This window comes from Quercus robur, chromosome 12 (assembly GCF_932294415.1).
Source record: "Quercus robur chromosome 12, dhQueRobu3.1, whole genome shotgun sequence".
NCBI classification, from domain to species: Eukaryota; Viridiplantae; Streptophyta; class Magnoliopsida; order Fagales; family Fagaceae; genus Quercus; species Quercus robur.
In genome coordinates this window covers 676,138-727,546 of record NC_065545.1, presented here as the reverse complement: position 1 = coordinate 727,546, position 51,409 = coordinate 676,138, and the positions used below count along the sequence as shown (strand labels likewise).

The following is a 51,409-nucleotide window of genomic DNA, read 5'->3' as shown; positions in this document are numbered from 1 at the left end:
AATTCAGTTCAGAAACATTAGCAAGGATCAAACAAAACAAAGTACAAAAGCGGGACAGACGAATTCCTATTCTACGTCCCTAAGGGCCCTAAGTTGGGGCTGGCTGATCATCCACTGCTGGGTTCTCCGGGGCGATCTCCTGGGCCTGGGCAAGGATCTCACTGATGCGAAGACTGTCCTCGGGTGACTGGCCCTGCGTAGCTTGCTCCACGCCTCCAGTCTCGGGAATAGGGGGATCTGCTGGAAGAGGCTCAGTGGAGGCGGCCTCCCCAGGAGTCTCACGTATCTCCGCAGGGTAAAAGATGTTCTCAGCTTTCCTGAGATCAGAATCTGCGGGGACGGCTGCCCTATCCATGGCCAATCCCCAGGTGGAGGTGACATAGTCCCTGCAGACAGTGGCGACTTCCTCGGTCAAACTTTCCTCAGTATCGTGAACCCCACGTTCATACGAAGCCGCCACAGCCTTCTCGGCAACCTCCCTAGACAAGCGGGCTTCCTCCTTTGCCCTTGCAAGCTCAGCCTTAAGCTCCGACACCGCTTGTTGCTCTGTTGACAGTTTTTCCTCAGAGTGTCGGAGCTGCTTGCGCAGCTCTTCGGTTTGCTTTTCAGCGGTCTTCAGGCCAGCCTCTGCACTCGCATTGGCCTTCTTTATTTCTTTCAGCTCATGATCCTTACGATCAAGATCTCGTTTGAGATCGCTCGCGGCCCTCTCAGCTGTAGCACGGGACTGAGCCTCCTTATGTGCATCCTCTCGAGCTTGCTTGGCCCACTCCTCAGCAACATAAATCTGTTGGGTGACCTGCACTCAGACGGAAATGAAGACGATAACAAGATAAGACGATAAGAGGGTTTTCAACACGAAGATAAGATAGAAGATTCCACTTACCACAGCCATGTCCCTCTTCAGTGACATGAAAAGCTCTGGCTGACGAATCTTCCTGAGGCCTTCCATATCACGGGGCAAGAGTAGAGGCTGCTGCAACGCTTCAGCCATGAACGAAGCTTGCTCACGCTGGGACTCCCATAGGGTCGCATCCCAGAGGATTGGAGCGCCATCTAGCTCGATCCGAGGAGACCATGTTCGTGGTCCCCTCTGAGTGACCGCCTCATCTCGGCTCTCAGTGGACCTGGTTCTGTTTTCTCGGGGCTCTTTCGTTTCCTTACCTTTCTTTCTAGGCCCGGCTTTCTCACGGGCAACCTCTCCCTCCTCCGCCTCTTCTACAGGCCTTTTTCGCCTTAGGTTAGGCATAGGCTTCAGCGTCGCACCCGACGAGGGAGGGGGAGGAGGAGCGGGGGATTTGGAGACAACCTGCCCTTTCGGGAGTTCCTTAGAGGTCTGCCCTTTGGACCTGTTGGATAGGAGACCCCTGAGGCCAGTCCTCGGCTGGAGATCCATCCCTTCTTCCTCTTCGGTGTCCTCGCTGATATCAAGCTGTGCGATAACCAAACCAGTACCAGGAGCCGCTGAGGCACGGTCTAAATCAGCGTCAGAATCGGAGATCTCTACTACTCTGACCGAAGCCTCCCCTTCCTCAGTAAACTGGAACTGGTCTATCTGATCCTCTAGGGATGAATGTGAAGAGCTGGCCTCCTCCTCCTCGGGGATAACTACTGGGGGAAAGATATGATTGGGAGGTAACTGAACGGGAGGTAGATCTGTGTCAGCGAGGAACCCTGGAATGGACATGTCAATCCGTGCTAATCTCGGACTACCGGCTCTAATAGCTTGTCCGGCTTCTACCTGGGCTCGAGTAAGCGGAATGTAATCCAAAATCAAAGGAGCCAACCGAAGTTGTCCGTCCTCGCTAACAAAAATCTCGGACCTTAGGAGGTAATTTAAGGCTGGGACATTGACTAGGCTCAGCCGAGGAGTTGTTCGTTTTTTGTCTGCAAAGGCCGTTAAAAGATTTATGTTAGTCCGAGGAGACATGCAACCAAACCAACAAGTTCAAAATAAAAAAAAGGAAAAGAGAGAAGAAGAAAAAGAGGGGGAGGAGCTTGAAACCAAAGTCCTCCCCACGGCATCTAGTCCTACGACACCTCACCTGGCTCTCCCGCCCTAGTCGGACAGTGAGGTCCGTCAAACCATGGCCCGGAGACGATCAAATGGTCGTCCTTCAAGCCTTTGCTGGACTTCGATAGGCAGGATATCAACCTCACTTCGTCATTCCTAGACTTTAGATAGTACGTGTCGCCGAGCTTATGGCATTCATAAAGATGGACCACATCGTGCCATGAGAGGCCGAGGTTCATCTGACCGTTCAGGGTTTCGATACACCCCAGGATCCGGAACAGATTAGCAGTGCATTGATAAGGGGCCAACCTATGACCACGTAGGTAATCCCTAGTTATTCTCCCCATCGGAATAGTCATTCCTCCTTCCACGAAGGCTATCATTGGAATTGCGACCTCTCCTGTTCTCCGTTTGAGCAAAATGTCCTCCAGATGACAGTATTCTAAACCTACCTCCGGTGGGATACGATACTTCGCCCTGAAGCCCGCCATACCGGTCGGAGAATCTACCATTTTCTCAAGTCTACCCAATCCCCTCTAATCCTAAAAAAACAACTTGAAGGCAGTATGATTAATGAAGAAGAATGATGGAGAAGAAGCACGCACTTACGGGTAAGAGGCACGAAGGAATCTTCAAAAGAGTGGCAGCGGAAGTAAGAACGGACTGAAGGAATAAGCTCTGAGGAATTCCGAATACTGAAAGGCTCGTCAAAAGTAAGGGACGAATACCCTCAAGGCCTGTTATACTCGGAAGAAGTTGAACAGACGCACTCGCGTCTAAGGCACGTGAAGCGATGTCCACCGCAGATCCTGCCTCCAACCGTTGGATTGGGCGAGTGTAAAACCTCGAAAGTTGCGATTACTATCCTCAGAATCATTAACTGCCCACAGCATTAATGAGGCACGTAAAGGCGTGCCTTCACCCCCTACACGTGTAAAGCAGTGGTTCACCACGAGCCGTCTAGTGGGTATCAAAATCCCGCCTTTTCTCCTCGGACCCAGAAAGAGGCAGGCATTTTGAGGGGCTATTGTGGGGGATAAAATCTGTCAGCGGATGTTGGGTCGTAGTTCATGTAACAAGCCCAACCACGATAAGAAGAAAAAGGCAAGGGGCGAAGGATATCCCATCCTAACTATGATGGGTCGGGCCTGCTTAGGGGCGTCCGAGGAGGAGTATCTCCTCGGACTCGCCAAGTGAGTATCAAAATCGCACCTCCTACCTAGCGAAAGGTTACTCAGTACAAAGGAATGGTGCATGGCGTCCAGGAAGGGGGGCAACTACAACTGCCGCATAAAATGCCAAGGAACTACTTTTCCAGCTGCATTAATGTGGAAGGGACAGAAAGGCCAAATCATCTTGGCCAGCGCAACTCACAAAAAAGAAAAAGGATGACCTACGGGACAGGCACTCAAGTGAAAGGTCAGATGGCTGACAAGTGTAGGGTCATGATCTTAAGAAGGATGCTATATAAGAGAAGAAGATCCCCATGGAAAAGGGATCGGAAGCTGAAGGAAGAAAAAGATAGAGAAGAAAGAGAAAGATAGAGAAGGAGAAAAGAGATAGAAGTATAAGAAACAGCCCCAGGGACCATTACTCCAAAGAGTTCGAAGGGATATTCTTACGTCCAACTGGTTGCATGGCATGATCGTAACTGCGTTTCCTCTGTCAAGAACTAGTTCTGTAACCTACTCTCTACAAATTCATTGTTGAGAGACTTTTGGGCCAGAATCACCCGCTTGTTGGGCTTGAGCCCCAAAATCGTGCCCCTACAGAGATCATTAGTCTTGTTAATGCCATCAATGGGGATTGGTTGAAGGCTCAGATTGTAGGTATGAGGTCTTGGCTTTTTTCATGGTGTTTGTGGCATGTTTATCAAAAAAAGTAATAAATAATAAATAAATAAAATGCAAAAAAGGCTGTTGAAACTTGAATGGGAAGCTAGCTCTATTTGTTACGAGTAGGGCATAAGATCATTTGAAGCCTTGAATTCAGTTTGCCAATCTTTGAGCATCCATTAACAGAAATCCAAAATTGTTAACAATAAACATAAGAGGTATAAAGGAAAGCAGAGTTTCATGTCAAAAAACTGTGGTTCCCGCTATAGTTCCTACAATTTAGTTGATGGGCTGTTTTCAACAAACTATAGGACTTATAGTAAGCCACATGTGCCGGAAAAAGTTGATGGGAAGAGCTTCTTTGTTTTGGGGAAAACACACGTGTGCTGCTGGCAATGTTATGGATGAACAAATCATAAAATGTTCAGTTTCCATCTCCAACTTTTCGCCTTGTTAGTTGAGGCTATATGGATAGACATATAGTCCTAGGCCTTCTCCTAGTTGTATTTCTCCCGTTTTGTCTCGATTCTTTTGAATAAAGCATTTAGGGCGGTTTAAACCACTGTTTTTAATTTTTTTTTGGAAAAGACGTGTAAGTGAAAAAATTATATAAAAATATGTGTAATATTATTTAAAAATAGAAAATATTTGTTTAAATTATGTACTAATTTTTTATTAAAAAAAAAAAAAAAAGACTCTGGTCAACTAAGCCTACTTAAACTTCTTTTTTAATGCTTTCCCACCATATATTCCATGAAATATTTTACTTAAGAAAAAAAAAAATCTACGTAAAAATTTTCTATATACCACGCCCAATCCCTTAAAAAAATTACACACACTTTAAACATGTATGCATCAATGTTATTAATTCCGTTCCGTTCCGGTCGAAACGGACGGAATTTCTCGTACCAGCATGAAAACCGGAACAAGAATACACTCTGTTCCACCTCGGCTCAAATTCCAGCCCATTTCGAGTAATTTCGGCCGGAATGAATGAATTTTGTTCTCTTTTATCATTACATGTAGCAATGTTTTGACTCTTCTGAGTTCCACTGTTTCTATTCTACCACACAACATCAAATATAATATAAAAAAATCTACAACAATGAACAGAGAGAGAGAGAGAGAGGTAAAGAACAGAAAGTGACCTTTGATGATTCTTCTGAGGTGGATTACTCATGAAACTTCAACCTTCTCACATATTTGCATTTTGCACTTTGCAGCACAAAGCCATAAAGAGAGAGGCAGGGAGACTAACAAGTTAAAATTTTAAAACACAGAGATTTGAGAACAATTTGAAAGGACGTATACTTGTATTCTGGTGGAGGATATGGAGTTAGGTGGGGTGGTGAAATGAATAAGTGTGTATGCAATATAAGAGTGCCACGTTTTTGGCCATTATTGCAAATAGTTCCACATGACTATCATCCTATTAAAGCCATGAAAAGTCTATGTGTTCAAAACTACTAGCTAAATTAAGAAAGGTATAAATGCTTGTGATCACTTCACGTGCTAAAGTCTACTTGTTATTCCATAAATATAAATGTTTGTGAGGTGTAAAGGGAAAAGGTGGGGTTTCAAATGTGTATGCAATATAAGAGTGCCATGTTTTTGGCCATTATTGCAAATAGTTCCAAGTTACTATAATCCTATTAAAGCCATGAAAAGTCTATGTGTTCAGAACTACTAGCTAAATGAGGAAAGGTATAAATGCTTGTGATCACTCCATGTGCTAAAGTCTACTTGTTATTCTATAAATATAAATGTTTGTGAGATGTAAAGGGAAAATGTCAGGTTTCAAATGTGTATGCAATATAAGAGTGCCACGTTTTTGGCCATTATTGCAAATAGTTCCACGTGACTATCATCCTATTAAAGCCGTGAAAAGGCTATGTGTTTAGAACTACTAGCTAAATGAGGAAAGGTATAAATGCTTGTGATCACTCCATGTGCTAAAGTCTAGTTATTCCATAAATATAAATGTTTGTGAGATGTAAAGGGAAAAGGTTGGGTTTCAAGTTTTCAGGAAGAAGTTTCACATACATATATACTTTGATTAAGTTAGATTAGAAATTCTATCTTGTAAAAAAAAAAAAAAAAAAAAAAAAAAAAAAAAAGAACTGGCTAAAGGAGGACCACCAGGTTGAATTTTGACGCAGCAATTCTATAAGAAGCTTCATTTGGAGCTGTTATTTTGTAGAGGTGAACAAGGAAAGTTAGTCCATGCCTGATTGAGAATGTATGTTACTGTTGCTAGGCTTCAAGCATCTTTATCTTTTACGGGGATGAAAGAAATGTGCTTGATAGTTGATACAGTCAATGTTGAATCTATGGAAGTACATTGGTCTTCAGTCTTCAAAAGCCATAGTAACTAGGTCCAATGGGCTGTTGCTTGTAACTTTAATTGGGCTTATTCTCATCTCTTATTTGGATTTCTGGAGGAGAGAGATGGACTAGGCCCATGAAACCTGTAATTTTGTTCATCTAATCAAATCTTTATTTAGGGGGAAAAAGGAAGCATTTTATTTTTTTGGTAAAAGAAAAGGTAAAGGGGGCGATCAGTGTGGCTTTTTTATTTGGATATGACCATAGTAGCATCCTACTTGTTCTCAGATGAGACCCTGTACTCCCAGTATGTAAGAAATTCACTTATTGTTCTTTGGACCGTTTGAGATGGAGATGAGATATAAGGAGCACTAACACACAGTTAGTTGTTAAGACTCGAACCCAAGTCCTGGGCATGACCCATGTTTACTACATGCAGTATTAAATAAATAAAAAATATATCAGATATAAATATTCCTTCCTGCCGCTAAAAAGTAATATAGTTCACACTTTGAAATTGAAGGTTTTTCGCATCCAGAAAGTTGTGATATCCCTCAGCTTGTGACTTAAATTTTATTTTGGCTAATGTAGATAATAAGCCGAAGTCCAAGTCCACAAAGATGCCTAGGCCACAACTACCACTACATATAAAATACTTTTACAGCTAATTGATTGGCTCTTAAAGCACAATTCCCTTAGGTACTATCAATCATAGGTCCAAAATTAAAAAGCTTCGCACCAGTTTGCGACGGGAATTCCAGTGCTCTAAACATCTAGATCTAGGATTCTCCGCCCAACAAACAGACACGTACAAAATCTATGAGTTTTTATGTATAAACTTAATGCCCTTGAAACTCTCAAACTTCCACTTTTAACCCTCGAAATCACAAAATGCTGTTACCCCAAAATATACTTTTCCAAGGACATTTCAGTAACTTCACAAATGTTGCACAATCTAATCTAGGACAAAATGTACATAATAAAAACATCACATAGAAAAAGACGTGGTACAGGACTATTACAGAAGGCATCAAAACCACTCTATATATACAAGCATTCATGTCCTTCACTTCCACCACCACATTCATCACCATTTTGTGCTCGAACCACCGTGTGGCAGACCCCAAAAAAATGGCTACCCCGCTCCCGTTAAACCTCAAAGTCGACGATGCAAGCCCTCACTGGCTGAACAAGGGTGACAACGCGTGGCAGCTCACTGCCACCACTTTGGTGGGCTTACAAAGTGTTCCGGGCCTTGTTATCCTCTACGGTAGCATAGTGAAAAATAAATGGGCCGTGAACTCGGCCTTCATGGCCCTTTACGCCTTTGGGGCCGTGCTTGTATGCTGGATGGGTTGGGGCTATCAAATGTCTTTTGGCAAGGCAGGCATCCATTTTATAGGCCGGCCCAATGTTGCCTTGGATGAAAAGTTTCTTTTGGACCAAACTTTTATTGGGTACTTGCCAAATGCAACAATGGTTTATTTCCAATTTGTGTTTGCAGCTATCACATTGATTTTGATTGCTGGGGCATTGCTTGGGAGAATGAATTTTTATGCATGGATGTTGTTTGTGCCACTTGGCTTGCCCTTACACTATTTGTGCGTTTAGCATATGGTCTCCAAATGGATGGTTGACAAAAATGGGCATTATTGATTACTCTATAGGCTTTGTTATTCACCTATTTTCTGGGGTGACTGATTTCACTGCAGCTTACTGGGTAATTACTAATTATCACATAATTATTTATTATTTTTTTTAAAAAAAATTTCATAGTAACTTTAGAAAAACAACCTTTTTTTTACCATTGTTGTTGTGGCAAGGTGTGATTAAAAAAAACATCATTTTTATATGACCTTACTAATAACTACTTTTCTTAGCACAAATCCTAGTACGCCACCATAAAAATTGTAAACAAGATTATAGACTTACTGATGTTTTTTTTGGAGCGACCTATGTTGAAATCACATTAGGACAATCATTATGAAATGGATTTATAGGTTTTAAATTCTATTGCATCTAAAAAAAAAAGTACCAGTATTTGTGGTTGGTCCTATCTTTTCTAACATGATAAGTCGAAAACAAGTGGGGAATTCAAACCCATATTTTCTTGAAGGGAAAGAGAAAAACCAGACAGGAAAACTGAGTCATAGCGTCCGTTTGGTTTGCGCGTCCACGTCCCCTGCGTTTGAGTTTTCAGCTTTTTTTTTTTAACCAACACCTATTGCACTGTTTATGGGACATGAATAGTGCAATCAGACATATGAACAGAAACAAAACTCAAACAGTAACTTTTTTATTATTTTCAGTTTTTAGCAAAATAAGCGGTATCCAAACGCACACTTAAAACTCTTGTGTAGAGACAATTATCATTGATCATAATTATTAGACAGCTTAGACTGGGTTTTTTTGGAATGTAATTTGAGTTAATAGATTTGCAACTGCGGTAACTCATCTTTTGCTAAGAGCATTCACAACAGTGGAGCTAAAAATTTAGCTATTTGACACCACAAAAAGTTACTTTATCTATTTTACCTAAACATATGCTACAGTAGTGGATTTATTTTAGCTTTCAACACAATAAAATAATATAAATATCACAATAAAATAAGATATCTACTACAATAAAATAATATTTCCACTATAATAAAATAATATTTCCACTACACATAATCATTGTATACAACCATCACAGCCACACACACAACCACAACCACCACCACCACCACCACCACCACAGCCCACAACAAAGAAAAAAAAAAAAAAATCAACCAAGCCCACACCCATTAGACCCACCAGGCAACACCCACACCCACTCGAGCCACCATCATGAACACACCAATCTACACACAAACCCACCCACACAGACACTGTATTGAACCCAGGGACCCACTCACGAACCACACTGACCCACCACAGCACACCAACCACACTACAATCCACCAACGCTGATGAATCCAACCGACGCCAACTATTCAACCACACCACAGCCCATTGATGTCGACGAACCCAGCCACCCACTGACGCCGATCTACCCACACAACCACAACCACCACCACACCACAGCCCACAGCAAGAGAAAAAAAAAAAAAAAAAAACCTAGTAAGGGTGAGATGGGTTGGTGGCATGGGTCTATGGCATGAGCCGATGGTGTGGGTCGGTAGCGTGGGAGTGGGCTGGCAATGGTGAGAGGAAGTTGAGAGATAGAGGTGAGAGTTGAGAGTTCCGAACAATAAAGAAAAGGAAAAAAGAAGAAAAAAAAAACAAATAAATAATATTTTAATAGGAAGTGAGAATTAAAAAAAAAAAAAAAAAAAAATTAGCTCTTAGCTACAGTAGCAATGAAGCTAAAAAAAAATAGCTTTTAACTCCATTGCTATATGGTTATTTTTTAGCTTCACTGCAACAGGTGTTCTAATATGTTCAGTTGAATTGTAAGCCCAACCTAGTTTCCTATTGTACATGAATGCTGCTGTCTCTTTTGATGCTTGTAACCTTTGTTTACAGATTACTGTAAGAACTTTGTCAGAGTAGGGAAGAAAAGGTTGCTATTTAAACTTTAAAGTTCATTTCCAAAGATAATTTGTTGAAAAAATCTTTATGTGTCAGGAAACTATGCAAAAAAAATAGGCAAAAGACAAAAGGAAAAACAATTATATATCCCATAAAAAAAAAAAATTATATATTAATAATAAATTATTGTGTCCAAAAAAAAAATATATATATAAAATGAATGAAGAAGAAAGTCCGAATGACCAGGAAAAAAATGAAATGATGCAGGTGGGGCCAAGGGCAGTAAAGGATAGAGAGAGGTTCCCACCAAACAACGTAATTCTGATGCTGGCAGGGGCAGGTTTACTTAGGATGGGATGGACTGGATTCAACGGTGGAGATCCTTATACTGTTAGCGTAGACGCATTTCTGGCCGTCCTTAACACACACGTCTGTACAGCCACTAGCTTGCTCACTTGGCTCCTTCTTGATATTCTTTTCTTTGGAAAACCTTCTGTGATCGGTGCCAGTGCCAAACAGGGCATGATCCCTGGTTTAGTCTGCATCACCCCAGCTGCAGGTAATATCTACTTTTCTTTCTTTATACATTTCACATTCCACAGTAGCCTCGTAGGATTCCTATAATTTTTCAACAAAATAATAGTATCAATAAATGAAATCCATGCAACAACGAGTAAATTTTTATATGTTTTTAGCATTCCTCTTTTTTCTTTTCGAGTACCCTAAAAGTAGTCGTCAAGGTAGAATTTTTAATGTAGCAAAATCGTTTTTTTTTTATTAAGTAAAGTCACTTTTAATAGTTGTTAAATTTCTTCTTCCATGTAGATATGACTTATTTTATTCTCTTTAACGATGGGGCTGATATTATAAACAAAATGGTAAAAAGATTTGCAAATTGTGCACTTACCAAGGTTATAATTCTCGAGTAGGAATAATCATAAGAGGAGCAAATATATAGTATTATTGTGTGTCAACATCTCAATATTTATACTAGCAATGATGCATAGACAGTAGAACCAAGTTTTGGACAATGTAATGTCTTCTCTCACCCGGACGAGTTCACTTTGCTTTAACCTTCCTTGCTACTGTTTAGTGTTTTGTTGATTTTGATAATTCAGTGGACGTTAGTCTCAACTTGTACCTAACACTTTGTTGGCTGAGTTTAGAATCTTCTTTATATATAAATATTATATATTCTAGTTGTACATAGTGGAATCCTAGTAGAAACAAGTTTGGACAAGATAATAGAATGGTCTTTTCTTTTGGGCCCTCAGTCCATATATGATTCTCTTTTTTGAACCAGCTTGAGATGTTGTTACATTCTCAGTTATTATGTACCTAACTCAATAATTTTGTACAGGAGTGGTGCAAGGTTGGGCAGCCATTATAATGGGAATCATGTCAGGAAGCATTCCATGGTACACCATGATGGTCCTCCACAAAAGAATTGGGCTCCTAAAATAAGTAGATGACACAATGGCAGTTTTCCACACACATGCTGTGGCTGGAAGCCTAGGTGGCATTCTCGCAGGCGTGTTTGCTGAGCCTAAGCTCTGCCGCCTCTTCTACTTAGTAGATGATTGGGAACATTATGTAGGTTTTTTCTATGGTCTTCATGATGGCAACCCCAGATCTGGGGTCAAGCAATTGTGTATTCACTATTCAACTCTTAGGAATTGTGTTTGTAGTTGTACTCAATATTGTTACAACTAGCATAATTTGTAATTTGGTTGGTTTAGTGGTTCCACTTAGACTGTCTGAGGAAGAGTCGCAAACTGGGGATGATGCAATTCATGGAGAGGAAGCCTATGCATTGTGGTGGTGAGAAGGAGAGGTTTGCGAATTCTAAGCTTAACTTAACCTATGGTGACAATTTCCCTACAAAAGGTGAAGTTCAAATGACTTGACTTGCCTTCTGCACTGCTTGTTTAATGAGAAAAATGTGGGGAAAGGATAGGGCTTTGAGGCTGTGATGGGAGTGTGGAAAAAAGTTTCTTCTGCCTTCTTTTTCTTTTATTTTGTTTTTTGTTTTGTTTTTTTTTATTTGTTTTTTTTTTTTTTGGTAATTTATGGGAGAATTATTGACATGGGTTTGGCAAAAAAATGACTTTTATGTAGTCATCTTTGTAATAAGATCATTATTGACATGGACTCAAAATAAAATGTCTCTATACTCAAGATGCAAGGCTGTTATCAATGCATTAAAATACTAGACAAATTAGAAGAATGAATATGTGATCAAGTTTAGACGTGTTACATCGGTGTCACATTTAGCAATACAATACACTCAAGAGGGGCAAGTCAAGAGCAACTTGGCCAGAGTGTGGTCATTGTACTTGTCCTGGTCAGACTCATTTCATCCATCCATTTAATGTCTCGACTTGGTCTGCTTAGATTGTAATAAGAAAAGTCCAAATATATTATTGGGTATGTAACATGCGATGGGAAGGACAGTTATATTATTCCCTAGCAGCATACATTCAACATTTGGATATATATTCTATTTATTCTCTTTGCTGAATCATTTTCTAATGTAAAGTGAATGAAAACTATGCTTGTTAATTTATTTCCCCAAAACATGTGGCAGTGACAATGATTAATAAAATGGGAATTGTGATTGCTTTGGGCACTTTGATTGAAGGGTATTAGTTGTGGTAGGCCAATCTGGACCCAGAAATAACTTTTGAATAGAGGGGATTGAGATTTTTTTATAAGAATATTTTTTGTTTCTTGGATGAATGATTAGAGGGGCATGAGTATTAATATTAACACTGGAGATGTTCATATGGAAAGAATAGAAAGGAAGCAATGACTAGTGAAAGGCACTCTGATAGTGGGAATGAAATAACATTAAAAAGGCACTTTCTGTACAAAAAACGGCATCCTTGTGTTTGCCAGTTGCCACCACTAGAGAAAGTGGATGACATTTTGATTTACAACATTTTCCAGAAATCTAAAACAAAAAAGGGTGGCATGACAAGAGTACTTATAGTGTTTTTTTTCTTTTTTCTTTTTTTTTCAATGGCTAGTAAGTAGTGAGAGTTCCAGTAAGTAATTATTCTTCTTTTGCCGATTAAGTTGAAGGAGATTATTAGATGAATAGATGAACTACTCGTTAATCTCTCTAATCCTAATGAATGTCAAATAACTCATCCTTTCCTTTAAACTATCAATTCTTGATCTAATTAAGTAAAACTTAATTACAAGGTTCTAATACAATACAGGGCTCTCTTGTGTTAGTTGGCAGAGGATTTCTCTCTTCCTAATCGGACATGTAAAAGTCAAGTTGCGGGTTAATCCTCAACTTGACTGCCACTAATTGGCGTGTTACTTGAGAATTATCAAGTAAATGACAATTCATTCCCTTGAAGTTGAAGTTTGTAGATGAATGACATTCTTTCTCTTGAGGAATGTATAGTTAATAGTAGTTTTTTAACAATGGAATATTTATACAAACTTGGACGGAGAGTTTCTTTCCATAAAACATTGGAAGGTACGTGTGGCTTCAAGAGAAGTCAAGGGAGATTGGTGTAATTTATATTATAAAGTATAATTGAAAAGGGAAGGTTGATAAGAAAAGCGATTTTTAAAAGCAACCGAGATGGTATATTATAAATGGTGTATAATAAAAATATAATCATTAGTAAATTTATGTGAAAGTGATATCGAATCAATTAAAACTAATTACTTTAATAAATGTGCAAAAAATGTAATGAAAATTTTTGTGTTTTTTCTTTTTTAAAAAACATTTCATTTTTTACCACTCCAAAGAGGTGACAAGATGGAAACAAGTTTTACTCGTTTTGTCTCATCTAGAATGTTTTGTGTGTATATAGAAATATAATTTATTTATTAATATACAATATATTTTTTTTATTCTATTTATAATTTATATATATATTCTACTATCATCCCCAAAACATTTGTTCTTCTCTCTACCACTCTCATAACTCTCTCTCTCTCTCTCATTTATTTTTCATCTCTACCTTACTAAGGTGGAAGACACTTCATTATAGATAACAAAACCGTCAAACCGTCCACCCTTGTACCTATCTTGCTCTTATTCTGAGTGGGTTTTAGGTGGGGAATAAGATAGAACAATCCTAATCCGAACTTGTCTTGCTTTTTTAACTATTATGTTCTATAGTGGGTCCATAGGATAATTAATAACAATTTATCAACTCAACATTTTACTAGTTTATTTTATTACTTTTTAAAGAAATTTTATTTTAGGTGTTATAATTATTATTTTTTGGTCCGGTTAACGGATTAATAAACTATTTTATGAAAATTTTGATAATATTTTCACAAGAGTTAAAAAAAAAAAAAAATTTAAAAATAATTATATTTTTCATAATCTAAAAAAAAAAAAAAAAATCTAAACTAATGCCTTTGAGGCATCCTTAACATTACTCTTGTTTTTTATTTGTGGAAGAGGAAACTAAGACCAAAAGTAGGGACAGAAATCACAAAATAAAACTCAGATCTACAAGGTTTAGAGAGAGATAGGGGTATATACTATATATATATAAATATAAAATAAAGTAAACGTTAATGTTTGTTGAAACTGGAGACTGGAGACTGGAGACTGGGAATGAAAACAATGGGCAGGTGGGTTTCGGGATGAGCTAAGCTAGCTAGCGTAGTGTTTGTGTTGTGTGACTTGTGAGCTTGGATTGGATTGGAGGAAGAGGAAGTAAGTAATGGCGTCTGAAACGGCTTCGTCGGTGGACGAAGTAGCCGTTGCTTCATCACCAGTAGCAGTAGGTGTAGGAGGAACTGATAACAGAGGCAGGCATCGGATTCTCGCTGAACTCAAGCGCGTCGAGCAAGATTCCAGATTTTTAGAGGTGTCACTTTCTTCTTCATTATTATTGTTGCTGTTTTAGCTTTGTTGGGTTTGGTTTTGAACTGGGTTTTGATGCATTTCCTTGTGTGACTATGATATTTTTGGTATTACTGCTTGTTTTGCTATGATGCTTGGAGATTTTTTTTTTGGGGGGGGGGGGGGGGGGGGGGGTTGTGGAGGGGTTTGTTTTAATGGGTAGTTTTGTTTCTTAGTAAATTGTTCATTGGAAAAAGAAAGACCCCATTTTGTTTGTTTTGGTGTTAGGAGGTACTAAAAGATTAGGGGAAAAAGTAAAAGGAAAGAACTTTACACTTTGTTTAAAGAAGGGAAAAATGGTGTCTTTTAAAGAAATGGAGTGGAAAGCTCGGTTTGGGTGGAGGATAGGATGAAGGAAATGATGGTGATATTGCTTGAAATTGATTCAATTACAATTGGATTTCTTCCTTTTTAAGACTTGTGTGATCTTTATTTTGTGTGAGGTAAGATTTGAACAAAGCCCTATACCAATTACTAAATTACCATGACCAACCTGAGCAAATCCTGCCACTTGGGGCTTGATGTCTCAAGTGGTAAGGGGTGGGCTGGAATTGCAGTGGATCTCTAGGTTCAAATCTTACTATGGTTGGTGGAACTAGTGCTGCCAGTCTACTTGTAAGCTTTTCTGAATGTTTATATGGTATTAATTTGAGAATTTGTGTAGAGTAGCTGTGGCTGTCAGTTCATGTGTGAGATTAGCCAAAATAGGCAGCTTGCCTGGCCACTGGCTCTTTGATTGGAGCAATGGCTTTAGGAGAAGATGGCTAAAAGAAATTGCCCATTAACCCAGGTTTTTTGGGTACAAAATAGATGCATAAGCAAAACAAACAAAACTAAAGAATGTATGTTAGACTTAGACAGGTGATCATCATAAGTATATAGCTTGGCTGGTTGCACTGAACCAACAAGAAAGGTTTTTTCTTTATATGATATCTCACCGAAATCATACTGCTTGAGCCTGTCAGATGCACCAGACCCATAGAGTGTATGATTTTTTAATAACTGGTACATTGTTCCCTAAAGCTCAATCAAAGGTGTTCATTGAACATCCATGCAATATTATGGAGCATCAGAACAATTATGTTGTGGCTCCTGAATGTGGGATGACTGAACCTTTTTTTCTGTCACTATTGTTTTAGTTAAGCTGATAGGATGTGCAAAGCAGTTAAGTGATTGATCTTATCAATTTTCTGTGTCTGTATAACACATTGGGGCACACTTCAATTACTAACTTAAATTTTGCTTAGATGAGAGCACTTAAACTTGTGTTCTGAGGTGTTGGCAATGTTAAACTTTGGGATAAGAGGAGTTGTAAGTAATATTTGAGCGCACTGTGTGGTGTAATGTCACAACCTCATGGCATAAGCCCCTCAGGGCCAAATTAAGTTACTGAATAAAAAAGTCTGTTTTTTCTCTTCTGTAAGTTCCAATTTATAGTAAATGCTCTTGATTTTCTTCATACCCTTAGTCATTAATGCTATCTGATTTTTAGACTTTTGAATAGTCCCTATCTGGATTTTTAGACTTTCGAATAGTTCCAAGTTATACTCTTTATTCAAAAAAAAAGAAAGTAAATGCTCTTTATTTTCTTCATGTCCTTAGTCATTGATGCTATCAGATTGTTAGACTTCTGAATAGTCCCTATCTGGTTTTCTATATAATAATATATGCAGGAAAGGCTCTGCTGAATATGTTTAGGTCTTGTTTTGTAGCACTGTTAGATCATTAAAAAATGTGTTTCTTGAACATTTATTGGTCTTGTTCTAGATATATTTTGCACTTCTCCAGCAATCTTATGTATAATATCTAGTCTGAACTGTTCTTCATGTTCTATCAATATCTGTTTATACACTGCGCACAAATAGTGAAATTGTGAACAAAGGCTGTATGCCATGGGTACGTCCTCTTTTACAGTGACAATGCTTGCCAGTGATAAAGCAGTCCATTGAATTCTAGTACTTAGAAAAGCTATGATATTCATTATTATGGCAAAAGGGCTACAATATTCTGTTGAACTGTCTTAAAGTTTCCCTATTCTAATATCAGGGTGGGCTTATGTTTTCAAAAAACTCATCTGCACAGTGAATTTTTAGAACAGATTTGAAAAACTAAAATAATAAAAACAGCAAACCAAACACCATCTGGGATACCTTTTTTTTTTTTTTTTTTTTTTTTTTTTTTAAATGGCTACCAAACAGCCCGTTTGTCTGAATTAGAAATTCTAACCATCTTATCTTTGTGGAGCTATAGGTTACTGTTTGGGGCTTACGTACCCTCATACGTATATATGCGCACATGCTTTGGTAGTATCTTTCAACTTACAAAAGAGACCAAAAGTAAAAGCCTTTATAGTTTGCTCTATTCATGCATATTAGATATTGCTCTTGCAGATGGCAATGCAGTTTAGAACTATCTTTCTTATTTCTGCATTTTCAAGCTAACTTCAGCATAAGTCACTGTTGCGTTGTGCACTTGATTTCAATTTACATTTTATTCCTGATTTATGTTACCTGGTTTTTGCATGAATTGTTTCCAGGAAGAGTTAGAAGAGCTTCAAAGAACAGAAAATGTCTCAACATTATGTGAGGAGTAAGTATAAGAATCAATTCTTTTGAAAGGAAAAAAAAAAGGATTGAATATAAGCAGTTTGCAAAATAGGCTGGTGAAGAGGAGATAGCATATTCTTTTCAGTGCAACAGGCTATAAACATGGTGGTGAAATTTCTTGTTTTGGTTGACTCGTTTCAATTACCATTTACTGAAGAGCATATCTTCAATATTTTGCCAGCCCATTCTGTTAATTAAACACCTATAGCATGATTTATAAGCTCATAAACTGACTGGCAATTTTTTATTTTGTATGATAATCTGTTTTTTGTGGTTGGCTCTCAGATTGTTGCGCAATATTGAAGTCATACCTGATCCACTGCTCCCACTGTAAGTTCTGCAAACCTTATTCCACTGTCTTACATACATACTACTCTTAGTTTGATATCCGAATGCATAGTCATCAATTTATTTTTATTACAGAACAAATGGCCCCCTGAACCAGTTATGGGATCGATGGTTTGAAGGACCCCAGGATTCACAAGGTTGCAGGTGCTGGATTCTTTGATTAAAAGCAATCTAACATTCATTGCCATTTGTTGCGAGAGGCTTCAAGATGTGTACTTGAGAGAATTGTTCAAAAGTTACTGCACAGTTCTTATTTTAGCAAATGTTTGATCAAAATTTTCACGACGTCTGAGATTGAAATTTGTAGGTTGATCATACTGCATGTATAATTTACAATTTATTCATATAAAGTTTGTAAATGAAAAGTACCTAGTCTTGAAATTCTGTGATTTGAAACTGTTTGGGATGGTATATAAAGTTCCAGTTCTTCAAGTTCAAAGAGCTGAATGAGCTACAAATCAAGGCAGTTTCAGTGTTTCACTTTCTATAATTTTCAAATTCTACTATGCATCATTGATATATTGCTCAAAGGGATGTGAAACATGTAAGAAATAAATATTGTGTTAAGCAAATGCCATTGGTCTCACCATTTATGGTGACCTTAATTGTAGTAAGGAGGACTATTCCATGAAAGCAAAAGGCTCAACAACTAAGGTATTGGTGGGAAAATGCGTGAATATGGCGAAATAACAGTCTTCTGCACAAACTTAGATTGACTTGGGTCATGAACCCATTCGATCTCGCTCATGTTGGGTGTCTCAACATACGCCATAGTGAATTCTCCCACCTTCTCTACCTTCCCTCTCTTGCCTGCCCTCAGTGCCCATTTTTTCCGGTTGTAAGAGAAAATTCCATCAGTCAGGTGGATAATATCACCCGGTTCAAAAGCATCACACTCATTACCCCAGAACTGGAAGTGAACTGCAGCTGTCTCATCAGCCACAAGTGCCAAGCATGTCTTATTTTGCCCTTCCAATGTCTTGTGTTTGTTCAGAAGTATGAACTGTGTGTTTATGTCATTCTTGGCTGCAGGTACAATGTCTTTAAGAGAGAGCATCCTTGCTTTCTAACTGCAACAACCTAAAAAATCAAAGTGAGAACTCCTGGTTGGCTTCATTTCAAATTATTTCATACCCAAGCTTTTCTCAACAAGAATTTATAGCAATTAACACTTATCATTCAAATGAGCAATAGATGTTCATATGGGCAGCAAGAAACTTGGATGTTGAGTCAAGAAAATGATGATCGAAAAAAATTCTATGAAGCAAAATGATTTAATCTTTTCCTGGGCATGTACTCACTCGGGATAAAATTATAAAATATTATTATTTGCACTTGGTGCTTGCTTATTATTGTGTCAGTGAAAGCATGAAAAATACTTGAGCACAAAGAAGAAAGCATGAAAAATCAACATGGTTTAGCCAACAATGTTTTACAAGAACATCAATTTAGCTCTAGCTAAAATAGTAGGATCAGTTTATTATGATGACAATTAACAACAAAAGGGCAGGTTATTACAAGCAATTTGATACTAGTAATTCATTGGGTCATTTTTTCGAACAGTTAGCATGCACACCCATAAAAAGATTGCAACTTATGAAATAGCGAAACTGTAAATTTTAGTTTGAATAAAGAGAGAGTGATTCATACAATTTGTTGAGTCTCTTCCAAGGTATATTGGACACCGGTTGAGGCAATCTCCAATTGGGGTCGAAATGCGAACCTTATTTAACTACTTTTTCTTATGGTAGGTCCGTGGGAATTTACAGCTTAGGTACCCGCTAAAAAAGCACTATAAACGGCAGTCATATAACTTGAGAGGTTGAAAACGCCAGGTCGTTTGGGATTCTGGGTATCAGTGACGTTGAGGGTTTTGATGATAAATGTCACGTGATCTCTGTGTCTGGGATAAATTTAAAGGGTGTGACTATGGATTTGTTTTCTGCTCAGATATAAAATTCTACTATGTACTGAAGACTTGAATCTCGACCTTTACTATGTTATATGGACGCGCGCGGTGGTTTGGGTGGATTTTTCTTTTTACTTCCTATGATGAGACTATTTTTCTAATGTTTGATAAAATTTGTCATATTGAAATACCAAAACTCGGTGTATTATACTGGCAGGTAGTTAAATGCTAAAAGTTGTCTAATATGATTTGTAATGGGCAATGGGCTTGGCCTCTAGTGATATCAGACCAATTTCAATCTTAATCAAGTTTCAATTTCCTTCATTTCCCCCTTCTTTTTTGCGTACCAAACATTAAACTCAGGAATTTCTTTATTACAACCCCGTACACAATGACATGGTGGGCATATTTCAATGTTTTTAATGATGGGCTGATTTAACGCAATTGCATTTTGGAAGGCTTAAATTTCACTATACTACAGAGCATACAGTGTGGAATGACGATAAACTTTAAAGGCCATTCAAATTATTTTGACACTTAGTTGGAAAAGGTTTATATATATTGATAGTTTTTTTCTTTTCTTTTTTTTTTCTTTTTTTGAGAAAGTATATATATTGATAGTTGAGATGGTGGATTTGAGCTACAAGACTTATGTTGTTGGAAAATGCTTGCTTCATATTTAGCAAAGCATTTATGGTCTGTTTGGATAGGTGCAATTCATTGAAAAGGAAGAGGACGAAGCATGAAGCGCATTGAAGACATCTCTGGCACAGTAATTAAGAGAAAGAAGAAGACCGTTATGAGAAATTAGCCGTTGGTGTTGCGCACCGTTTTGTGAGAAATCTCTTCTGCATTTTGTGGGTCAAATGAGTGTAATAGAAATATCTCAGGTTTTTAAAACAAAACGCACCATTCAGAATTGTAGCAATGCGTGTTGTGGGTCATGAACAATACACGCATGCCCAGTATTTTATTTAAATGGTGCATTCAGCCAAATGTTTATGCGTTTTTTCTAAAGTTGCTGCGTTTATCTTCGTGGGCACTGTAGCCATGGGTCCCATTGTTTAAAATGCAAACACATACGTGATTAGATTTCAGTGCAATCCAAACTCACTTTTTTGAAGTGTAATTATTTTTTGAACTTCTTTCTTAATGCGCCTTTTTCAAACATTCTCAATTTAGGCATATTTAGTGTGCGTTTGGATTGGGACGAAAAATTAAAATTATTTTACTATTCAATTTATTTTTGCTATTATTCATAAACCCCACTGCACTTTTTGGTACTATTCATGAACTTCACTGTACTATTTCAACTAATTTTTATCTTTATTTACAGTACTTTCAGCAATAAGTTTTTAGTTTCAGCAAAATAAGCAGTATCTAAACACACCCATTGGCCTTGTCATGATGAGTTTGTTGAATTCTAGAAGGTTAATGGTTTGAATCCAAACGGTTCTAATGAATGGCTTCCCACATTCGATATCCCAGAACAATATTGTACAATTCGTGCAGTACAATGCTTTCTCAGCCAGACATTTCATTGTAATTCCATTGTTGTTTATGAAAGGATAACAAACAATTGCCTCACGTATAGTGGAAACTGCTAAAATCTATGTTACCTCTAAAGTACAAATTATATGATTTTGAGACAGAGATTTACCTCTGTAAAACCAGTAGCTACTGGCAAATACTGAACAGTAAGGAGGATTAACTGAACAAAATCTAAAATCATTAGATATTGGCAAAATATATCTTGCAGTGAAATGTCAAACTCAGCAATCAAGACGTAATCAAGTAAAGCTTGAAGAATATCAATTGGAAACGTATTACAGCCTAATATACAGAAAGGAGAGAAAAATTGTTAACTTTACAACTATAAGAACTGGATTTATGTCTAGAGGCAGTTTCTAAAACCAAAAGTCAATTCCTCTCGAAAAGCTAAAAAGCTACACAGATTTACAATGGAAAAGCTCACCTAAAATACTCGTGAAGTTATTTGAGAAATGGCTGGATTGTCTGTTACCAATTCTATGGCCATTGAGTTTCAGCTCATAGCAGGACAAATGACTGATAATGGCAACTGTTAACCAACTTGAGTGGATAAAAGGTGCCGAAGCTGGAGTAAATGTTCTTCATTTGAAATGTGAAGTGAGAGGCGAAGATTTGTTAAGAGGGACTCTTGCTCCCAGCTAAGGGGACCTGAAGCATACAGTGCCTGCACAGTTGAGTTATAAGCTTGAAGCTCTAGTTTATGGACATCAACTTCCAGTTTGTGTCTAGGAGATGGGGGTGAGTTTCTTTTGCTGACCAAAGGTGGAAATGACGACTCAGCATCAGAGTTGTCGAGAATAATTTCCACATGGTCTCCTGAATTTTCACCAGGATAGTCATCGTCAGCATTCAAACTACAGCTAGCAATAGAGCATTGGTCGCTACCCTCACTAAACAAAGGCAGTATGCTAGTATTATGTATCCAATTGTTTGTTTCTTTTTTCATTTTGGCATCCATCTCAATAGATTTATTCCTGGATTTCTCATCCACCCGTACTTTTGGAGAAGGATCATCTACCTGCATAAAGAAGCAATGATTTCTCATAAGGGGCTGGTCACATCTTCTGGCACTGGGGCTTGATTTTCTTTTCTTGCAGCTTCTTACCCTTGGGTCCTCAGAGGATGGTGGTTCATAACAATGGATATGACTTCTCTTTGAGGTTCTCGCAGGGAGACACATTTCATTATGGTTATGCTTGTCTTTAAGATGTTTCTTTGCATCTGCTACTCTTAAATGAATTCCTTGACGAAGAATAGCTTGTGGTGGAGCCCTACAAATCAAGCTTCCAGTTTGTTCTGAATAATCTTGCGTGTGATTGTTCCCAGTCTGTTTATTTTCTGTAAACTGTAAGCACACATGCTTAGATGTCAGAAACTGTACTAAGTCCCACAAACCAGCAAAATAAAGAAGTTAACTAGATATTGTGACGAGATAGCAAGCAACTATTGATCCTTGAGAACTACAGAATTATTGAAAATTTCTGCTGAAGCCAACAGGAGCAATGTGCTCCATCTGAGAATACTTCTCCCACATTGGTAGCAGTTATTTGGGCCTGTTCTCATTCATCTAACATAGGGAATAATAGGATTTCAAATCCTAGAAGTATGATGTAGATAGCAAGAACAGCTTGCTCCAAGCCAATTTGAAGCAAATCTTTATGAAACTTGTTCAAAAAGGATTGTAACATTTCAAATTTTTTAAACACGTATTCCTTTTCCTTCCATATTATGAGTATGATATTAACATATCAGCAATTAATGCTAAGCGCATAAACACTTCCAGCCAGATAATATATGTAAAAAACAACAGAGTGAAATTGATGTCACAAAAGGGACCTAATTGTTTGCAGATATCATGTGACAGTACACATAAAAATTTGTCAATAAGAAGTGAGATAGCATCCAAGTCTCAAGGGTGAAAGCACAAACAGATTGTTATATCAATAAAGATTACAGGCACAGACTTATTTCCTCTTTAAATCAAAATACTTTCAATAAATTATATTTAGTAAATTAGTGATGTAAGAAGAAGAATATATTCTACAACAGTTGACAACTCCTTTTCTTCTTTTTTCAAAAATCTCAAGGAAATGATATGTTGTCATTGGAAGTTTGTTGATCCTTAACTTAGGTTGTTTCATCAACTTATACAGGGATTAGTAGGCACAAAATAAATGATAATCTTCAAATCTAAGTTAGTACATTGAGATACCCAAACATAGTATGGGATATATGCCAATTTGGCAACATTGAAATTATAGTAAGCTGTGCATAAATGTTAAGGGATGTTTGTATTCATTAATTAGAATACAAATCTCATGTAACAATTACTAAGAATACTCATTCAAGCTGCACAAAAGCAATTTTCTAGAGCAAGAGTAAGATAACTCCACTCCAAAACTAAATAGGGGTGGCGTGAGGGATACACCCAAATCTCATTTAGTTGGGTTGGGATAGGTTGTGCGCTCCTATGGCAAATGGTGGTTTAGGGATGAGGAATATTGCTACCATCAATAAAACATTATTGGGGAAATGGCTGTGGCAGTTTGGGGTTGAGGAGACAAGGCTTTGGAGGTGAGTCATGGCTATGAAATTTGGGGAAGAATGGGGGGATGGACGTCTAAGTTGGGTAGGGGTTCTCATGGTTGTGGTCTTTGGAGGAGTATTAGAATGGAATGGGAAGCTTTTAGCCCCTACACTCAGTTTGAGGTTGGGGTGGGGAATTGGGTGGGGTTTTGGCACGATTGTTGGTGTGGTGACCAACCTCTCAAAGTGTTTTCCCAGTATTGTATGAGGTTGCCATTGATAAGGAGGCATCCATGCAATCTTTACTGGTGAGGCAGCAGCTAGGGGAGGGGAGGAGTTGGGACCTGATGCTCTTCATGATTTTAACGATTGGGGAGTTGGATTCAGTGGAGGTTTTCTACATATTCTGGAATCTAATAGCCCTACTACTGAGGGTGGGGACCGTGTGAAGTGGAAGTTGAAGAAAAAAATGGGGACTTTGATATACATTCTTCTTATTATGTGTTAAGAGGGTCTTCCTCTATCATCTTTCCTTGGAAAGGTATTTGGGGGGTTAAAGTCCCTAGGAAAGTGTCCTTTTTTATTTGAACAATGGCATGGGGGAAGATACTTACTGGAGACAATCTGAGGAGAAAAGGTTTATCTATTGTGGGTTAGTGTTGTATGTGGAGGACCATCTTTTGATTCATCATGCAAAGGCTTATCAGTTGTGGTGTTTTGTCTTTAGATCATTTAGGGTTTCTTAGGTTTTACCAAAAAGGGTGCTACACTCGTTTGACATTTGAAATTTGACATCGTCATATTTTATGTGGTTTATTTGGAGGGAGCATAATAACCACACATTTGAGGATGTGGAGAGTTTTGAGAATCAGCTTCTTACCTCGTTCATCAGCACTTTGTTTGATTGGTCTTGAGCTCAGGGACTCACATCTAGTGATTCCCTTCCAACGTATATAGACTCTTCTTTCTTGTACATAGATTTTTCAGTTTTTATTTATTTTCTTTGTACTTTTTGGCTGTTTCATGCAAAGTCTTTTATTAATAAAATTGTTCTTACTTATCTGGAAAAAAAAAATAGTATACAAGTAAATGTTTAGAACATATGCATGCCAAAAAAGATGATAAGAAGAACCCAAAGAAAAACAGTGAAAGAGGAGAACCAAGGGCAAACCAACAGTAAACAGAAAAAGATGCAGCTAATGATACAGAACTGAAAAGGCATTTTATATAAAACTTGAAAAATGTCCCCTACCTTCCCAACCACTGACCACTTATTGTTATGCCAAGCTTGTCGAATCCTTAGATTAGATTTGTGAAACTCTCTCAGCTGAATGGACCCAAACAACCTCACAACAAAATGAACATTCTTCAGTACCTTGACAATCTTTGCAACCCTCCAACATTGAATATCAAACACCTCTGCTATATCACCAACCTTCCATCCTTCCCCCTTCTCAATTGGAGGCCGAGGCCTAACATCCTCCCCATGCACTCTCTCCACAACTGGCTCTCCTTTGTTGTTTATTACTCCCTTGTACCTAACAATGCAGTTATTGCCATCTGCTGAAGCTACTATGCCGGGAAACCAGCAGCCACAAGGATCGTTTTCTTTCTTTAACACCTCCACCAAATTCCCCTCCTTGAACCTCATTTTTATTTTCTATCTAGCTTGAAACTGAAAAATCCAAACAAAATAAGTAAATAAACTATGGGAACCGTATAAGAATTTGGAACATTCTTAAGCAAGTATATGACTCAAAATAAAGATTCTACTATACCCACCCACCACCAAAAAAAACCCAGGAAGTTCAATTTTGCTAAAGAAGATTGATGGATCCACAAGGTTTTTGAGCTTCTAAAGCAGTGAAAAAGATTTGAATTTTTATATTGCTTTCCATTTTTACATGTTGAATCATTTCATAAGGTCAAAAATAGTTAATCCTAAAGAACTTTCTACCATAAGGGAGTATAGCAACCGACACAAACAAGAAACATCACGATTTCCAAAGTCCAAACAAATTAGCAACAAAAAGAACTAAACTTCCAACATTCTATGCCATTATAGGAACTCAAAACTGAGATCTATGCATTCAAACTCTTTCCTTTAATTAACACAAAGATTCTATGCCAAAATTAGACAAGAAACAAAACGAGGACAGCAGAAATCTAATCCGATAGAAGAAATAAGTCTTTGTAACTTCAAAGATATTGCACAGTATACCTTTTTTTTTCATCATCATCATCTTCTTCTTCTTCTTTATTTGGAAGTATTACTCAAAAAAAAATTACAAAAAAAAAAAAAATCAAAACTACTTCACTAAAAAAAAAAAAAAAAAAAAAAAAACCACCTACCCATAACATAAAACTTTGCAATTATATTAAAGAGCTTGTGAAACTAAGATATCAAACAAAGTCAAAATGACCCACTTCAGATTTTGGACTGAAAAACATAGTCATCAAGGCAGAATTCATGAAAACAAAGAAGGTAAAAAAATTTACTTTTTGAGAAATTAAATTGAAAGGGACTGACCTGGGAGTGAAGGTTGAAAACGAATGGGACAAAGCCTGTTCTTGCTGTGCTCATGACCACAACTTCTTTACACAGAATGGTTTTTGTTGTGTGTGTGTGTGCTCTCTTTTATTTATTTATTTTTAATTTTTAGATAATCAAAATTTCCAGCAAGTTAAAAACCCAATTGCAGTTTGGTATTATCACGTAATTGTCTCTCACATAAAACATTTGACATAGTTACCAAAGAAGTAATTGTATCCTACATGAACTTGTAAATGGAACATCAATATCCAATACGATATCTTCCGCTTTAGTTGCGTTTTGGACAAACCTATGTAACCTTAAATCTATATTGATGGTGATTAATGGAGATGATTGATAACGGACCCAACTCATACCAGAGCTGACCCAGTTATAATATATTTCAATAAATTTAGTCACATTATAGCACTAAGGTAACAAGAATGACATGTTCCACGTCCTCCCCGTCTCAAAGAGGTGATGGTTGATGGGCCGAAAATGGGTTTTGCTAGTCTTATCTTAAATATGGATATACATGTACTCATAGCTCGATATCTCAACTAACAGTAGTTGTTTTAACTCTCTTCTTTTAGTATCACACATCTTTGACGTGATGGTCACTTTATAAATACAAAATTTTTATAAAGTAAAAGATAAGAATCAGAATTCAAATTTTCAAGAGAAAGTTTCACACACATATATAATTAGATTAAATTAGAATAAAATTCTATCTTGTAGCTAAAAAAAACTCTCATTTTTTTCAACTATTGAATTATTATATTTTCTTTTGGTACCTCTCATTTCTATAATTTCTTTTATATATTTTATTTCCATCTCAAACCATTAGAGGGTTGCACTTTATACATTACTTACTAGAGTTTGCTATATATTTTAATTTTCTTTATTAATCCTTGGTTAATTTATAAAGGGGAAGGAAAAAATATATATATATATGACAAAGTGTGATTGGTCTACTCCTAATAAAATTCTCCTTATTGCCATCCAACCTTAAATCTTGTGGCGCGGGGGATGAGGGTTAATTTTCCCCCCTGAATTGGGTATGGATTTGGGCTTAGGTTTGGGTTGGGGCCGGGTAAAATTTTTCAAAATTTATTTCACAATTACTAACGTAAGTTATTGTGATTGATTCGTAAGAAAAGTGGTGTTAATAGTAAATCTAAATAAAATCGATTTTTCTTCAATTATGATTTACTATCTTAGCAAAAGTGCATGTATATATATATATACCTTTATACGAAATTTGACTTCATGAAATTTGACTTCATGTAACAAATGCTTGTAGTCCAAGAAAATTATAATGTTTTTTTTTAAGATAAAAAACACTTTTTTAATGGTGATTTCAAACACACTTTTTTTTTTTCTAAAACATTTTTTTCTTGTTTTAAATGAGGTATTAAAAACTCTTTATTTATCTAAATGTTCAAGGTGTACAATCTCAATCCCACACGTATTAAGCAATCATTGACATAAAATTTTCAAAGTTAATCTTAAAAAATTGATTGGACAAACCTTGAACCTTGAGTGAGAATACGGTCCTTAATTCTTGTAAGTAGAGTGTGTCTAACTTGTTCATCTCAAGAATAATTCCGATCTGATCCCAAATCAAACCGAGCTTAAGAAAACAGATTTGTTTCTAGCATTTGATTGATCTCCATATGATTCTGGGTGCAAATGTTGGCCCAAATCCAAATGTATTGCATATCTAACACTTCCTCTTCGTGCACGTTACGGGAATTCAATTCAGTAATGGTGGAACAAATCAAGCTAGAAAAATAGAAATTAAATAAAAGGGTATTGTTTGTAGCACGGAATTAATTCCCACGTTTTTCTCACTTTTTTTTTTTTTTTTTTTTTTGGTGAGAAACAAGTTGTTCTCACTTTGTACACAAAATTGAAGAATTGTATGCGTAGGATCCGTGTGCTACACTTATATTATTATTATTATTATTTATAGGATATATTTATTATTTATTATTTATTATTGAATTTGAAGTCCTTATATTAAAAACTCTTTAAATGATTTTTTTTTTATATATTTTTTATTGAGGAAACTTAAAATGAAATATCTTGGGTATCATATGATGGCATTGGCAGCATGTCAGGTGTCATTATCTTGAGTAGGTAGTAAAAGATAACAATAATTAGCTATGAGCTCATTCTCAAAACCCAAAAAAAAAAAAGCTATGAGCTATAGTGAGGAAGCATGGTATATGACCAAAATTAGAAAGGAAAAGACAAAAAGGTCAGATCGTATGTAAATGAAAAGTAATGAGCTTATGGTGATGATGCTGATTGCTGATGACTTTTCCTCTTCTTTCTTTTTCTGGGCCTTGAGGCAAGGCAACTCTGAATTTGTCTAAGACTCAAAAATGAAAGTGCTTGCTGATGTGATGGCCTATTTTATACACACTTAAAACTTAAATTACAAGCCTATGCACCATATTTAAGCCCAAATATGTACCTTTTATGATATATATTGATGGATAGTAGGCAGGTAGGCCCAACAAGTTCAAAAAAGGGCCTAACTATTTAATTGACTTGCGGCTTCATTTTTTTCCCCTTTAAATTATGTTTTTTTTTTTTTTGAGAATCCCCTTTAAATTATGTTTGCGGCCATGTTTTGTAAAGACAAAATTCTATCTGCACAATGCACAACTTGCATACAAGGGACAAGAAAAGTTGAAGACGAGAAATTTTTTGGGACTCGTTCAAATTTAACCACCTCTAGTTTCCTTGTTGAATTGTTTGTATTTAGATTTTCGGGAAAATATACTATCCTAACTCAACCTTTATTTTATTTTTTATTTTTTGAGAAAAGAAAAAGGGAACTCGCGTGTGGCAGTCATTGTCCAACGTCCCACGGTACAGTTGGGTAAGCCCATGGGTACCATCAACTCAAACTGGAGCTCAGAAACTCCGAACCCACACACACCCCAGGCTCTATTGGTTTTTGGGACTTTCAGAAATTGCAATTACAATCCTCATGAGAATTCGAACCTGGGATGTGGTGAAAGTCACAGCAGTCACCTACCAGTTGTACCACACTCATTGGTGGTACCTTTATTTTATTTTATTTTATTTTTAATCATCTATCTTTGATTGATTAATAAATTTTATATTCAGAATCCTTCGCCAAAATTATTATTAAAAAAAAAAAAAAAAAGGAGCCAAACCTCTAGTGGCAAACTCTTTTTTATGGTAAGCAAAAAAGGAATCATATTGAAAAACTTTGTGCAACTTTTTATAAATTTGTTGTATATCAAGATATAACAATGATTTATAATCCATACAAGATCTTCTGGCATGTAAGAGAATTGGTTCAATTTTTTTTTGCACGAATTTTTAAGGATAAGATAAGTATGTGAGAAGCGTCGTAAACCTTTGCAAACAGTAAAGGGACAGTTCATGCTACTAGCTTATACTATACAATTAAAATATAAAAGTTACATGAATTTTGTTGTAGGGACACTTAAGTCATGTTTTTGTATTTGTTTTATTTTATTCCTAATTTTCATAATAGAATGTATGTTGTAGATGAATATTCATTGTTCTAATAGTCTTCTTTTAGTCATTCCCATCTTTTTTGCACTTTATCTCGATACATCATCTTTTTCTATATATAAGAGATACAATTCATTTGTAAAGAGTAGCGAATACAATAATATTACTACTTTTTTCTATATTGTGTCAGATTTCTTTTTTATTTTCTCTGTCTGTAATTTTTTTTTTTTTTTTTTTTGAGAAACAAACACACACACACAAGGGAGAGGAAAAGGAGTTCTAACACAAAGGCACACCACAACTCCACTCAAAAGTTATGATAACTTTTAAGGGAGGGTGGTGCAAGTTATACTACACACAACACACTCTCTTAAGCAATGTGGGACAATTATCCATTCTTTTTTTTTTGAGAAACAAACACACATTCACACACAAGGGAGAGGGAGAGGGGTTCTAACACAAAGACACATCACAACTCCACTCAAAAGCCATGGTAACTTTTAAAGGAGGGTGGGGCAAGTTATACTACACACAACACACTCTCTTAAGTAATATGGGACAATTACCCATTCTTTTTTTTGAGAAACAAACACACACACACACACACAAGGGAGAGGGAAAGTGATTCTAACACAAAGGCACACCACAACTTCACTCAAAAGTCATGGTAACTTTTAAGGAAGGGTGGGGCAAGTTATACTACACACAACACACAACACACTCTCTTAAGCAATGTGGGACAACACACTCTCTGTCTGTAATTGGTATTAAAAGAAAAAAGAAAAAAAAATTAGAATAGCCAAATTTTACTTCAGTCTTTTTTTGACTGAAAATTTTACTTCATTCTTGAACTCTGATAAGTCCACAAATCGTTGGTTTTGAACTGGCTCACTTTTTAGCATTTCACGTCCATGAGCTTGTAGCTAATTGCTTATTCATGCAGGCCCTTTTTAAGCAAAAAGGAAATGAAGAACCTACTAAACCAGGCCTTTTTGAACTGCATGCGTACCTATCTCTATATAGGCAGCCCTTTTTGAGCATTTCACTTCCAAGAGCTTGTAGCGAATTGCTTTATTCATGTAGCCCACTGATGTTTATGATGTTTTTTGATTCTAAGGTACCTAGTCAAGGCCCAACTCAATAAGGTTGATGCAAAAGCAGTGGTCACTTTACTCAACTCCCATGGTTCTTCTCTTGCTTCATATCACCAATGCAGTACTTTGATCATTGATTGCAGGTCCTCCTCCAGCTTTTTTAGCAAAGTCTCATATTCCTTTTTTTTTTTTTTTTTTTTTTTTTTTGATGTGAGCAAGTCTCATATTCACCACATATTTTGCGAAGGAAATCATTGCAAGGACCTTTTCATCAATCAAAGATCTTCTATTAATAATATAGCTTTATTTTGTGTTTGCATCCTTCCTTTATTTTGTATCAATTATTGGCGGATACTTGAGGTGTTTTTTACCATAGACTTTGTATTATTTAACTTGCTTTAATTAAATTTCCCTTCCGCAAAAAAAAAAAAAAAAAAAAAAAAAAAAAAAAAAAAAAAAAAACCTCATGTTTGAAAGTAAGAGATACACTAACCCACCCAACCCAATCCAACCCAAAAAAAAAAAAAAAAAAAAAAAAGGTAAGGGATAGGAGAAAGAATGCATTTGGGCAATTATAATTGTAAGAGGTCCATATTAAAAACAGTTGTATTCAATCTTCAAACTATAGCCAAGTATACTTAATTTCCTCCTATAATTATAGAGGACACACAACAAAGGATGAGTAATTGTGGGTAGGATTTCGTTCTAATGTTCTAGTATATTGGACGAGATATTAGTCTAGTGTTCTAAAATATTGGGTGCAATATTAATATGACAGATCTTTAAAAATGGTCATGTGCTAGCTATTTCTATGCTGCATCCAATATATTGGACAGAGAACTTTCACCCGTGTAGGTATAAAATTTGTGAAATGGGAAAATTAATATTCAATTATTTATTTTGAGATATAGAGAGAAGTAGACAAAATATGCATGATTGCACGGAATGATTTTGGATGAAATTGCGCCGTATTTGAATTGAGCCTATAATCTAGTGAGTAGTGACTACTGACTAGTATCAACGAGATAATGACAATTCCAAATTTAAAATTTTTAGCATTCGGCTTTCCGTACGGCACTAATCTTAATATATATTATTATTGGATAATGAGGAATTTGGAATTCCTGTCTCGATTTTGGCCCCCTAAAATAAAGCACATTTGAACACTCCAAAAAACATCTCCCCTCTCCCAAGTAGGAGCTTCTCCCTCTCCCTTCGGTAAGAGCAATCTCCCTCTCTCCCTGTAGACGAGATCTTCTCCCCTATTTTCTGGGGGGCTTCCCCGTAATCTTTCCCGTAGTCTTTCCCAACCATCTATTCTAATCTTTCTTTAGCTTCTCTTAGAATGCCATGGAACAGGAAATGATTGATGGGTTGCAAAATCTGTGTCTCACGAAAGAAGAAGAAGAAGGAATACCCATTACATCAAGAAGTAAGTCAGACCTGCTGGAAGAATGTTCTTTGAGTCTCTTTGGTCGTCTACTCTCAGATAGGCAGCAAAATCAAAGGGCTTTAAAGAACACCCTGAGATCCGCTTGGAAGATGGGTTCGGAGCTGAAAATGGTCGATGTTGGGAATGGTATTATCCAGTTCAAGTTCAGCTCTAAATATCAATTGGAGTGGGTGGAGAATAGTGGCCCATGGAATTTTGAGAATAACTTGCTCCTCCTCTGTCGCTGGAAGAAGGGGCTCTCCACAGAAAATATAGTCTTTACCCATTCTCCCTTTTGGGTACAACTTTGGGGCTTACCCTTTGAACATATGAGTGAAGATGTGGGTAAGGATGTCGGAAACAGTTTGGGTCGCTTTCTAGAAATGGACAAACGTCTTTGTCAATCGGATCAAGCTTTGTTTATGCGTATCAGAGTCGAGCTTCCGATTGAGAAACCACTTCGCAGAGGGGGTAATGTGGTGAGTCTTGATGGAGAAAAGTTTTGGGTTAGCTTTAAATACGAGAGGCTTCCCACGTTCTGCTTCTTGTGTGGCAAGCTTGGCCACGATGATAAACACTGCCTGGATTTCCCAAACTGGCAGTCCACTCCTAAGCAATATGGGGAGTGGCTGAAGGCAGGAGGGGTTTTCAAAGGGAACTCAGGCCAACAAAGGGGTAATTTCAGAGATAGGCGTCAGGGGGAGAATGTGAACAACACAAAAGGCAATGGACAACCCATGGATCGGAACCCCCATTCCGATGTTGCAGACGGTGGAGGAAACACAGTTGGAAAAGGTTGCATTCGAAATTCAAAATCTGCAGATCACACGTGCGGAGGTGATGTCTCTGAAGGCCAAATGTGTCAAACAGTAGATAGTGGAGACAGATGGGACGGGTTGGGAAAAGGTGACCAACTGTTGAGTTTGGGGTTAAACCAACGAGATGGAACGAAAGCACATCACTCAGGAATTTGCGTTGACACAAAGGTAGAGAAAGAAGCACAAGACGCTTTATCTAAAGTGGGCTCCCCATGCCAAAAGGCCGAAAACTCCAATGAAGTCACCAGCCCAAACAAGCCCAAGAAGGAGTATCAGACTAATGCCAAGGCAGTGGATCACAATTCGGCCCATGAGGTAAGTAAAACTCAAAAAAGGAATGGGCGGTTAAAAAGGGTAGCTAGGGAGAAAGGGCAGGCCCAATCCCAAGGGGCTGAAAATAATAACCAAATTTTAGGAGTTAAACGTTTAGGCTCTGTCATTTTTGCTGAGAACGAAGAAAATATAACTTACAAAAGGCAGTGTGGTGGCTCCTCAGAAAGCTTGAACGATCTAAAGATATCGGCGGTAGCTGCTAGGCAGCACCGCCGGGAGCCATGAATTCATTATGTTGGAACTGCCGGGGGCTTGGGAACCCCCGGTCAGTTCGCGCGTTGCATGATATGGTGCGACGCTTGGATCCCAGAATAGTGTTTCTTGTAGAGACTAAGCTTAAGAAAAAACGTATGGAGAGAGTTAGAGACAGATTGGGCTTTGCAAATGGTCTTCTTGTGCCAAGCCGAGGCCGTAGTGGAGGTCTGGCCCTTCTTTGGAAGAGGGAAGTAAACCTGAATGTTAAAAGCTTTAGCAATTACCATATTGATGCAACTGTTACAGAGGTAAGCTCTAGACTAGAATGGAGAATTACTGGTTTTTATGGCCATCCTCAAACTCATCTACGACACAATTCTTGGAATTTACTTTCTCTCCTCTGTGGTCAAATGCAACTCCCTTGGCTCTGTTTCGGAGACTTTAATGAGATTGTTTCTATGGAAGAAAAATGGGGAGGTGCGAACAGAACACAAATTCAGATGGATGGTTTTCGTAATGTCATCAACTCATGTGGATTCAAAGATTTGGGTTATAGTGGACCTGACTACACTTGGTGCAATATGCAAGAAGGGGCTGGAAGAATTTATCTAAGGCTAGACAGAGCTTTAGCCACGTGTGAGTGGATAGAGAATTTCGGCGAAGTTAAAGTCCATCACCTGGTTGACTCTACTTCAGACCATTGTGCTCTTTTCATCTCTAACTCCCAGATTATTAAAAGACCCAGATCACGACGTTTCCATTTTGAGGCATTTTGGACAAAGAAAGAGGACTGCAGAGGAATCATTGAATCGGTGTGGGGCTCTACCAGTGATATGAACACTCCTGAGGGTATGGCTTCTGGGCTAAAGCTTTGTGCTTCGGAGCTGGCTTCTTGGAATTCCTCTACCCTTGGGCAAATTCCAAAGCTAATCCAGGAGAAAAGGAAAATGCTATCCAATTTGACTGAGCAAGACAAAGAGGGTTTTCTTGGGATGGAAATTAACAGTGTTAGGAGAGAGCTTAATGGGCTCTTGGATGATGAAGAAATTTTTTGGGGGCAACGTTCCAAGGTTCACTGGCTAAAAGAGGGGGACAGAAATACAAAATTCTTTCATGCCCGGGCATCAGAAAGAAGGAAGCAAAACACGATCTCCGGAGTCTGGGATAAGTTTGGGCAGTGGTGTGAAGACAGGGACAGCATTGCCAACGCTGCAGTCACCTACTTTGAAGACATCTACTCCACTTCTAATCCGAGTATGGTTGATGAGGTTACAGCAGCAATTCCCACCATGATAACTGAGGAGATGAACATGGAGCTGTCTAGATGCTTCACCAGAGAAGAGATTGTGACTGCCCTCAAACAGATCCACCCCACAAAATCTCCAGGGCCAGATGGTATGTCCGCTATCTTCTTTCAAAAATATTGGGATATTGTTGGTTCTAATGTTTCAAACATGATCTTAAATGTTCTTAATTATGGCATGTCATTAGATGTTATCAACAAAACCAATATTGTCCTCATCCCTAAAACAAGCAACCCTACAAGAATGACTGACTTCAGGCCTATCAGTCTATGTAATGTAATTTACAAGCTCATCTCTAAAACTTTAGCTAATCGCCTTAAAGCTTTTCTTCCTCTTATTATTACTGAAAACCAAAGTGCATTTACTGCAGACAGACTCATTTCTGATAATGTCCTTATTGCTTATGAGTTAATGCATTACCTAAAGCATAAAAAAGAGGGGAAAGACTGCTTTATGGCAACAAAACTTGATATGAGCAAAGCCTTTGATAGGGTTGAATGGGGTTTTATAGAAAGGGTCATGAGGAAAATGGGGTTCAATGAGGGGTGGATTAGTTTAATTATGAGATGTATTTCCTCCGTCTCCTATTCTGTTATTATCAATGGTGAATCTTTTGGTAATATTGTCCCCACTAGAGGGCTAAGACAAGGTGACCCCCTCTCACCCTATCTTTTTCTTCTATGTGCCGAAGGTCTCTCGGCTCTCCTCCATGATGCAGCTAGAAACCAGCTTTTGAATGGCATATCTTTATGTAGAGGATGCCCTAGGATCACTCATCTTTTCTTTGCCGACGACAGCCTCCTCTTCTGTAAAGCTAACAGGGAAGAATGTGTGAAGCTTAAGGAGATTCTTGAGAAATATGAGGCAGCCTCTGGGCAGAAGGTCAACTCAGATAAATCCTCTATTTTCTTCAGCCAAAACACAACCCCGGAACTTAAGGAGGCAATCTTTAACATCCTAGGGCCTATGCAAGATTCAAGGCACAATAAATATTTGGGTCTCCCTTCCATCATAGGCAGATCCAAAAAGCAAGTCTTTGCAGAGATTAAAGAGAGAGTGGGGTTGAAATTGGCGGGTTGGAAGGGCAAGTTGCTCTCTTCGGGTGGAAAGGAAATTCTCATCAAAGCGGTAGCCCAAGCTATCCCCACCTACACAATGAGCTGCTTCCTTCTTCCAAAAAGCCTCTGTGATGAGCTTGAAAAAATGATGAGGAACTTTTGGTGGGGGCAGAAAAACCAAGAGTCGAAAGTCGCCTGGATTAGCTGGAGAAAGATGTGTAAGCCAAAATCTCTTGGAGGTTTAGGGTTCCGAAACCTTCACGCTTTCAATCTTGCCCTTCTTGCTAAGCAAGCTTGGAGAATTCTCACAAATCCTAGCTCTCTTGCAGCTCGTATTCTCAAGGCAAAATACTTTCCCTATGGAGATGTGCTTAATGCTAGCTTGGGTAGCAACCCCTCCTACACATGGAGGAGTATCCATAATAGCCTTGGAGTTCTTAAAAGTGGCACTCGATGGAGAGTTGGGAATGGCCGGAGGATTCATATTTGGGAGGACAAGTGGCTTCCATCCCCCTCGACATACAAAATCATTACTCCCCCGCGAATCACTGAAGACTACCCCATGGTTTCCTCTCTTATTGACCCGGATACTAGATGGTGGAAAATTGATTCTATTAAAGCTCTCTTCCTTCCGGTAGATGCAGAAGCTATTCTCAAGATTCCCTTGAGCTTCAATCTGCCTGAGGACAGAATCATTTGGATAGGAAATAAAAAAGGAGAGTTTTCTGTTAAAAGTGCCTACTATGTTGCTGTTAATCTCCTTGAATCAGCTGAGATGGTGGAATGCTCTTCGGGGGACCCCTTTTTGCCTCTATGGAAGAAGCTTTGGAAGCTTGATCTCCCTGAAAAAGTAAAAATTTTCGCTTGGAGAGCTTGCTTAAATGGCCTTCCAACCATGATTAATATGCACATGAGAGGCCTGAATGCCAACTTATACTGTCCGGCCTGTGATGAAGAGGTTGAATGCTTAAATCATTGCCTTGTCACTTGTGACTTTGCCCTATCTGTTTGGGCCCTTTGGCAAGACTGTCCGCTTAGTTTGCTGCTGGAAACCCGTGACGTTAAGGCCCTTGCTCTTCATTTTCTTGCCAATTCTCCTCCTCGGCACCTGCTGATTTTCTTTGCCATTTCCTGGGCAATTTGGCATAATAGGAACCTGCGTGTTCATGAAGAAGTTTGTCTTTCGCCCCTCCAAACTTGGGAGATGGCTCAAAGATTGATTGATGACTACCACGGCGCCATTAAAATGGATTTCCCCCCTATTCAGCCCACTATTAGGGGCTGGTCTGCCCCTCCTCCTGGTGTGTTCAAGGTAAATGTGGATGGGGCATGCTCTATAGATCCTGTGGGGAGTTCAGGGGTTGGTGTTGTTATTAGGGATGAATCCGGCATGGTTATTGCAGCTCTCTGTAAGCTGCTGCCTTCTCATTTCCCTGCTGATTGGACGGAGCTATTTGCTATTGAGCAAGGCCTTTTGTTGGCGCAAGAAATGGACCTCCCACAAATCATGTTGGAATCAGATGCTCTTTCAGCAATCCTTGCTATTAATCATGGTAACTTTGAAGGTGAAGCTGGTCATTTAGTGGAAGGCATTCTGCAGTCCAAAGCTTTGTTCTCTTGCTGCTCTTTCTCCTTCTTGAAAAGGGACTACAACATGGTTGCTCACAAGCTGGCTCAATTTGCTAAGTCTAATCTTTGTTCTCATGTATGGAAAGGTGTTATCCCACCTTTTGTTTCTCATTTGATTGTTTCTGATCTAGAGCCTCATGCTGATGGCTCTCTGTTGTAGCCCTTTTCTTGTTTAATGAAATTATTTTCCTCTCAAAAAAAAAAAAAAAATAAAGCACATTTGCACTTTTAAGTAACTTTTACATTACATCTATTTTAGCTATAGTATATTTTACAACAAGCATAGCCACTGCCAGAAGCTAGACTAATAGGAATTTTTTTTGATGCATAGAGTCATAGACTAATAGGTATTAACACAGGCTTTAACCCTTCCACAAATTTAGGGCCGAATGAGCTAAAAACAAAACACAATACGGTGGAGGGGGATAATCTATTTCATGAAAGAATTACACTGGTGTTTAGCGTATTATTCACATTTTTTTAGGTGGTAAAGGTTCTGATTTGTATAACGTATTTTACATGAGCCTATTATTAAAATTATTTTTATTAACTTGTTATGTAATAAGTTATGAAAAAGCAATTTGTGTATTGTTTTATCTCAAGTATTTACACCACAACTAGGCAATTCAAATGATAAAGTTCATCCTTACAAAAAACTTAAAACCTTAAGCACCATGTAACCAAAGTTGATTAATATCATATGTGGCTTGTTTATATTGGCTTATTTTTCTTAAAAAATATAAATTAGATAAAAGCATAGTTATACACTTATTATTATTTTTAAAAAGGGGGGAGTTTTAAAAAGTAAAAACTTACCTAACTAAATAACTCAAATAATCTATATTTATATATTATTTAATCATTTGTTGTTGCTACGCTCCTATTGAGCTACATTAGTGTAGCATTTCGGTCCACTTTGGTCCATTCAGTATATTTTGGTCCATTCAGTATATTCGGTCCATTTAGTCCATTCATTCCCCTTGTGTCCAATTTGGTCTGCTCAGTCCATTCATTTCCCTTAAGTCTATTTCGGTCCAATTTGGTCTACTTTTGTCCTTTAGCTCCACTATGGTCCATTCGGTCACTTCAATCCAATTTGATCCATTTTAGTTCACTTTGGTCCATTCGGAGCACTTAAGAATGATCAAAAATAAGTTAAGGTTGAAATTATATATTCTAAATCCAAATTTATTAAGGAAAAATGAAAGGAACCCAAACGAAGTGAGGTTGCTCATCTTTTCAAAAGCTAGGTAAGTGCATGCTTGTTTAAAAATGCAAAATTAACCTAAATCAAAATAAAGTCACAAAATCTTGTCATAGGAAGAGGTCATAATTTGATTTTCCTTTTATTTTTATAAGTCAAAAGACAGCAACGTGATCAATTTATAAATTTTTGATAACAACTACTTATCCTAAAGATAGCAATTCTAGATTGAAGTTGGGCAATTCTTGTTAGCCAGAAAATTTTCACCCCTCTGATCCAAAAAAATAACAATAGTGTTATATGTTCAATAAGCCTTATATAATTTAGTATTAAGAAACGCAAAATACGATGGAATCCAAATTGGCCGGCAAGCATAAAGTATGAAAACGAGTAATTCTAAAGATAGTATTATATGGATAGGTTATACCTACTCTAGTATGCTTAGTTCATTGTCCTATGAAGCTCCGTCACCTGCTGATAGTGATAGTTAACTTTGAACCTAGAGAAAATAAATTTTTTAAAATAACAATAGGAGGATATAATTTGTTACAATCAAAATTAATTAATTTTTAAAACCAGAACATTGCGTCATCATTATAAACAAACAAAAAATGTATTGATATTCGAACACTTAAACGGTATAATATTTATAAAGCAATTAAACATTGCTATTAAATTCTCTAAGTTATGATTACATTAAGGTTAATCTCAGCAAATTATGAGTTATATCACGGTGCCTCCATGTGATGGAGGGCATTCATCGATGAGAAAGCTCACTACTTTTGGCGGATTAGCTACGCTTCCCAAGCAAAGTGGAAAGTGGAAACCAACCCCACACCACGTTCCATTTCATTTTTTTTGTAAATGCAGATTAACCCAATCTCAGTCTCTGCAAAGTGCAAAGCTTAAACACCGTTTTAAGCATCTCTTTTTACTATCAAGTTCACTTTGTCATTCTTGTTGGCCCCATTGATTAAAAAGGGACAGTCTTAATCCATTGTCTTGGGAGAATTAATGAACGATATAATGCGCATGCAAGTCCCTAGCATACATTTTTGCCTCTGCCTCGTTGCTCTTTGAAGTGCTTTCCTTTCAATATTTAAAGCAAGCTTGAACATCATAGAGTCATAGACCTCTAGCACTTTTAAGTGCAACTTTCTTGCATTAGTAGCGTGTCATGCTGATCTATTAATAAACTATTTTAGAAAATTTTGATACTATTTTTAGAGAAAATATAAAAAATTATCAAAAAAATCAGTTTTTTTTTTCTCATAAAAAGTTTTTATAAATATTTTCTAATTAAATCATAATTGCATTCAAATACTAAGGAGTTTAATCTACCTTTGAGATCAATCAGGACATGCCCTATATATAAGGGTCACATTGGCATTAATCTAATTATGCAATAACACACACAACAACAACCAAAAAAAAAAACCTAGCCAACTCTCTCCAAGTTGATAACATATATCCTACCTTTATTGATTAATGCATCCCTGCTGGCAACCAAATATCATAACAAAAAACCCTAAGTGCCACCTTCACCTTTGCCTACTCTCTCTACCTAAACAACTTGGAGACTGTATCTTATGTGCCCACACTGCCCGCTCCATAGAGCAAGCACATAAGATAATTCTTGCCAAACTTGGGCTAGTTTCTACTTCCTTCTAACCATGATCCTTTTGCAAAATTAAGGGAAAGTTAATATTTCCTAGGATATATGCAGTAAGAAATTCACATTCAAAGCATTTAATCTTGTTTGAAGGGATAGATTAATTAACGAAAACTGTAGACCTAAATCGATTTTTAGTTTTTGAATGATATTATTAATGTGAATGATAACTGTGACATATGATTGCTTCACGTTGCTTGATTATGATGTTAAATCTAAATATTAATAACAGATTAGAAGAGAGATAAGGGGCAAGATCTAGCATAAAAACATGCTTGTGTAAGATGGATGTCATTATCATGTGCAAGCTCTTAGTCTTATCCTCTCTCACTCTCTCAAATTTTTGAACAGATAAATATGTCATGTGCATGTTAGCTAGGAGAAATGTGCTTTCACTTTTTTGGATATTTGTGAAATTCGGACCCTTGTTTGAGCTTGACTATTATTCCATATATCTAGTACTTAAGGAATGATAATAGAATCCATATTCTATCAAGGAAAGAAGGATTTGCCTTCCCTACTACATGACAAAGACGCCAACTAATCATCCAGATTTTAAGATGTACTTTGTTTCAATAATTCTAAAGAATAAGAAGGTATTAAAATAAATTTACTTTCATTTTGACTCAATATTATTATTCCTCATTGCAGATTCATTGTCTTATGACACAAACTAGTCCAACATTTGTTGATTTTTGACATAACTGAAGGTTTTAAAAAACACTTCTATATGTATAGAATTATATATTTTTTGCAAACTACAACCTTAGGGCCTAAGCTTTTGTGTCGAATTTAGTTCTTTCTAGCTAAACATGCAAAATATCACTTCTAAGCATGGTGTTAAAATATAAAGAACAAGAAATATAAAAAGATATAAAGATAGCGGAAGTAAAAGAATTACGCGGTTCGATTATGTCTACAACAAAAAAACTCTTTAATACAGATCTTTATATATTTTAAGGAATACATAAAATTTAGTACGGTAATCCTAAAACCACAAATAATTCATGATATCATAAAACAACTATAGCTCATGGTATTCTATAAAAAGTTTGGGTAATATATTCTAGCACAAGCAACGACTAAGCTAAAATCAGTAGGTATGACTGATAATCATAATAGTATATTTTCTCGACCTAAACTATTAATTTTAAAGATATTGAGCTAAAGAGCCTCTCATTTTTCTAAGGATTGTGTTAGCAAGCACCGTAAGGTGCCCGTTAACAATAGCTTTTTATACATCTTTTTCACTTTTTGCAACTTTTTGTCATTTTTGATAATTTTTTAGCAATTTTTTTTATCCTTTTGGGCAATATTTTTAATAATTTTTTTCCCTTTTATTAACACAACCCATGGAAAATCTTTTTTTTTTTTGGAGCTAACCCATGGAAAATCTTAACAAATACCACCCCGTGATTGTTAATATTTTCCTTTTTCTAACGCGGAGCCAAACAGCATATTCCTCAAGAAAGCATGGTATCCCAATCTCTAAGTAAGGTGCCCTTGGCAGAGCACAGTTTGCTTGCACATGAAACGAAAAGTGAAATGTACAATAAGGTATTGTACGTACGGTTTTCAAAAAGACATGGACAGAAAGAAAGTATTCAGATACAGGCTACGTACGCTTTTGATTTGTGTTACTTTAAGTTTGAAGCAGGACCCTAGCTAGAAGGTAATTTTACACTTGATATTTTCCCTTCAACGTTTGAAAACCTTAGTACCACGATATTGTTTTGTTGAACCCTGTTACACACACATACTTTTTGATGAACACCGTTACGCATATATGGTGGGCGCAAAAATACAAAAATTGAAGCAGATGCGGCTCTGACCAAGATAAATAATGCAGCAAAATTGAAAAGGGAGAGTTATAGCTATCCATTAAATAAAGCAAGTAAAATGTTCATGTGAGTAAGGGATGGATAGGACTTATCAATTATGTCTTCAAAGTTCAAAGTGGTCCAACTGCTAAACCCCAGAGAGGAATCAGAATCCCATCTAGCTCTTTCATGATTGATTCAGCATTCCCAAATCCATTGAGGCCAATCAATTCGTTTGTAGAATAAAATATTATGGCAAGGGCTTCTGCAAGCATATGGGGGCAATGTGTAAATATATTTATATATATATATATATATATAGAGAGAGAGAGAGAGAGAGAGAGAGAGGCACATTTCCCTTGACAAAGTTTGAATATTCATATGAGAGTAGTTTTTTACTTGCCACCTATTTGTGTTGGGTTCTTCATGATAAGACCGTCGGTTGGAATGAAAAGAAAGGTAACCAAAAATGATATAGGTAGCCTAAAATTCTATAGGAAGAAGGAATAATTTTGATTAGGCTTTTGCTTGCCACTATGCCCTCCTGGCTATATGTCAGTGTGGAGACAAAGTTTACTGTGTCATCTTCTTTCATATACGTTGGAATACAGAGAGATTTAAAAATCTATTTTAACCCATTAGGATATTAAGGAATGTGTGCAGAAGAAGAGGGTCGGTGAGAGAACATGTGGGAGTTTCAGGTTTGGAAAATGTGCTACTCACCACATTCACGTAATCAGGACATGGAAGATGAGGAGGATGGGGTCCAAATACCTTTCACTTAAAAAATTTACCATTCCATAAAAAATTTAGAGCTCCATTATTGACATGATTGACATTGTAATTACTATATGATAAAACTGTTATTAGCGACTCAAGAGAAATTTATGTTATTTCTTTTTTAATAGATGCAATGTTAAATTATTTTTTATAATTATTGACATGATTGACATTGTAATTATTATATAATAAAACTGTTATTAACGACTGACTCAAAAACACTTATGTTATTTCTTTTTTTAATAGATGTAATGTTAAATTATTTTTTATAATTATTGACATGATTGACATTGTAATTATTATATAATAAAACTGTTATTAGCGACTGACTCAATAAAAACTTATGTTACTTTTTTTTTTTTTTTTTATAGATGCGATGTTACTTTAATCACAATTGATCAACTTGACAGATCATAAAAATAATTATTGATGGGAATGACGATGCTACATCTCATAGACGAAGGTAACACTAATGACGAAGGAAGCATCCTTGACGAAGTCCTCTGGAACGACGAAGAAAGCTATCATCACTGACGAAGGAAGGGAGTCATTCAACACAGTCAATCAATGACCTGAGCGGTTATGAAATCAATCCAGCAGACCGTTGGGAACCTCTTAAAAGTCTCATTACTGGACCAAGGGCATTACTTGAGAAAGCATTAACCACCCCAACGGCTAGCCCCCAACGCCGCAGGTATAAAACTCTCACAGAGTCAACAAAAGGTACGATATACACATACTGACATCTTGAGTGCATATTCCGATTCTTAATTTCTATTTGTCTTTCTAACTTTGGCATCAGAGACGTTGTGGCAGGCACCACACCGGTGACCATCATTAAGCGTACTCTCTTGCACTACAAAGGGTTCCATCTGCTCACTCTTGCTGACGATCCTGTGCATCATCAGTTTGGCGCCGTCTGTGGGGACGCTATTTCCAGATTCATACCTGAAAACGTAGTTCCCATCAACTCTCTGCATTCAGATGGAATCCAACCCAGACTCAGCAGCCTTGGCCCAGCAAGTCTAGGCCCTTGCAGCCACCATTGAAGAACTCACCAAACAGAACCAGGTAATGAAGCTGTGGCTCCAGCAGGTTCAACAAGCTCAACAGGAAGAGAATAGGTCCAAGGGTAACATGGAGGAAGAAGGGGATAGTCAACGGAGGGAAACCCCCCGAAGACCAGCAACTCCGGATGAATAGAACTCAGATCTTCTTCGAGAAATGAGGAAAGAGATGGATGAACTAAGGAGCCCTATCAAAGAGAAGACGAACCGAAGCGTAGACAAAATGGTAAGAGCTACGGATTCGCCATTCACTGCCGCAGTACTTGAATGCCCCGTGCCGTCGAAGTTTCACCTGCCTCAGTTAGAGCCATTCGACGGACTTAAGGACCCCCAGGATCATCTTAATACCTTTAAGACGACTCTGGGTCTTCAGCAACCACCTGACGAGATATTGTGTCGCTCCTTCCCGACAACTCTCAAAGGAGCTGCAAGAGAATGGTTTACTAAGTTGCCAAACTCGTCCATAGACAATTTCGATCAGCTGAGCAGTGCCTTCCTTTGCCACTTCATAGGGGGACAGCGCCCCAGGAGGCCAGTAGATTACTTACTCACCATAAGACAGGGAGAGAAGGAGACTCTGAGGTCATATGTCAAGCGATTCACCCGGGAAACTCTGGAAGTAGACGAAGCTGATGACAAGGTACAGCTGACGACCTTCAAAGCAGGGTTGAGATCCAGAGACCTCGTGGCCTTTCTTGCAAAGAACCCTCCGAAGACAATGGCGGAGATGCTCCTGAAGGCACAAAAGTACATGAACGCGGAAGATGCCCTGGCTGCCATAAAAGATACCGAAAGGCCAGGAGACAAGGTCAAGAGGGAAGATGACTGTAGGGGGCAAAAGCAAGACAGACCAAAACGTCGAAACAGTGACGGGAATAGGAGGAAGGACGATAAAAATCCTCGGACGGTAAAATTTACTCCCTTGGTTATGCCTGTTGACAAGATTTTCACGCAGATCAAGGACGAACACTACCTCAAATGGCCCAGGCCATTACACTCATCCCCCAACTTACGTGACAAGAGCAAGTACTGCCGGTTCCATAGAGACCACGGCCACAACACAGAAGATTGCAGAGACCTGAAGGAGCAAATAGAGGAATTAATACGGAAAGGGAAGTTGCAGAAGTATGTAAAGAAAGGAGAATATAGCAAGTTCAGAGACGACAACAGGACCCAGCGTGAATCCTTCACTCGGGATGACGACCATCCGTCACAGCCTCCACGTAAAGTGATCGGGGAGATAAACACGATCACAGGAGGACCATTCTCAGGAGGTTCATTCAGATCACTCAAAAAGGCATACCATAGACAGGTGAACAGCGTCCACACCATGCCTCCGTCCAAGCACCGACGAACATACCAAGACTTGTCCTTCACTGAAGGAGACGCCAGGGGAGTAAAGCAGCCCCACAACGATCCCCTGGTCATAGTACTGAATATAGAAGGGTTCAATACCAAAAGGATCCTTGTTGACAACAGGAGCTCAGCTGATATCATCTACTTCCCGGCCTTCCAGCAGCTGAGATTAGATCCAAAAAGGCTTCGCCCTTTTGACTCTCCACTCGTTAGTTTCAGTGGAGACAGAGTATACCCCAGGGGTATAGTGACACTGACAGTGACGGCAGGGACCTACCCATCGCAGTTAACCAAACAGGTAGACTTCCTGGTGGTAGATTGTCCCTCGTCCTACAATGTCATCATTGGGAGACCCACCCTCAAAAAGTGGAAGGCGGCAACGTCAACCTACTATTTGAAGGTGAAGTTCCCAACGGACAACGGCGTGGGTGAAATTAAAGGTGATCAAGTTCTGGCAAGGGAATGCTATCAAGCCGTACTGGCAGGAAAGGAAAACCACACGTGGACGATTGAAGAAAAAGAGGAAAACGGGATGGAGACCTTGGAAACAATGGAATTGGTAGAAGGAAATGCGGGCAAAACGACCAAGATAGGGACGACGCTAAGCCCAGAGATGAGAATAAGACTCATAAAGTTCCTTAAAGAGAATCTAGATGTCTTTGCATGGAGTCACGAGGACATGCCAGGCATATCTCCAGAAGTTATCCAGCATAGGCTGAATGTGGATCCCAGCAGGAAGCCCGTTCAGCAACGACGAAGAACCTTCGCCCCAGAGCGAGATCAGGCAATTGCAGAGGAGGTAACCAAACTCTTGACGGCTGGATTCATCCGGGAAGTATATTATCCTGAGTGGCTCGCCAACGTCGTCCTGGTAAAGAAAGCAAACGGAAAGTGGAGAATGTGTGTAGACTTCACCGATCTGAACAAAGCATGCCCAAAGGACAGCTTCCCTCTACCAAGGATAGACCAGCTCGTGGACTCCACTACCGGACACAAGTTGCTGACGTTCATGGACGCCTTCTCAGGATACAACCAGATAAAGATGGCTGAAGAAGACCAGGAGAGGACAGCCTTCATCACAAGTCAAGGACTCTACTGTTATAGGGTGATGCCTTTTGGGCTAAAAAATGCTGGAGCTACGTATCAGAGAATGGTAAACAAAATGTTCAGCCAACAGATTGGCAGGAACATGGAGGTGTATGTGGACGATATGCTCGTCAAGAGCAAGGAAGAGCTCACACATCTGGACGACTTAAAGGAAACTTTTGCGACCCTCAAAAAACACCAGATGAAGTTGAATCCAAGCAAGTGTGCCTTTGGGGTAGCTTCGGGGAAGTTCTTGGGATTCATGGTGTCCCAAAGAGGAATAGAAGCGAATCCAGAGAAAGTACGAGCTATCATTGAAATGGCTTCACCCAAAACCGTCAAGGATGTTCAAAAACTCACAGGAAGAATAGCAGCTTTAAACAGGTTCGTCTCTAGGGCCATAGACAAATGCCTGCCCTTCTTTAAGACACTAAAGCAGGCTTTTGCTTGGACCGACGAGTGCGAAGTGGCATTCCAAGAGCTGAAGCAATACCTGAGCAGTCCTCCTCTCCTAAGCCCGTCCAAAGAAGGAGAAAACCTGTACCTGTACCTGGCGGTGTCAGCCTCGGCAGTAAGTGCAGCTCTAATTAGAGAAGAGGGCAAGAAGTAACTCCCGGTCTACTACATCAGTCAAGCTCTCCAAGGGGTTGAGTCCAGATACCCAAGGATCGAAAAGATTGCGTTTGCACTGATAGTGGCCTCGCGCAAGCTCAGGCAGTATTTCCAGTCAAATCCAATTCTCGTAATGACGGACCAACCAATCAAGAAGTCAATGAGCCAGCCAGAAGCAGCAGGGAGAATGGTCCAGTGGGCAATTGAACTTAGTCAATTTGACATCGAGTACCATCCCAGAACAGCGATCAAGGCACAAGCTCTGGCGGACTTCATCGCCGAATTCATGTCCTCTGACGAAGACATGATTACCGACGAAGCAGATAAACTAATAATACAGACTGATGGTTCGTCAGCCCAAAAGAAGGGGGGAGTGGGGGTCGTTATAACCACCCCCGACGGAAAAGTGCTGAAATATGGGGTCTAACTAAGGTTCCCAGCCACCAATAACGAAGCCGAATACGAAGGAATACTGACGGGACTGAGGCTTGGGAAAGCACTTGATGCCAAGAATTTGTTGATCCAAAGTGATTCAAAGCTAGTGATTGGACAGATCAGGGGAGAATACGAGGCAAAAGAAGAAAGAATGCAGAAGTACCTCAAGTTAGCAAGACAGCTAGCTCAGGAGTTCAATACAGTAGAGTTCATACAAATCCCAAGAAGTTAGAAAATGAGGGCTGACGAAGTGTCAAAGCTAGCGTCATCAAAGGAAGAAGGGACTGGCACGGACCTCGCAATGGAAGTCCAAAAACACCCTAGTATCGACGAAGTTGCAACCTTCGCCATTCAGAGCACTGACACCTGGATGACGCCCATAATGTCCTTCCTCCAGGACGGGCACCTACCCCAAAACACCGAAGAAGCCAGAAAGATCAAGAAGAGGGCAGCCAGATTCACGATCCTGAATGACTTCTTGTACAAGAGAGACTTCTCTATGCCCTACTTGAAGTGCGTCGACGAGGAAGAGGCCAAATACATCTTGGAAGAGGTACACGGAGGAATTTGCGGCGATCATGCCGGCTCCAGATCCCTGGTAAACAAAGTGGTAAGGGCAGGATATTTTTGGCCAACTATGCAGGTAGACGCTGCTGAGATCGTCAGGAGGTGCGACAAATGCCAACGATACGGGAATGTGCAGCGGCTTCCAACAGAGAAAATGACGACCGTAGCTTCCCCATGGCCATTTGCACAATGGGGAATCGATATCGTCGGTCCTCTGCCTCAAGGTAAAGGTCAAGTAAAATTCCTTCTCGTTGCTATTGACTATTTCACGAAATGGGTTGAAGCAGAGGCCATAGCAACGATCACGGAGGCTCGGATCCAGAACTTTGTGTGGAAGAACATAATCTGCAGGTTCGGGATTCCCTCGACGATCATATCAGACAATGGAAGGCAGTTCGACAATCAAGGCTTCAGGGAATTCTGCTCAAGCCTTGGGATCAAAAACCAGTTCTCATCTCCAGGGCACCCTCAGGCGAATGGACAGACAAAAGTGACGAACAGGACGCTGCTGAAAATTATCAAAACCAAGCTGGACGAAGCAAAAGGTGCCTGGCCAGAAGAACTACCCAACGTCCTGTGGGCCTACAGAACCACGGCCAGAACCCCGACAGGAGAGACACCCTTCAAGCTTACCTATAGCACAGAAGCGGTAATCCTAGTAGAGGTTGGAGTAACTAGCATCAGGCTAGGAACTTTCACAGAAGGACTCAATGACGACGAATTGCGACTGAACGTGGACTGTCTAGACGAAGTAAGAGACAACGCATCTAGTAGGATGACAAAGTATCAAAAAAAGATGGCCGAGTATTACAACAAAAGGGTCAAACTCAGGCGACTGGACATAGGGGACCTCGTCCTGCGTAAGATCACCGCAGCAACTAAAGACCCTACTCAAGGAAAATTGGGCCCTACATGGGAGGGGCCCTACCGTGTCACTCACTACTCAAGACAAGGAAGTTACCATCTGGAAACCCTAGACGGAAAAAAACTCCCGCGGCCATGGAACATCAAGCATTTAAAGAAGTATCATGAGTAAATGTAATTGACGAATGCATTCGTTCTTAAGATTAATAAAAAAATTATTCTTCTGATGTCTTTGTGCAGGCAATACTGGTCAACCATAAGGCCCATAAAAAGTTAAAGTAACAAGATTCCGCCTTGACGGATGTAAGTTACTAAAGATAACCCCAGGAGTATAAAAAGCCAAAGTAACAAGATTCCGCCTTGACGGATGTAAGTTACTGATGACCCACCTATTGGGTATGAACAACTAAAGTAACAAGATTCCGCCTTGACGGATGTAAGTTACTGACGACCCACCTATTGGGTATGAATCTCTAAGTAACAAGATTCCGCCTTGACGGATGTAAGTTACTGACGACCCAAGTAATGGGTATAAACAACTAAGTAACAAGATTCCGCCTTGAGGGATGTAAGTTACTGACGAAGACCCCATGGTGATAAAAGTTAAGTGACTATGTTCCGCTTGGACGGACATAAATTACTACATACACAACCTACAGCAAATACAAGTGACAAAAGCCCTCGTGACGAATTCACATAAAGAGGAAAGGAGAAAAAGGGAAAAGCCATACATCAAATCAAAACAACACTCAAAATACGCTCAAGATCGTCAAAACAGTCAGCAAACGGACGACGAATAAACATGGCTCAAGATCGCCAAAATAAGTTATCTACTAAGGGTAAGCATGCCTCATTTTAACCCATAACCACTGGGTAATTAACATCGTTTCCAAAATAAATGATTGTTCTGAAATAAGATTAAAAAAAAAAAAGGAGAAAAAGGGGCCCAAAACAAGAAGGGCGTCCACCAAAAATACAACAAAAAAGAAAAATTTTCCAAGTGCCAAGATCAGGCATCAGCAGCAACGTCCTCAACAGCAGGTGCGTCGGTGGCAGGCTCTGGAGCATCACCCTCTGGGGCAGAAGATTGAGCCGCTTCGTCCAAGGCCATCTCCTTATCTACCTCCTCCAGATCCAAGCTCTCCATGTTCACCCCAGATGGATGCTTGACGAGATATCTCCTAAGAAGCTCGAAGCCTTTAAAATACCAACTGAAGAGTATAGTATTGTACTCGTCAGTGGTCTGGAAAGCCTCCACCGACCTGGCAGCGATAGTTGCAAGCTTCTCCTTGGCTGAAAGAAGCTGCTCATCCTTCTCCTGAGTCAACTTGCGTTCAACCCGGAGGTCGTCTCCCAGTATTTTAACCTTCTCCTTCAACGAGGTTGCCTCGTCCATGGAGGTTATCAGGTTCTTTTTTAGATCAGAGTTTTCTTTCTCCAGGGCCTCCATCCGCGTTGTCAGAGATGCCACCTTGGCCTCTTGAGTGAGATACTCGGTGGTAATATGGAGGCTCTCTCCCAACACCTGAAAGAAGTTATAGAGTCGTCAGCCAAAAAAAAAAAAAAAAGAGCGAAAAGGGAAAATATGGAAGAACTCCGTACCTGGACGAGCTTATGAACATGAAGAGAAGCTATGTCGTTCAAAGACATGTCTGAAAGAGCCCTTAGGTCCGCTGGAGTGACCACCTCGTGAGCCCTGTCCACGGCCAACCTTTCGTCGTCCCATATTGTGGACGGACGAATATCAGCCTTCTCCTTCTCCTTCCCTTTGTCAGCCAGGCGCTGCCTTTTGGAGCCGGGAGTAGCGATCTCCTCTATTGACGCAGTAGGAGAGGCAGTTCTCGTCGCCTCAGGAGCTATGAGAGGAACGACACTAAGGGGAGTGGGAGCAGGGCCCTTCCCGGTCACGCGCACGACCTTCTTCCCCAAATTGGACAGCGGTTCGTCCTTCTTCGATCTCATCTTTGCGTACATGTCCTTGTTAAATTTTGTCGTCATCTCTGCAAGAAGAAAATGCTTATCAAAATGCTTAAGTACACAAGAAGAATCAGCACTGACGAGGATAATACTTACTTTTTTTGCCTTCAATACCAAGATGACGAAGGACGTAAGGAGACGGGTCGGGACCTAGGTTGTAAAATGCAAGAGACCGGGGGTCAACCAGTTCGTCCTAACTCTCAATCGTCTCAGCGTACCCGATCGCAGTCTCGATACGTTCCTTATATCGGCTCTTAAGCCCAGGCCGCCTCTTAACTGTGCCAAATAAAGGAACAAAGAAGTTAGCAAAACCAGAACCTCAAAGGTGGCAAAATTAAACGATGGGGAGAAAATACTGACGCACCTAAGGTCGGGGTTCCCCACCGACGGAGCAACCTCGGGATATCACCCCAATCACTGCTGGATTGAGTCTCGAAGTCGTCCCCAGACACAAAGAAAAAGCGCGACTTCCAATACCTGAAGGACGAGGGCAAGCCCTTGACGATCCTAGTCTTTCTCCCCCAAGGGACTAACTCATA

The 51,409-nt window shown here is 38.8% G+C and overlaps 5 protein-coding genes and 1 pseudogene across 8 annotated transcripts; 3 read left to right on the top strand and 3 right to left on the bottom strand.

Annotated features, from left to right (window-relative positions):
* The first annotated feature begins 7,305 nt into the window (after nt 1-7,305).
* LOC126709118 (ammonium transporter 2 member 5-like) lies at nt 7,306-12,136 on the top strand (annotated as a pseudogene).
* Nucleotides 12,137-14,071: 1,935 nt separating this feature from the next.
* Nucleotides 14,072-17,984, top strand: LOC126709006 (guanine nucleotide-binding protein subunit gamma 1). Its single transcript, XM_050409071.1, has 4 exons — nt 14,072-14,537; nt 17,109-17,161; nt 17,464-17,508; nt 17,602-17,984. The coding sequence occupies exons 1-4, from the start codon at nt 14,391-14,393 to the stop codon at nt 17,684-17,686; spliced, it is 330 nt and encodes a 109-aa protein (XP_050265028.1). The 5' UTR covers nt 14,072-14,390; the 3' UTR covers nt 17,687-17,984.
* A 32-nt stretch (nt 17,985-18,016) lies between these two features.
* LOC126709005 (uncharacterized) lies at nt 18,017-19,630 on the bottom strand. Of its 2 annotated transcripts, none has more exons than XM_050409069.1 (2): nt 19,177-19,602; nt 18,017-18,606 (listed from the first exon to the last, which is right to left on the bottom strand). In XM_050409069.1, the coding sequence occupies exon 2, from the start codon at nt 18,581-18,583 to the stop codon at nt 18,176-18,178; it is 408 nt and encodes a 135-aa protein (XP_050265026.1). In that variant the 5' UTR covers nt 18,584-18,606; nt 19,177-19,602; the 3' UTR covers nt 18,017-18,175. The 2 variants fall into 2 exon arrangements, with proteins under 2 accessions (XP_050265026.1, XP_050265027.1); XM_050409070.1 differs by having other exon boundaries at nt 18,046-18,596; nt 19,177-19,630.
* Nucleotides 19,631-21,216: 1,586 nt separating this feature from the next.
* Nucleotides 21,217-26,444, bottom strand: LOC126708972 (uncharacterized). 3 transcript variants are annotated; one of them, XM_050409024.1, is made up of 4 exons: nt 26,043-26,444; nt 24,765-25,187; nt 22,092-22,331; nt 21,217-22,004 (listed from the first exon to the last, which is right to left on the bottom strand). In XM_050409024.1, exons 2-4 carry the CDS (start codon nt 25,161-25,163, stop codon nt 21,519-21,521), a joined length of 1,125 nt encoding a protein of 374 aa, XP_050264981.1. In that variant the 5' UTR covers nt 25,164-25,187; nt 26,043-26,444; the 3' UTR covers nt 21,217-21,518. The 3 variants fall into 3 exon arrangements, with proteins under 3 accessions (XP_050264981.1, XP_050264979.1, XP_050264980.1); XM_050409022.1 differs by having other exon boundaries at nt 21,217-22,331; nt 26,043-26,441; XM_050409023.1 differs by lacking the exon at nt 26,043-26,444 and adding an exon at nt 25,734-25,845 and having other exon boundaries at nt 21,217-22,331.
* A 5,567-nt stretch (nt 26,445-32,011) lies between these two features.
* LOC126710148 (uncharacterized) lies at nt 32,012-37,590 on the top strand. Its single transcript, XM_050410528.1, has 3 exons — nt 32,012-33,226; nt 33,448-34,834; nt 35,435-37,590. The coding sequence occupies exons 1-3, from the start codon at nt 32,012-32,014 to the stop codon at nt 37,588-37,590; spliced, it is 4,758 nt and encodes a 1,585-aa protein (XP_050266485.1).
* Nucleotides 37,591-49,844: 12,254 nt separating this feature from the next.
* Nucleotides 49,845-51,097, bottom strand: LOC126709091 (uncharacterized). Its single transcript, XM_050409179.1, has 3 exons — nt 50,967-51,097; nt 50,496-50,893; nt 49,845-50,418 (listed from the first exon to the last, which is right to left on the bottom strand). The coding sequence occupies exons 2-3, from the start codon at nt 50,889-50,891 to the stop codon at nt 49,903-49,905; spliced, it is 912 nt and encodes a 303-aa protein (XP_050265136.1). The 5' UTR covers nt 50,892-50,893; nt 50,967-51,097; the 3' UTR covers nt 49,845-49,902.
* Between the last annotated feature and the right edge of the window lie 312 nt (nt 51,098-51,409).

Coding starts and splice junctions, on each gene's coding strand:
- LOC126709091 (XM_050409179.1), bottom strand. CDS start 50,891: ATGACGACAAAATTTAACAAGGACATGTACGCAAAGATGAGATCGAAG. Junction 50,419..50,495: donor ATGTTCATAAGCTCGTCCAG/GTACGGAGTTCT, acceptor AACTTCTTTCAG/GTGTTGGGAGAGAGCCTCCA.
- LOC126709005 (XM_050409070.1), bottom strand. CDS start 18,583: ATGCTCTCTCTTAAAGACATTGTACCTGCAGCCAAGAATGACATAAAC.
- LOC126709006 (XM_050409071.1), top strand. CDS start 14,391: ATGGCGTCTGAAACGGCTTCGTCGGTGGACGAAGTAGCCGTTGCTTCA. Junction 17,162..17,463: donor GTCTCAACATTATGTGAGGA/GTAAGTATAAGA, acceptor GTTGGCTCTCAG/ATTGTTGCGCAATATTGAAG. Junction 17,509..17,601: donor CCTGATCCACTGCTCCCACT/GTAAGTTCTGCA, acceptor TTTTTATTACAG/AACAAATGGCCCCCTGAACC.
- LOC126710148 (XM_050410528.1), top strand. CDS start 32,012: ATGGAACAGGAAATGATTGATGGGTTGCAAAATCTGTGTCTCACGAAA. Junction 33,227..33,447: donor ATCACAATTCGGCCCATGAG/GTAAGTAAAACT, acceptor GGTAGCTGCTAG/GCAGCACCGCCGGGAGCCAT. Junction 34,835..35,434: donor AAAATCTCCAGGGCCAGATG/GTATGTCCGCTA, acceptor TATGTGCCGAAG/GTCTCTCGGCTCTCCTCCAT.
- LOC126708972 (XM_050409022.1), bottom strand. CDS start 25,163: ATGAGGTTCAAGGAGGGGAATTTGGTGGAGGTGTTAAAGAAAGAAAAC. Junction 22,332..24,764: donor AGTGGTCAGTGGTTGGGAAG/GTAGGGGACATT, acceptor GTGTGCTTACAG/TTTACAGAAAATAAACAGAC.